This window comes from Thermobia domestica, chromosome 7 (genome assembly GCF_964235325.1).
Source record: "Thermobia domestica chromosome 7, izTheDome1.hap1.1, whole genome shotgun sequence".
In the NCBI taxonomy this organism is placed as follows: Eukaryota; Metazoa; Arthropoda; class Insecta; order Zygentoma; family Lepismatidae; genus Thermobia; species Thermobia domestica.
In genome coordinates this window covers 268,302,586-268,374,674 of record NC_137460.1, presented here as the reverse complement: position 1 = coordinate 268,374,674, position 72,089 = coordinate 268,302,586, and the positions used below count along the sequence as shown (strand labels likewise).

General features: G+C 35.5%; 1 protein-coding gene across 1 annotated transcript; it reads left to right on the top strand.

The window, feature by feature from the left end:
* The first annotated feature begins 23,749 nt into the window (after positions 1–23,749).
* Positions 23,750–52,788, top strand: LOC145690908 (uncharacterized). Its single transcript, XM_081766335.1, has 2 exons — positions 23,750–24,600; positions 45,207–52,788. Exons 1-2 carry the CDS (start codon positions 24,242–24,244, stop codon positions 46,561–46,563), a joined length of 1,716 nt encoding a protein of 571 aa, XP_081622461.1. The 5' UTR covers positions 23,750–24,241; the 3' UTR covers positions 46,564–52,788.
* The last annotated feature ends 19,301 nt before the right edge of the window (positions 52,789–72,089 follow it).

Sequence of the window (72,089 nt, the reverse complement as noted above, 5' to 3'; positions counted from 1 at the left end):
TAGGTCCGAATTGAGTGGAAAGTTTCTTTTATTCACAGGTATGAATGATGTTGTTTCGAGAATGCATATACATGGCAATGGTAATATTTTGTATATGAATATGATTGGTTGTTCTTGTGTTGTATTGGTGTAGGTCCGAATTGAGTGGAAAGTTTCTTTTATTCACATGTATGAATGATGTTGTTTCGAGAATGCATATCCGTGGCAATGGTAATATTTAAAGTTTCTGAAACAGTGGTCTGCTTCTTGTATGAAAGGGAATTGATAACATTATTCGTAACATTTTCTTCTGCATTGTAAATACTTTCTTTGCATGAGATGTATTACCCCAGAAAATGATTTCATACGATAGAATTGACTGGATTAACCGAAATAAATTGTTTTCAATGTTTCTGTAGTTAGAATCTTACTAACTTTACGTATAAGATAGATTCTCACATTTGTTTCTTCAGCAAATCATTCACGTGTTCATCCCATGTTAACTAAGAGTCTAATTTTAACCCTAAAGATTTACAAGTGTCAGATACCTGCATGAGTTCCCCGTCTCCATATACGTATTTGGTGTATATTTAGAGAGTTCAGTTTTCCTTCATTGAAACTCATTATGGTTGTTTTTGCTGGATTCAAGTTGGTTTATCCATTCTGTAATTTTATCTGTCGTGTTCTTAAATATGAATTCTTCGGAGCAAATGTTATTTGGAATTTCAACTAAAATGTTTGTATCATCCGCAAAAGTTGACTTTTACAGTTATTGTTCCTTTACAGCATATACAATTCGATGAACAAAATGTCGTAGCACATGGGATGAAACGTTGATGGCATATGCTGCGCACGCCCTTCGGCGTCGTTACAACAACTGCACAATAAAGATATATATTAGATGTAAAACTGTTATATTGTAAAACGAAACAAAATCATCAATATCAAACAATGAAATTTTTTAGCATTTCTGACGACGTATGCGACCAAGTTCAGCAGTCAACGTGTTAATATTTTATTGTATTTAGAGAGTACGCATAAATTTATATTTAGTTACAATATGTTCTATAAAATAAATATGAGGAATTAATGGTATACTAAGTCCTCATATTTTTACGGGGCTAAACAGTTTGAATTTATAAGTAACTGTATTTTCTAAACTTCACTCTACTACTGATATTATAAACATAGTAAAATTTTTAAATGTTATAAACAAATTGTATTGGGTACCAATTTATTACCAGGAGTTCCATGTCTCACCAATTTATTAACATTTGCGCACATATTTTTATGTTCACAAAATTTGCTAGATACTGACTTATCTTTATAATATAGCACGTAACATTGCCACACACGACCTTCTTCCTACCCATTTTCAAAATTCCATGCGTTAATTCACATGTAAAAGAAGTCCGAGTACCTCTTCAGAAATTCGAGTCAGCGACATGAGACAGACCGACGTCTATTACTAACGGTAGTTCTGTGTGTATTAATAGTACCTAATCTCTATTTCTACATAATGTCTACATTACTTTAAAAAGTTGTTCGTTTTCATCATTTGTAATTTAGTATTTTGCTTCTTTTTATTGCAAATGGAAATGGAACTTAAAAAATCATATGATTAGTTATATAAAGTAGTCAACGAATTTTAATTTTTACACCTCATAATTAACTTTAACCTAGACGTAAATCATAATAAATGAAAATAAAGTAATTTGTCATTTTTTCTCATAATATGGAAGATAAAATAAAGAAATGAAAACAAATTCCTTTCCGATAATTGATATACGAGGGAAAAAACGGGACTATTCCCATTTTTTATTTTCCTTCCCACCGGGAATATTCCCACTGCCCATCACTACTCTTGAATAAGTTGACATTGATAAAACTTAACATTTTACAAATACAATAAACGAAAGAATTAACTGGAGGAATTTAATTTACGGTGGAAAACATAACTGATCTCAAAACAAAAGTACAAACAAAACACAAATCACTTTTTGTTCATTGTTATGCATATTATTATTATTATCATTAAAATTATTATTAATATACTAGGTCTTCTTTATGCTTGTGAAGAAGAAGAAGAAGAACTTATTTTTAAATTAGCAATTATTCTGTATCATGTTAAAACCTGATAGTATATTTGATTGGAAGTACCGTCTATAATTGCTGGGAGAGTATCCTTGAAATATCGAGTAGAGTCGCCGTTATGGCGAGTAAATCGTGTTTTGTGTGCTCTGTGAGGACGAGAGTTCAGTAGAGCGTCTATACATATACACTACACTTACATGCTTTTTCCCTTTACACTTCTATACATTCCCTCCTTTTTTCTAACTTTTTTCCATTCAGTTTACACTCCTCTTCTCTCGACCTTTTGGCCTGTCCAACTTGCCCTTCAACCCTCTTTAACTATTCGAACTTCTCTCCATATTTTGACCTTTTCCTATTGTACCATACTTCTCCCTAGGTTTGCCTTTTTCCCGATTGCGACACTACTTTTTCACGTATTTTTTACTTTATCATACTTACTGCTTTGTATCTGTTTTACGACTTTGTACACATCTTGTCACATTTTATCATTTTTCCACTAGTCAAATCTTTACATTTTGTGCTTTTAATTAACTTTCTAACTATCTAAATAAACGATATTTTGGAAAATTATTGTGATGCTTACTTCAACAAACAAATGCCGGGAGAGTGGTCTTGGCTAAGAAAATCGTAGAGTGATTATTATAAGATGTTTCAACTTCTTTCCCCGCAGAAATTGGTGTGACAACTAACGCCGCCACCCAAAGGTGTTCGGGTAGTATGAACTACTGAAAACAAAAACTAATCGTTTATGTTATTTGACCGTTCATAGCGGAAGCAACCAGTGAAAGCGGTAAATTTCAAATCTATTGTTATCACTCCACTGGGCAGATCTTTACGCGAAGAGGAGCAGCATTGGTTTTTACTGTGTACGCATTGGTCTCTGCTCGAAAATAAAAAAAGTGCTTCTTTGTATATATATAAATTTTATAGTTTCATAATACCGAACAATATCAAGTGCGTTGTGTGTTCGAAATATAAAAAGGGACTAAGATGTTTCCTATTTTAGATTTCCTACAGACAACGAAAGGTAAGTAGCTTTCAACTCCATACTTCAAATATGGAAAGTCTACAGGCAAAACTTATTTTCCAAATAAGATTAGAAGTAAAATTACACCATTTTACTTTGGAGACGAAAGTTAGGTTTCCAAAACGTAAATAATGCCTACATGTAACTTGCTAAAGATTGGTCATCCCGCACAATAGTCCGTCATGGAAGTTTATAATTTTATTTTTTTATAATTTTACGGCATATGGGTGAGTGCATGTGATCACGGATTGTATAAGATACTAATTTCCATTGTTGAAGCATTTGTGTACAATGTAGGGAACAAGTATTTTGTGCTTACTTACTAGGGATAAAATAGGCGAGAGTATGTTATGGCTGCTAGTTTAAACAAGTGAACTATTTCCGCACGATTTATGGTTACAAGTAAAGAGTTACTAATGTTAAATCATTGCGTGCTCAAAATTATGTGATTTTATCGCATGCAATTTTTTTCACTATTCTCGATATTGCGAATTCCCTGGGTCTCCTGCTCCTTACAAACGCACAGCCGCGTTTCTGCTCTGACTCTCTTAGATACCATTACAGCTTTGTTTTCGCCACCTGCCACATGTCGCTCGTGCTTTGTACTTCTGCTCTGATTCAGAAAGGTAGCGTTTACGCATTTACTAACCATCTAACGTAAGTTCGTGCTTTCACGCAGTGTTTTTTTCGTACGTATGTACTTGTAAGGGAAAGACATGAGTTTGCACGCCTATTATCAATCTGCACACCTGTGGATGGTGCTAAGCTGGCTTGTGCCGAAATAATTGTAATAGGCGGGCCAGCTTAGTACCAGTCTAGAGCGTCTTAGTGAATAACATGCAGATTTTTTTAACATACTATTCTCTAGGTGCACTGGAGAGTATATATTTTTTTTTTGTTTGTTTTATCAGAATTTCAACTTCCTCGAAATAAGAAGCTGTTTAAGTTTCGATACGCTCTGCCGCGCCAAAGCTATGTACTTAGTGAACGAAATAAAACCTAACCTAATCATAAGTCGTCATTAGCATGTTGAAAATCTTGCGGGGATTAACAGAATATGCTTGAACTTAACAATGAAAAGCTTTAGATAAACTTTGATTTGAATTTTGCGTTTAGACCCAGGGTGTTATACATTGTGGTGCTTATTTGATATTAGCTAAGAATATTGTAATTTTATGGTCAAAGTGACTTAGTGCGTATGAAAGAGAATTCTGTAGAATATTAGTTTCTATCATCGAAGCATATATCCAGTATCTTGGAAACCAGTGTGATATTTACAAATATAATGTTAGGCCCCTATACACTATAAGATAGATCCTAGAAAATCTCTTACGATTTGTCCTAGAGTCAAAATCTCAACGTGTATGGCATCAGATCGCATGTCATTTCGTGTGTTCTGAACGATCCTATGAGATTTCTCTTGCTTACAGCACGCTCTATTTCGGAAAGAAAAGTTGTAAGATTTTGATTTAAGCGACATCAGGTGAGAGAAAGTTTAAACAAAACAAGTGAAAACACAACTGATAAGGTATCTTCTCATCGTGCAGGTTTACTTTAGGCGACTACTCGAAATAATTGTTGAAAAATTATAATTTTTCACTGTTTCCTAAATGATTTGCGTTGGTCGACATGAAAATATCTTACATAGCATAGATAAAATCGCTCAAGGGCACCATCAAAAGCAATTGTTTATAAACCACAATACCTTTACGATTTGTGTACAAATACGGTCTCCAGATATATAGTATAAAAACTATAGTGCAAAAAACGCAAACCAAGTTGTGCTAGGTGGTTTCTAGAAAGTAGTTTCTCGGTATTCCAAGTTCTTTAAGAACGTTGTATAATGTTTCTCTCCTCACCGAGTCGTACGCCTTTCTAAAATCAATAAATATTTAATGCACCGGGCTGTCGTATTTCCACTTTCTTTCGAGTATTTGGCGAATGGTAAATGCTCAATCTTGCAAATGGTCAATCTTGCTATTAGAATGTTTGAAAGGATTTCATAGGAAGTTGACAGAAGAGAAATGCCTCGATAATTATGTTTACTAAGGTTGGCTTTTCTTTTTAGTATAGCGGTTAAGAGAAGTGAAAACTGAACCATTACTCAGCGGATATTCGACACTTAGACAAACAATGAACAAACAAGCGCGTCACCTGCAATTCGTAATAAAGAATGATATTTAGTATATCTCCCAACTTGTTGCATGGCTCTAGAACGGAGTACCTTGTTTTTTCCTAGATTGTGATAAAGGTAAAGAAAGCTGTCCTGCGGGAATTCTAACCCCCCTTCGCTATCTCAGACATATTTTCTGAAGTGAGTAACACTGGAGATCTTATATGCGTTGGGGAAGATACTAAATATCAGCCCGAAATAAATAAACTGAATTACAATTTATAATACGTGGTAGCTCAAGTTCAGGCAAATTGGAAACAGTTTTCTGTCGGCGTAATATTTCTGCACAGTATACAAAAGCTCTATATTATGAGTAAAGTGTAGCATTGCTAATGTAGAATCATTACAAGTGCTATAGGTAACCACATATCTGCGAAACCCCACGAGATTTCACTACCATCGCGTACGTAAATACTCACCATCACTTTCGCGTCTGCTCCCTATAGCCACGCCCTCGAGGAGGCTCCTTGCTACGATTAAGCCCTAACTATGTTAGTAGCATTGTTGATTTTACTGGCTACTCATACATGTATAGATAGATAAATATATAGATATATATAGTATGAAAGTAGATCTGAAAAGGTGGGGGACGGTAGGTAGAGGTGTCACGTCACGCCGTTCCCCCTGTACTTTTTCCCTATATATATATTTGCATTATCCTTACTTACGTACATGAACACCATCGGTGACATGCCTGTTTCCAACCCACCCACCCCGGCACTGCCGGTTGCGCAATATCTTCGCTTTACTCTGAGTCGATTAGTTAGCATTCGGTATGCTGAGTTTGAGAACTAATGGCTGGATTGTAGTTTGTTCGTGTGCGGTTAGATTTTCTCTTTCGTGATAGTGATCCTGCGATTGCTGAATTTTTGACCTCGTGTTTCCTATAGTTTGGTGTCCTTTGTATCTGTAACTTGTGTTCATTTGTCAGTTTTTTGTGTTGTGTTCCTATCTAATCTATATTCTTGTTTTCCGCTTTGATAGCGGCAAATTCCAACGGTTCTGTGCCTAACCAGGCCACTTTAATGACTGCTTCTACTTCTAATGCTTTGGTGATCGATTCTAAAGATGATCATTCAACTACTGCACCTACTGTTCCTAATAATGTTTGAACTGCTCATCATTTGGGCCCTTATATTGTTCATATCACGGATTCCGGCAGTATTGGTAGACAACATCCTAGGAAATAGGGTCGTTCATTACATACACATGGTTTTGCAGACGTATTGGATTTGAAACAAGCAGGTCGTAGCTTACTTAAAGTTTATTCTCGTACTGGTTCTGCAGCGAACCAATTCCTTACAAATCCGTTATTACATGCAAATGACTGGAAAGCTATATAAGTTTCCCGCACTCACTATCAAGTTTCCCGCAAAGATTTTACACGTAATGTGGACCCGTCTCTCAGTGAAGCCGATCTACTGTCAGATATAAAGAGTTCCGCAAAAATAACCCACGTGAGACGTTATATTTTGTACCAATTCTTCTCCTGTTCCGAGTTCTGACCCTCCCTCTGCAACGGTCGAGGGGGCTCCATCCCCCGCGCTCCCTCTCCGACTCCCCTCTACATCCTCTTCATCCTCTCCGAAAGCACCTACTAGTATAGTTTTAACCTTCGATACCAATATTCTGCCCGACTATTGTATCTTTTTTTTACATGCGCCTTCCAGTGGCCACTTATATACCTCAACTCAAACAATGTTATAAATGCTTCCATTCTGGTCATTATTGTCAAAATTGTAAATGGCGCCCCCATTGCGCCACTTGTGGCTTAGAATGGCATACTTGATCTGTCTGTAAAGCACAAACTCATTGTCTCCATTGTTCAGTTGCTCATGTTGCCACATCTCGTACCTGTCCCGAACGGATCTTCCAAATCCAAATAAATCAGCTTATGGCCCTGGAAAACCTCTCCTTTCAAGAAACCAAACGCCGCGCGCATAATACTACACCCTCTTCTGTTCCTTTGCCTCAATTCTCTACGCATTCCTCTACTTCTCCTCCTCCTTCTCACCGCCCGTTATCTTTGCACTGCAAAACTTCCTCCTCCCGTTTTTACTGTTGGCTCTACTTCTGACACCCCGAAAGAAAGATCTTTTGCTCACGTCCCTTACAATAATAATCCTTATAATAATCGGATTCAACCTGTTTCAAGGTCTTCGTCGCTCACGCATACTTCTCTTAAATCAGATTTTACTTTACATTCACCTTTTCGAGTATCCTCTTCAGTTCCTCTTCTCCTACCAAACTGAGTGGCACTAAACCCCTTTTCTCCAGTGCTCTTAAGACTATCCTTCAAGTTCTGGAAACACGTCCGTCTGTTTACCTCCCAAGAATTGAATACCTGTTTACAAATAAAGAAATACCTACCTTCACTTTCATTATGCAACTCTTAACTGTATCCCTTCCTACCATACTCCAATGAAACTTGCGTAGTTGCACTCACAATATTTATGCTCTCCAAAAACTCTGTACCTACATTCACCTTGATTTTATATTCTTACAGGAAACATGGCTTAAAAGTCCTTCTTCCCGTCTCCTTTCTAATTACAATTGCCTTCATGAACTTTGTGCTGATGACTACGTTGGTAGTTCCATCGGAATCCGTAAATCTCTTCCGTATTTTCTCCTTCCCACCCCCTTTCACCACTCCAAGATATATTGTCAGGCTGTTCGAGTTGGCTCTGCTAGCCTCTGACTGGATCTCTCTTTTTCAATCTTTACCCTCTCCATGGTATCTTGGTGGTGACCTTAATTGTAATAATCCCCTCTGTAATACGGCAGGTAATGAATTCTATGATGATTATTTTCATTCCTCTTGTTATCTTCTAAATCATGGGACCTCTAATCGTATTCCCCGTCCTTCTGAATCTCCTTCCTCCCATGTTCTCCTTCTCTCAGTCGACTCATCCGTTCAGATGTCTTCGCTGACGCTTTCGGCAGTGATCATTTCTCACTTCTTATCCATGCGTCCTCCCCCACCCTCCTTCTCCGTCTTTGCTGCTTTACCTCCCTCCCCTCCCTCATTTACTCGTCTATCCACCTCTGTAGACTGGGCTCACTATCAAACTATCCTCCAACATTTACCATCAGCACCGCCTTCCACGTCTTCCCACGACCAAGCAATCCATTTTCGCCATAGAATTGCTATCAGCACCCGCCAATCACGCCTACACCCTCCTATTTTTCCTTCTCCTACTCGCCGTTTCGCTCCCTCGTGGTGGACCTCTGAATGTCAAAAATAGATAAATCAACGTTTCCATGCTCAGCAAACCTATCTCTGAACCCGTTCCACATCTAATTTTCTTCTTTACCAACGTGCACAAGCTCTTGCCAAACGACATATCCGCCTCTCTCGTCGTTTACTCTGGGGACGTTTCTGTTCTATTCTTACTGCCGGTACTAAACCTTCTAAACTTTGATCCTTTTACCGTTCCCTTACTCGTCCGGTTCGTTCCCTTACATCTGGGATACATATTTCTTACTTATGGGTTTCCCAATTTCATGCCCAATTAGCCCCGGCCACGACTATGTTACCTCCCATGACTATGTTTCGTTTTCTCCTTTCTTTCAAGACCCTACTGTTACGCCTCTGTATTAGCCATTTTCTTTACGTGTCAATTAACCATATCCTTTTAAAACCTATCTTAAAACCAAATAAAACCCCTGGGGTAGCTAATCATTACCATCCTATAGCTCTTTCTTCCTGTTTTGTAAAAGTCTTTGAACATCGTCTTAAAAATCGAATACAATGGTTTGTGGAACATCACAATCTTCTGTCCCAATATCAGTTTGGATTTCGTGTGGGGCAATGTATGACTGTCTCACTACTTTGGTTTCTGATGTCTGGTTGGCCTTCACTCAACGCAAATCATTGTTCGCAGTGTTTTTAGATCTTGAACGAGCCTATGATACTGTTTTTTTTATTATCTTTCAGACGAACTCTGGCAACTAGGTCTTCCCCCGAAATCTATCCGTGTCATACATAATTTACTCATTAATCTTACTGTTTACATCCGAATTGGTTACCAGTATACTACTTCCAGACTTACTTCCCAAAGCCTTGCTCAAGATCCTGTTTTAGCCCCCGCTTTTATTCAATTTATATATCGCTCGCCAAATCCGTCATCTTAGTAATACCGTTCGTGCTTTGTGCTTTGCAGATGATATTGTTGTGTATACTCCAACCACTTCTCCTTCCCTAGCTCCAAACCTTCTTACTACGGCTCTCACATCCTTTGTCCTTTGGTGTGATAAATATAATTTGTCAATTAACTGGACTAAAACACATCTTATGGAGTTTAGCCGGAAACGTTCTACTTCCCCTCTCGAATTAGTCATCCGTGGCGTTTCAATACCTCAGGTCTCATCTGTTAAATATTTCGGCATGTACACTCATGTCCAAATTATTGTCGCATGTCTATAAATATGTTATTCTAGGAATATAATTTGATAACTCATTCGCCCGGTATTTCTTATACTACTAGTATGTGTATAATCGGCAAAGACATGTATGTGGTAAATTTCGAGTCTAAAGAGCATTAAATAAGAACAATAAAACGAAAATAAAACTTTATTGTCCATTTAGCAACATTTTGTTTTACTCATTCTAATTTTCGCATTTATAATTTTTTCCTCTGAAATTTACCACAAATATACATTTTCCGATTATACACATAGCATCAGTATTAAAAGTACACTGCAAGATCATTATCAAATTATATTCTTACAAGAAGACAGTTATAGATATGCGACAATCATTTTGGACATGAGTGTACAGGGATTCCTCTTTGCGTTGAAACGGGACTGATAACATTATTCGTGACATTTTCTTCTGCATAGTAAACACTTTCTTCGCATAACAGTATTACCCCAGAAAATGATTCCATACGATAGAATTGACTGGATCAATCCGAAATAAATTGTTTTCAATGTTTCTGTAGTTAGAATCTTAATAACTTACGTATAAGATATATTTTCGCGCTTAGTTTCCTCAACAAGTCATTCACGTGATCGTCCCATTTTAACTTAGAGTCTAATTTTAACCCTAAAAATTTACAAGTGTCAAATACCCATATGAGTTCCCCGTCTATACGTATTTGATGTATATTTAAAGAGTTCAGGTTTCCTTCATTGGAACTCGTTATAGTTGTTTTCGCTGTATTTAAGTTGGTTTGCTTTTATGCATTCTGTAATTTTATCTGTCGTGTTCTTAAATATGAATTCCTCGGAGCAAATGTTATTTGGAATTTCAACTAAAATGTTTGTATCATCCGCAAAAAGTACGCTTTTGTTTGTAACTATATAATCAGGAAGATCGTTAATGTATATAAGGAAAAGTATAGGACCTAATATTGATCCTTGTGGAACTCCGTGCCTAATGTGTCTTATATCTGACTTGGTTGGACCTATTTCTACATATTGCATGAGGTTAGTCAAAGAGGAGTGGAACCATAAATTAGCATGACCTCTAATACCATAACTACGCAATTTATTCAATAAAATTTTATGATTAACAAGGTCAAAGGTTTTTGTGAGATCCAGAAAAATTCCATATATTTTATTTCTTCGCTCTCTCGCTTTATATATATCACTTATAAAAGCAACTACAGCATTGTTAATTGATTTGCACTTCCTAAATCCGAATTGGCTCTTCGTGAAAATATTATTCTTTTCCAAAAAGGGCTCCAATCTGTTATACATAACTTTTCTAAAATTGTGGAGAAAACAGATAGAATAGAGAAAGGACGATAATTTCCTGGGTCAGTAGTTGAACCTTTTTTGTGTATAGGTCTCATTTTTGCAAGTTTAAGATCTTCTGGAAATGTTCCCGTTTCAAGAGAGGAATTGCATATATCAGTCAACGGTATAAGGAAATATTCGGCACACATTTTAAGCAAATAATAAGGAATATCGTCAGGCCCAGAAGATTTTTTTGTCTTCATTTTTTTAATAATCGATCTTATTTCTAACTCTGTGGTAGGTATTAAGTATACAGATACAGAATTACTAGATAATTTTATGTTGTTAGTTTTTTCAGACTCGGAATTTGAGTATGTTTTCGCAACGTTGGCAAAAAAATCATTAAGTATGTTTGCAATATGTTGTTTATTTGTTATTTCTCGGCCATGCTGTATTATTTTTTTAATTTCTATTTTTTGCGCTTTTGATGCGGTTGATTGTTCATTTACTACTTGCCATAGTGTTTTGTTCTTGTTATCAGATTTAGATATTCTATTTGATGTGTGTATTTTCTTTGTTTTTTTATTACTCCTTTAAGAATACGTCTATATTTATTAAATATTCTTTTAGTTTCCTATTATTCGTCCTTTTCACAATTGTATGTAGTTGTTTCTTTCTCATGCAGGAACTAATTATGCCTCGTGTTATCCAGTTGCATCTAGTTTTGCGAGAATATACCTTTATCTTCTTAAGTGGAAAGGCTATTTCGAAATAGTGCCTAACGGTATTAATGAACTGTCTGTATTTATTGTTTACGTCATTTTCTAGTAATGTGTCCGTCCAGTCTTCCTTGCTAAGAAGATATTGAAAGTACTTCACGTTCGTTTCATGAAAGTTTCTTGCCCACTTACATTCTTTTCTATCAATTTTCCGATCTTGGGGTTGAAGTGTTATGTTATCATTTTCAAGTTCATTTTGTTTGAAAAGGGTACAGATGCATGTGACTGAGTAAGTAATTTTCCACCACTTCCAAAATGCAGTACTGCAAAAGAAGGCCTCGTTTATCATTTGTCAGGTTACATAGTAAAGGGTCAAAATTCACTAAATGTACATGCTGTATAAGCAAATTACGAAGAATATCTTCAAAAGAAAATAACGGCGCTGTCTTCACTAAATTAAAAGACTGGAAATTCTTTTCTAATGTACTCAACTCAAGAAGTGTTTAGCGTGTTATTATAGGCAGAAAAGTAGTGACCGCTAACACTATAACTAATGCAAGCATATAAGGTGACATATTTTTATGATACTTTGGAGAGTTTGAATGAAATCAAAGTTGAGGCCATAGTTCTGGGATGTAGGAAGGAACATTCATTCCATGGAATTAATTCCCAAATTCATTATACAATATATCAAATGCCGTTCCTCTTTTCGCTCAAAGGAAATTCGGAAGGAGTTAGCGTCGTCAAAAATCGCAATATCATCGCTCAGGTTTTCAAAACTTGCTAGTGTCTAATTACTGACACAGAGCTCAACGAAGAAATCTTGCAGTATAGTTATAGGTAGGCCTATATTTCCTACTTATAATAAAAGATTATATTTTCTTACTTATAATAAAATATTATCTATGTTATCAATTTATTTTCATAATGAAACTTGTATAAAGCACGGAAAGCAATGGGTCCGACATTTTCGTCCGTTTTGGACAGATTTCCGTTTTATACAAATTTGAAGAGCAATAGAAACACACACCGGGACTTTGAAAAGTTTTCGTTAATGACAGGTTTCCACTTTATTGAAGTTCCGGTTTATACAAGTTTCATTATATTTTAAAATGTAACTTTAGTTTTGTCTCAATGCCATGTATAAAATATATAAAGACTTTATTAATAGATGGAAAAATATTATGTCAGATTTGAGAGTTTGGAAATTTGTGGGTGCAGAAATTCTTTTTCAGTTATTTTTAAAATTTTATGTTTATCTACAAATTACTGCTACACATGTATTAAGTAAACAATTTAATACTGAAATCAATTAAGTACACGCTACGTTTCTGTAGGTGAATTAACGAACTGTTAAAAAAAGAAGAAAACTATATGAGATTTACATTTATTTCCATAGCGTTTCATACGAAGTTGGATCGTAAAACTACGACAGCGCCTCTCTGTGGTGAACCACTCCAACTAACTGAGTGTTTACACTTTCTCTTCAAAGCGCTATGGTATTTCTATAGGGAAGAGTTGCATTTCTGGGTGTATATGCATTATAAGAGAGCTTACACGTTACTGACACTTCTACAAACAGGATCTGGACGCCATTTAAACATTGTGAAAAATTACGAATCAACCAGTGCTAGGTAGCCACTGAAAAGCACGAATGCGCGAGGGTGCAACAGGATGAGCCTGGGTGCGTCCGAAGGTGCAGGCGGGTTAGCGATGGTGGGTGTGCACGTACCCGAGGATAGTACCAAAACTTTGTATCTCATAAAGCTGCATGCCTTATATCTTTACTGTGTATCTCGCACAACTGCAACGGGCATGCCTAATTTGTGAAGATACGACCCGCAAAACATAGTTTTTAACATCCTACGTTTACACTCCTAATAGGAGTTTTTAAGTCTTAATAGAAGTTTTTGTAATGCAAAAGCAAGTTGTGTAACGTACAAAAGCAGATTTAATGACGAAAATATACAATATTTTAATCACTTTCTCAGGGAAGAAAATTGGAACGAGCTTTATATACATAATGGGGTTAATGAAGCTTTCAGTTACTTCATTGACACAATAAGATTCTATTTCGATCTAGCATTCCCTGTTGTAAAATGTGCAACTTCTCCAAAACAATCAAAACCCTGGGTAACAGAAGGGATCAGAATAGCAAGTAAAAAAATGAGACAATTCTAAAACACAAGGAAATCTATCACCATATACAGAGACATATTACTAAAGATACCACAACATATAGAAAACGGGTTCTGAAAGCAGAAAAAAAATTACACAATGACACAATAATTAAAAATAAGATAAGTCGAAGGCGTTGTGGAAACTAGTGAAGAGCGAGTTAAGTTTAAACACTCGTAATGAAGACGGTAATTTAGAGGTAATTTAAAATGACAACATAATAAAAGATCCTCCTACAATTTCTGACCTATTTAATAACTATTACACCAACTTATCACAAACGTACAATAATGATCCAGCATTGTCCACTTCGAAAATATTCTCAAATTTTGCAACAATACAATATACCTACATCCAGCTACTAATGAGCTATTCTATCGTCATAGGCAGGAAATTTACACTACCTTTTTGATGCTTTAAAATTGTATATTTCTAAAAGTACAGCATAAATTATGCTAATTGTATGAGAGATGAGCAGTTCAGACTTTAAAGTATATGTATCTGATGCTTTGAGTATTTTTTTCTGTAAAGAGTAGGAAATATTAATCCCTAAGCGTCTGTCACGGGCGGGGATAAAAAAGAGAAGTGACTTCTGACACACCAAGTGAATGTTACAAAACTCTGTGAATTCTTAGCTCAAAATGTTTTTATTTAAACGGAAGTGTATAAATTAGAAATTTTTAAACTTCACATAAGAGAAATTTGCTGAACATTTATATTAAAAATAAACTAAACTTTACTGTGTCATGGGCAGGGCACATGGTTGTCACGGACAGGACACCGTGTGAATTAACACACAAAATCTCAATAAGAATGATTTCAAAAATGAAATAAAATCGAAAATAAGTCAATTTCTGCTTTTCTGTTATAGCATTGTACACAAATAATTCTATTTATTTACTTGAGGCTCGCTTTTATCACATAAAAATAATAATATGGCATACACTTATTTCTCACTACCAACACTTTAGGAAATTATTTTATTTGCCCACTTACAAAACACCTTGTAGGTGTAAATTCGTACAAAACACTGTCTAACAGTATATAAAATAGTTGCTGGTATCCAGTGCTTATGCCATGGGAAATCAGCGCCCGGGGCAAAAGTATACGACGCGTCGCGACGGCGCCCCCGTAAATATGAGAGGTCAACAGACCAGCCGCAAAGCGTCACCATGGTTGGCGCGACGCGTAAGAAAATTTTAAAACAGAAACCTTTCCTTTTCTTGATTTTGAGCACTTTTTATACTTTTTTCCTTCCATTTTATATATATCTTATATTTTTCGTCTTGAATTTTGCGCCTCCTTACTTTGACGCCCGGAGCCTCCACCCCGCTCGCCCCTTCCCTCCACGGAACAGCACTGCTGGCATCACAGGTAATACTTGAAAGAAATGCACGTAAGACAAATCTTCAAGAGTCTTGAAAATTTTACGGTATTCATACGAATTTCCTTAACTTCTTTGTCCTCTTCCACTGGGATTTGTGCGATAGTTGCATGTCTATGTTTTCTTTTTGTCTACACTAGAGAAAAATTCCATAAACAAAAATGTTCCTTGTGTTATATCTTCAACAGCTGGTCTAAAAGAAGCCTTGTTACCATGCACACCTAAGTCGTCCCTCAGGATAACTTCATAGCTTTCGGAATGATCATTTTCAGAATCTGAATAAAAGTCTGTTAGAAATTTAAAGATTTTACACGGATGCAGCTTTGATTTAAAAGTTCGACGAATTACCAAATTTTCGCTGTCAAATTGCAGGGAAAAAATTGTTTTGTTTGGAGATATTCAATTGACAAGAGCATTTTCCCGTCTTTTATTCAAAGGTCTTTTTTTTTTTCAATTTCCGCTGATGATAGTAGTAAAACAGATATATTATGAAACGAAGAGCTTAAAGCTGTTACGAAATCAGCAGCACATTCTATAATTACTTTCTTTTGTTTCACAAAGTTCCATACTGGCCTTCTTCTAGGTATTCCAATCCCATCCACTTCTCCCTTGAAACGAACAAAAAGGTGACGCTAGTGATAATATTTATATGACATTTTCACTTAAAGCATCATACTGACTAATACATAATCCTCTATTTAAGTAAATAATGTTTATGCTTAGAAAACTTTATTTTAGTACACACGGAATAATTTTCTGTCATGAATAACCAATGTACACAAAACTATCCCACCAGTGGCATGCCCACTCTGACGGGCAGGACAAGTTTTCAAATGGAAATAAATTGAAATATATTGTTAGGATTAGTCCAAAATTTGGTAAATGTGAAGTACACGTGCAAATTGTTACTTCTACTAAGTACGAATTACATCCTCAAATTTAGTAATTCAGTACAATAACTTTTGGTAATTTTCTATCACGGGCAGGACACCAAGTTGACGTTTATATCTTTAATGATATGATAAACAAATTTTGTTCTGTAAACCCTTTTTCAACTGCGGCTTGTAGCAAAAGGGGGCATCTTGAATAGCTCGAAGTTACTTCATCCAAACACGAACCATATACCGTAAAATGTTGCAGATAAAAAAATTAAAAAAAAAATCCTCGCAGCCGACAGGTTACAAATTACCAACTTAGGCTTAAAATTTTACGTGAATTCTAAGTATAAATAAGTTTTCCTCTGTAAAAAAATAAATTTCGTTCTATTTACTTCATATATACGTAAAAATGCATTGGTTCTGACAGTCGTAAATTTGGGTTCAGGCTCACCTTCTCATGGAATGGCCCTAATGCAGAAATAATAAAATGGTAAAGAAAATGAAAAGTAAATGGTCAGCTGGCGTAGACGGCATACCGCCAAGTATTGTAAAGAAAAGCATTAAATATATTACTGACCCTCTGTGTTTCCTCATAAATATGTCGTTTTCAAGTGGAGAATTCCCTAGTATATTAAAAATTGCAAAAGTAAAACCAATATATAAAAAAGGTGACAAATCAGCGCTTGAAAATTATAGGCATATTTCGCTTCTGCCAATTTTCTAAAAAATGTTAGAAACCACAATGAGTGTCCGGCTAGCATCCTTTTCACTTAAACATGATCTAATAACACATGAGCAACATGGCTTCCTACAAGGGAAATCAACGGAAACTGCAATATATAACTTCGTGGAACGTGTACATAAAAGTTTAGATAGTAAGGAGAAATGTATAGGTTTTTTCCGGGATCTTTCGAAAGCATTTGACTTAGTGTCACATAGAAATCTTCTCTCAAAGCTACAAGATTACGGAATAAGAGGTATTGCATCCAAATGGTTTCAAGCGTATCTGAAAAATCGGCAGCAAGTAGTGGAAATTATATACAATAACAAGGATACAAACCAAGCTACATACTACATATCAGAGAAACAAGAAATAACATGTGGAGTGCCACAAATATCCGTATTAGGGCCGCTCTTATTTTTGATATATATTAACTACCTACCAAGTATTATTGCTCCAGCAGAAGCATCTATTTATGCAGATGACGCTAATATTATAGTCAAAGGTAATACAAATGAGGTTGTTGAAGTTAGTGCAAACGAAATCCTTTGTAAACTATCTCACTGGGTTAAAGAAAATAAGCTAAATTAAATATTGAAAAGACAAGGAATCAATTTTCATCACATGCGCAACAAACATGCACAGCCTAGGAACATTGTAATTCAAAATAACGAAATAGAATTTGTAAACTCAAGTAAGTTCTTAGGAATTTGGATAGATAGAAGTCTCTCCTGGGATGTGCAAATAACTAAGCTTAGTAAAAGATTAAACCAAATATATTTTGCAATTAAAATACATAAAAAATGTTTTAAGAGAGTCTACTTTAAAAACAGTTTACTTTGGATTATTCCAATCGAATTTAACATATGATATTATATTTTGGGGAAATACACACAAGGCCAAAGTAATTTTTACGATCAGAAACGAATAATAAGAATGATGGCAACTGCTAAACCACTGCAAGATCACTGCAAACAAATATTGAAAAATCTTCGTATACTTCCAGTACCCTGTTTGTATATTTTAAATCTATTAATATTTGTAAAGAGACACCTACAAGGTGTCCTTACGCGAGTAGAACAGCAGCATGATCACGATACAAGAAACAAACAAAACTTTCTATTGTAGAACATAGAACAGTATTATATGAAAAAGGGTGTAAATACGCGGGTATCATGCTTTACAATAAACTTCCGAAAGAAATAAAAACTCAGGACTCTGTAGCTAAATTTAAAAAAAGAACAGAAATATTTATTACAACATTGCTTTTACTCGGTGGAGGAATACATGAACTGCTAAGTGAATAGAAATGTTACATCATGTACAGTAAATCAATGTCATTACTCGCTTTTAGCATTAGATACTTGTTGGAGGATTTCTAAATACACTGCAAGTAATAATTGCTAAGTTTATTTCTAACAATGATGTCACGTAAAATGTACAGTGTAATAAGATGTAAGAAGTAAGGCTTAATTATTCACCTAGTGTGTGTAATTTTCAGTAGTACTGTTTCTTTTATTTTGTATGCATATTTAAATGACGTGTCCATTTCATATGCATTGTAATACAGTGCTAAATGTATGAAAAAGGACGAAATAAATACAATACAATACAACACAATACATCAAGGCAATAGGAGACTTATAATGCTGACAATGAAAATTCAACTGGAAAATAACAAACTGTTTGGAAATATAAGAATCCTGAGAAAACTCATGTACACTGTATTTGTCAACCTCAAATTCCACTCGGCGCGAGCTACAATCAATCCATGGATCCATGTAAAGAAAATCTATCATAGGCCAAATTCTTGCAGTTTTGTTGACAGCGAAAGTAACAAAATTACTTGACTGATCCATTCGTGTACGATATGAAGATTCTAGAAACAAATGCAAGCTATATCAAATGCATATTTATCAAATCGTCGAATTGTCTGAAAGCCTTTTTACAAAGTTGAAGTTTGTGATACAACTTGGATTCATTAGTTGAAAACACATTATTATTATTATTGGTGAATTTATTAGGCCAAAGAAGACAAGAGATTATTATGATCAAGCTTGAACTGGATTCGAACTCGCAACAGATAAGCATTCTCTGAGTACTTCAACTATGACATGAAACCTACAATTTACTTTAATCGTAACTGCTACTAGCATTTTCCCTGACGAGCAATCCCAGCTAAATTATAATAGGAGACTGTTACGTAATAAGCAAAGCAGGTAGGTATTTATTTGGCTGTTTATAAGGGACTAGAGCAGAGATGCAAATAAGCAACAAAATTTAACTAAATTTAACTAGCTTCTAGCACTCATCCCAAAATAGAAATCATTTACTTACCTTCGGTATGATATTAGATTATATCTACTAGATGTTTGTTTTTAAATTCCAGGCTTTCTCTAGGTATATTTGTATTAATTTCCAGTTTTTTTTAAACAAAGAAGTTGTTACTGCTAATATCCCCTCCACAAGGCCAATTGAGAAAAATGTGCTGTAACTGAAAAATAGCAACTAGAGTTTTCACCTTTAACTAACGTGTTATTCATATATCTTAATTATATCCCTCTCGTGTTTCAGTTATCGGGCTTTCTTAACAAATAGGCAAAACCTAAAAGAATGTTTCACTTCCTGAGTAAAACTTTACAATTTTCCTTGATTTCTAGTTTAAGTACCATTTTCCCTGATTTGTCCCTTACTTTTTCGTAAAATTTCGTAAAGGAGAAGTTTCCAATATTTCCCTGATTTCTTGATTTGTTAATGTAGCAAAAAAAAAGTTTTCGAACTGCCACAAAATATGGTTAAAAATTCCACCTAAATAATTTCAAGATGTCTATGGAAACTCAGCCACGGGAAGCGTAGAAAAAAATCTGTTACAAGCATGGAGAAGCATTGACAGAACTCAGATCAGATATACCCCTGGTAGCTATTTTTTATTAGGACTATTCTATTATATTAGGATTTTTTCTATTATATGCTGTGAAAATGTATAATTAAGAAAAATCCAGGTTTGTTGTTAATTTCCAGGCTTTTTCAATTTACAAAAACAAATTCCAAGTTTCCCAGGTCAATAGACACCCTGTGTTAAATACTCGCCCGTACAGATGGACCACTCGTCCCAGGCGAGTGGTGGACTAGAGTATTAAAGGAGGATAAGACTCACCGAAAGTATATCTATAAATAAATAGCAAAACCTTTTAGTTTCACTCGAGCAGACGGTTCTACCAAGTAGCATATTTATCGTGAAGAAATGAGAATGTGAATATAAGTAATTACTGCACATCATATTGAAATGAATTTGTGATAGTGAAAGTATTGTATGTGTAAGAGTGCTTTTCCACTATCCTCGTTTATGCGTGTGCTCCCTACGGGCGCAGCCCTCGTCGCCGCTCAGGTCTTCCTGCTGCTCTCCTGATCTGACTCGGTTAGATAGCATTCGTGCTTTTCAGTAGCCACCTAGCATGAGTTGATTCGTATTTCATGCACTGTACACAGTTTTTATGCCATACGTCCACACTATTTATACTGAGCCATAAATCTGCAACTAGTAATGGAGTATCTCATTTAGTGCATGATCGGCTAAAAGAAATACAAAGCTCTAACCCAGCCTGAAAATGTAAGAGTACCAAAATTTAGTAGAACCGTCTGCTAGAGTAATGCCATGATTTTCGTGTGTTTAGTAAGTTTCTTGTTTTTATAAATATCCTTTTTTTGTGTGCGGGGAGGTACCGCCGTGACTTCATCTCGGAAGTCTGCAGGGACCGGAATTTTTAGCGAATTTGTAATGTGACCCCCGACCCAAGTCCGAAATATGTTTTAACATTTAGGCCTGTGCTGGTGTGGTAACCAAATGAGTCCGAATTACAAAAAAACTTAATAATTAACGTAAAATTGTATTTTTATTTACAGCAACTGGAGGTTCAATTATGCAGTTGTGCTCTGAAAGTTCTTCAGAAAGAATAGTGCAATAAATATCGTTTGAGAGCATATTTACAAAGTTAGGCCAGAAAAATATAGTTGTATATTTAAAAATTTACTACTCAGGCCCGATGTGATTTATGCTTTGTAAGCCTGAATCCGGCTTGCGGGCTCAGTCTGAGCTCGTGCAGACCTCTACTTCGTCCATCATTTTATATATTAACCAGGGGCGGATCCAGAACCGACTTCTTGGGGGGCGGTGGGTTGTCATATTGCTACTTTTAAGGGCTCCAAACTTTGGGATGGGTTTATTTATATATTGCCAAGCTGGGTTGCTCTTGATTTAAATTGAATAGAATTTGACTAGGTAGAGCACTCTGAGCTCCCTAGATTGATCTAATTAACATTAAGCAACTCTGTGTTTACTCGCATTATGTGAGAGGTAAGTTGGTGATTATCCACCACTGGTTGCATTGCTTGAGGGCCAACCAGAACCCTATTGAAAATGATAACAAAAATGTCTACTTAGAACATGTGTATTTAACAAACTTAATGAACATTTGTGTGTGAAGTGTTGGTTGTTTATGAGGACTCGAGAGAGAGTGGTTTAGTGTATAACGAATGACGAATGAACCATGAATAACGAATTGGACTAGCACAGATTTTGGTTGTGACACATATCTGCTGTTGGTGATGATGTTCAAACCAAGCACTGAATGTTCATATCCCAGAGACAGCAGTCAGTTGTACTTGACGTTGATACTTCTTTAACGATTCTCTGAATAACAACACTAAAGATACTTAATCTCGACGAATAACTGAATGACTGAATGGATGCTCGTAGACTTAATGAATGAATGCATCCATGAAGGTCTGCTCTTCGAGAATGAACTAAGACTGAATGTCGAAGAAATGATCTCGACGGAATCCTCGTCCAAACATTGAATGAGAGAATAATCTCATTGAATAAAATAAAAGCTTTTTATAGAACTCAGGCTGCTGACGTTCCGGTAATACGATTTCAGCACTCGGGCCGATTTTCATCCACGTGCGTCCCAGATCTGAAAAGATCTTATTCGACCAAATTCTCATAACCTCAATTCAATCATGATGACACGAAACAATGTCACTTTTCTTGATGTCCTCATTGTCCGAAGAAAGTGTGAATGTTAACAAATTTATTACATAATTTTACAAACTCTTGTTGTTGGACTAGAATACATACAATCTGGAATATACACGTAGTGTTTTACTTGCACATATCTTTTCACATATCAAACAACGTTAAATTAGGTTTTCAAAAACTCAAGACAAAATTACAAATTAAACCAAACAAATTAATAAATTATCTATGGTCTTGACAATATATAAAATAAGAAAGTTTCCTCTTTTGGGGGGCGATCGCCCCCTGGATCCACCCTTGATATATAAAAGGAGGGGTTCTAGTTATTATTACTTTTACTTCAATTTTACTTAATTATGCACCAAGGCAGACGGTGATGACAGAAATGTCACTGTGTCTCCAATAAAATAAAATAGTACCACTTTACAGCTTTCCTACAATACATATGGTATACTGATATTAATTTATTTTGCAATTCAGAATTTAAGTAAAATATGATATAATTAAGAATATGCTACTCGAAACTATATGCATAATAAATTTTTTCTCTTTTTTTCCCTCTAACTTAATGATGGATAATTAATTAAAGTAACTGATTGTAAACTTAATTTTTTAACACTTTTACGTCGGGAATCGAACTCGGGACCACGTGCACCAATGGCACGCGCAAGCAATTTGAACACCGGCGAAGGCTTTATCCACATGCAGAAACTGTCCTATGACGAGAAAAACAAGACTAGTGATGGGTAAATTCCCGGGAAGATATTTTTCGGGAATATTCCCAAAAGTGGGAATTTTCTGGGAATTTATGAACAATCACAATTAAAAATGCATTCTATTACTATATTATCATTTCAAAGTTAAATTAGTTTTTATATCACAGTATATGATTACAGTTGTCCCCAGAGGATTCGTTAAAATGTATATTTTGAACGATGTTATGTTATTTTATTAATATTTTATTATATTTAGAGAGTACACATAAATGGATGTTTATTTACAACATGTTCTAGGAAAGAAAATATGATTCAAAAATGGTATACTAAGTCTACATACTTTTATACCGCTAAAAAGTTTAAATTTACATGTAAGTGCATTTTCTAAACTTGACTCAACTACTGATATAAAGATAAAACATTTTTACATGTTATAAAAAAATTAGGTTGGGTAACTACCAGAAGACATATGCCCAACATTTTGTCACGATTTGGGCATAAAAATGTATGTTCACAATATCTAAATTCTTTTCTTAAAATAAAGTAATTAGTCATATTGTTCTTATAATTTGGAAGATTAAGTAAAGAAATGGAAATAAATTCCTTTTCTGGATTTTATAGGCCAGGGAGAAAACCCGGGAATATTCCTATTTTTAGAAATTCTTTCCCACCGAGAATATTCCCACTGCCCATCACTAGAGAAGAATCTCTGCTGGTAGTAGACGACGCTAGAAGCAAACGATACAAGCGAGTCAATTTTGTAGCATTCTGAAAAAAAAATTAAATTTCCATTGGTTGTATAAGAAGTGGCGCCTCTTGTAATAATCACTCTACGAAAGAAAACGCACAATTAACAGCCGTCCGAAGGAATTCGTTCTCCATATTAGACTCGCAACAATTAACTTTCATTCACTTTCGCTATCTGACCTTTCACTTTACTATTTGACCAATACTACACTTGTGGCCTATTTATGCTTCCGCCTGAGGCAACCCCCCTAAAACTGATATTAGTGTGCAAGAAAGAAAGAAAGAAAGAAAACGGGGGTTCGGCAGTGGCTGTGCTGGTGAGTTCCTCGTAGCTGTGATGCTCCGAGAGGTAGGAGATTAAGTGGGCCCAGTGATACACCTACACTACACTTACACTTTCTGTTCCATTTACACGTACCTACATCCACTTCTTTTTTCTACACTTTCTATTTCTCCTTTCTCTTTTCATTTTATACTTCCCACTTTCCTCTACGTTTTTCCCTGTTCACCTTGGCTTTTCGCCCTTTTTCCCTGTCTGAACTCGTTTCCCGACTTTGACTTTGACCTTTTCCTGATTTTGACTTTTTTCCCGACTTGTGTCTTTTTCCCGATTGCGTCCTGTATTTTATTGTATTTTGTTTTTCAATCATAAATCCTATGTTTGAGGTACACATTTGACCATTTAGCAATAGTAGCACAGATGCTAATTAGCTGGTGCACCGATCTATTTGACTGATAATAGTCACACGACAAGACAAGTAAGAAAACGCAACAGCAGAGGAAGAAGATTGGTAATGTAAAGTTATTTTTCTGAAAGTTCTCGTAAATCATTTCATTAACACTGGCAAAAAAAAAATATAAGGGAAGTATAAGAACAGTATTAAATTCTTATAATATTTTAATTCACAATGGCTGGTGAGGCGTCTGTTAAGTTGGAATTGTGCAAAGAGGAAATTGTGTTTGACTTACCTCAAGAAGATCCACTCGAAGGGAAAGGGTGCACATTAGAACTGATGACTGACAACAAAGATTTAATGTTATCTACAACGGAAGGAGAACAAACAATGGGCAAGCTTACAGCTATGTATTCTTCGGATGTGAAACTGACCGTTGATATGTTGAAATCAGAATTTGCAGAATCAGATCCTGCATTAGAAAGTAATATAAAAACGCTAAGAAAAATAGTGCTTCAGGAGACTTGCGCGTCGTACTCTAATGACTCACAACAATTAACCACAAAATATTTAAATTCAGTTCGGCCAGAAAGGTAATGGTCAATTTTCATGTACTAATTGGCTCAGATTGATAATACGGTTACATCGGTACGGAAAATTGTTTGTTAAAGGAAATGCTTCACAAGAAGTATTTAGTTATGGGAGATATCTCAAACGTAAGTTAGTAATCTACAATTTCGAAATGGCGTGGCACACATACACTAGCTGTATACCAAATAATAGCAAGGAATCGATTTTTTGTCAAGATATAAAGGAATCCTTTTTTTTTTTTTTTCAAGATATAAATTACTACTCATACAAATCTTATGTAGTTTATATTTTGATTAAAAAAATTGATTCTTTTATTATTGATTACACATTACTCACTAACTGTTGCACATATTTAAAATATAGGTGCTCGAAATATTGTTTTATTTATATAGAGACTTTTTAAAATAACAAATCACTAGAATGATATTCATCCTAAAATTTTCCAAATTAAACGTGGAATGTATTATATTAAAAAAAAAAAAATTACTCAGGATTTAGCTCAAATGGTTCTAGCATCATTTCTCCGGAGGGCTTAGAAAGACATTACCAAATACAAGATAAAGAATATTTTTATCAACAATGGATGTCTCATTAATTGTAGAGGTCCATACACAAATCCATTTCATATTTGCCCTCACTTCTTTCAATCAAGTCGATTTTTTATATTCCCAGCAATCATTTCTAGGGTATGGAACTCCATTTCTCAATATAGAATCACTTTAAGGGCTTAATAAGCGTACATGATATATGAATTATTGTTCAAACAACTCAAACGAGCATGCGCTAGACGGCCACTAAAAATAAGATTGCTATGCAGAATAGGGCATTACGCAGAATGTTGGTAAACGAAGATGGCGCTAAATACTTCATTTAGGATTAACTTACATGTCTTGAAGTGTACTTAAACGTTCCTAAGTACTTTATAGGTAACATTCTGAAATGCTTACTTTGCTTGCATATTTGTGTTCAGAAGTACCACAATACATTTTGACGTAATTTCTTAATTATATGGATTCCTTCATTCCCAAATATTTTTCTAGTTCCGTGTCATGATTTGACACATTCAATTTTGATACTCCGTTTCGTTTACAGTGGTTACTAGATACCGTAACACGCGGTTACTTTGCAGATCGGTGGTTACTTTGCACCAAAATTCAAAAGAGTTTTATAGTCCTCCGTCGGTACAACCATGAACTGTAAACAGAAAGTTTCAACTAAGCTGTAAGATAGAACATGTAACTGTAATTTGGGTATAATGTTGGGGGTTAGAATCAGTTCTAATTACCGGGAGGATTTGTTGTAGTGGTATGGAAAGCAGTTACTGTAAATACAGCCTAAATTTAAAAGAATTTCCGTCAAAGTTAAGTCAGTTTCGTAGAATACTAGTGTGTATAATTCGACGTTGATGCAATTGTTGAAATTGAAATGTGAAACGTTTCGTAGGTGGGGTTACTTTCCACAACATACAAAAAAGTATGTTGACATACGTTTCTAAGCAATGTTTTAATTCAGTATTTCAACATTTTACATTCTACTCAAAACTGCATGCATTTTAGTAACACTGATATTATAATGATGGTTCCGGTATCAGTACTTAGTTTGAATTATCGATATTTGTAAAGGAAATTATGTATTTTCTGGTACCGACTCTGGAACCACATTCTACTAGCTTAACATATGTTCCCCAAAAGTGCCAGCTGACGAAAAGAAAAAATCGTTTTCGTAAACTGATTTGATTTGGTAATTCCCTTTGTCCAAGAATATGATCCGGACACTAATCAGTTCAAGATTTACGAGGTTTGTAACTTTCAGGCTGAAACCTACCGAAAATTGGATGATCTTTTTTTCACGGCAAGTTTGTAATTAGACTCAAAACAGTGACTTTAATCGGCTCTTACAGGTTTAGTCACTTCCTGGAACTGTTTCTGCGTGAGTCACTTGTTTGAACTGTTCGTGCCTTTGGTGTGCCGTCTTAGTTCAGAGATTGGTGGTACTTCATATTTTTTCCACTAAGTGTCTCTGTACAGCCATATGGTAGTCTGTTACTGTGATGTCAAATGTTCTGTCTGCTTGTATGTGTGTCCTGTTGCTGGTGGAATGCGGTGGGCGGGTAAAATTGAATTTTCGTTTCATGGCGACAATCGAGTTAGTAGGTGCGATTTAGAAACCATAACATGAATTTAATACAAAGAATTTGAACTTGTCGTTGTTCAATAAGTTTGTATTAGATTTGGATATTAATTCATATCGCTTTGCAGCACTGTGTGGTTTAATTGAGTTAGAGAAAACATGTGATGATTGTGGTCGAAGCCTGAAGATATTCCTGCCGTATGGTAAAAGTGGGCGTTTATTGGTTAGTCTTGTTTGTAATAATAACAAGTTTGCTCGCTTTAATAAATCGACGTCTGTGCAGAAAGGAACATTTTTGAGTAATTTGTAGTTGAGTATTGCGCATGTGTTCCTGCTATCCTACTTTTTTGTGGAATCAGCAATTATGAGTTCATTATTCATGAGTGTTCTGGTATGGCGACACGGCGAGTGCTTTCGTTTGTTAATTGATATTACTTTTATTCTTGATTTGCTTTGCATTTGAGTAATTGGCAAAGCATTTGTTTTGCTGCTGGTTGTTCCATTATCTTGGTGAAATGTAATTTATTTTTCCTCATCATGCTGCACTGATTTATAATTAGTGATGAGTGTTTTTTTAATTTTTTTCCCTTCTTACGTTAGCTTTATAGTAGTGTTTTGACTAAATATTATTTCCTTTGGGTGTTTTTATGGTACTTTTGTAGGTGTGGGTGGGGTGGTTTCCCCATTTAGATATCAATATTGATAGTCAACACTTCACCTGGATTGGTTAGGAATGGTGTTTAGTAACTTCTTGGCCCTTGTCTTTATAGTATAATTCTTAACATTGTACATTACTCTGACTCGGACAGTAACTATAACCGATTCAACTGATCCGGTTCCGGGAGCAAACCGAAGCAGTTTAGAAATCATTCCTAAACTGCTCCCGACACCGGGTCAGATAAATCTTTGCAGTCACTGTTTGAACCTAAGTAAAGATTTGTCTAAAAGTCTATTGCTGGTGATTCCTACGTGTATAAGCTGCAAGCCCAGTCCGCAAAAGTCTAGTGACTTCTAAAAAAAAAAAAAGAAGTCCTTTTAAATGAAGCCCGTCTCAAACAACTTTTCTGGATCTGCCACTGTTCAGAATTTGTTTTCTGACAAGAAATTCGTTCCAGCTTCTACCTAAATAGGAAATTTAGCTAAGTTTAAAACACAGGAGGCTTCAGTGGTAATAATTTCCTATCTAACCGGTATTTTGTACCGGTGCAAATTAACCCCTAATAGAGGCTTAAACGCGTTCTTCAAGTTTTACGTTTTTTATGGCTTTAAACATTTCAATTTCAACTACTGCATCAAAGTCATATTATACATGGTAGTATTCTAGGTAACTAATTTAACTTCGACGGAAAATCTTATAGATGATATCTGTTAAATTTTATCAGCCTTTACAGTGACTGCTTTCCATAACTCTACTAGAACAAACTTTCCCGCTAATTTGAACTGAATTTAACAGCAACCATTATAGCCAAAATACAGTAACATGTTCTATCTTACGGTGGCAGTTGAAACTTTCTCTCTACTGATCACGTTTTTACCGAAAGAGTACTGTGAAACTCTTTTCAAATTTTTTGCAAAGTAACCCCGTTTTATGGCACTTCAAAGTAGTTTTATGCAAGACATCATAGTTTTGATTAAACGGTAGGTCATATATCATTATTTGGTTTACCTTGAGTGGGGAGGTGTTAAAGAAGATTTTATTAACTTACTCCTTCTCTTTCTCTGTCATCACGTTAGGAGGATGAAGCTCGATTCGTGTACTAATTTATAACAGCTAGTTAATATACACATATCTAACATTATGGAGTAGGGTACTATAGATGTGAAAGGCCCCAAATATTAGGAAGAGTAGAGATGGGAAAATGATCAAATAGGGTCGCTATCACTATCGAATACATAGTTTTCTGGCGCAGTAGGTGTTGCTCATTGGTATTTATTTTCTAAATTTTTATAATAATAGTTATTATTATAATTATGAAAAAGAATTGCAAGTATACCGGAAAAGACATTAAAATCACAAGATTGTTGCTCCTCTTCTTTATTCTTATTAGTTTCTTATTTCCATACTTATTGTATACACATTTTTTTCCTCAAGCTAGTGCCGTTTCGCCTGGCGCATGGTAAAATACAAGTTTGTACAGTACTATAATATGAATTTTTACCTAATACTGCGGAAAAAGTTCGTAATTTGTATAATTTGTTTAACATAACATAAAAAAGATATAGCAAAAAATATATATTAATAATCATAACATATTGAGTAATCGTGGACAATACATAATGATTCCAGTTATGTATAAAAGTATTTATAATAATCCCTAAAACATTCAACACTCGAAATCGAAACTGGCATCAATAATCACTGCAGTTTGGAAACACGTCTGAAATAAATAAGAAAGTAAGAAATTATTTGTGATTCATATTTAGGCCGATTGTTTTTGTAAGACCCTCGAAAATTTTAGTCATTTCACTTGTCTTTTAATGGTGTGATTTCAAATTATAACCCGTATTGTAAAAAGCAGAACGCACGCCATTCACAGATCAAAATTCTAAACATGTTACAAATAAAACGATTAGATATGTTTGTATAGCTCTTACCTAGGATACTATTATCCCTTCCTAGATTGTAGAAAATGATAATTAATTATTTCACTCATCGGGTAGCCATAACGTGATTTCAAGTGAAACACCTCCACCTTAGTTCCTCAGATAGCGTAAATGGGGGTCAAAATTTAGAGTAGGTAATAAAATAGAAGAAATGGATAATTTTATTTTCTGTTATCTACGGATATAATTGCATGTTTTATATTGTATCATATAGCAACAAATGTGTTTCCCTCAGTTATTACGGATAAGACAATTTCAAATTATATCCTTTGTGTTGAGAAGCGGAAAAACTATTACCAACCACAAGTTTGATAATATTTCAAGAATATGGATTGGAAATATTTTCGTGACTTATTTCGGATTTGTACCTTTTACTTGCAGCAATTTTACAACCAACTTTACGGAATAAATAATTGAGTTATTTTCATTTTTAGTAGTTAAGTGTAACAAATTAGGAGTTTGTGCTTTCTACAATTTAAAAATTTGTAATAATATCTTTAGCTGGAAACTACAAAGAAAATTGTATTTTGTTGTATTGTATTTTTATTTACAGCAGTTGGAGGTTTGACTATGCTCTATGCTTTGAAAGTTCTCCAGAAAGAACGGTCCACTAAATATCGCTGTAGAGCATTTTTACAAAGTTAGGCCCGAGAAACATGGTTGTATACTTGAAAGTTTACTACTCAGGCCCGATGTGATTTATGCTTTGTAAGCCCGAATCCGGCCCGCGGGCTCAGTCTGAGCTCGAGCAGGCCTCTATTTCGTCTGTCATTTTATATATTAAGATGAGGGGGTTCTAGATATTATTTCTTTTACTTTAATGTTACTTAATTATACACCAATGCAGACGATGATGACAGCAATGAATGAACGGTAGAGTGAAAAAAGTGGGAGGAAACAGAAGAATAGCGCAAAAACCCACGTACAGGTTTTTATTCTCCAACTACAAAATCCGCTTGACCGAAGGTAAACGAACTAGCAGAGCTTTACCACTCGGCCACCGTGTCTCCAATAAAAACAAAATAGTAGTTATTTATCTATTTATTTACACCTTACAGCTCTCCGACAGTACACATTATATACTTATATTAATTTAATTTGTAATTCAGAATTTAACTAAAATATATTATAATTAAGAACATGCTACTCGAAACTATTGGCATAATAGATTTTGTCTCTTTTTTCCCTGTAACTTCTGCGCCGATGACGGATAATTAATTAAAGTAACTGATTGTAAATTAAAGATTCAGCACTTTTACGTTGGGAATCGAACTCGGGACAACGTGCACCAATGGCACGCGCTAGAAATTTGAACAACGGCAAAGGCTCTATCCACATGCACAAACTGTCCTATGGCGAGAACACGACAAGACTAGTGATGAGTAAATTCTCGGGAAGATATTTTTCGGGAATATTCCCAAAAATGGAAATTTTCCCGGAATTTATGAACAATCAGATATAAAAATGCATTCTATAATTATATTATCATTTCAAAGTTAAATTAGTTTTTATATCACAGTATATTATTACAGTTGTCAAGATAGGATTCTTTAAAATCTATATTCTGAACGATGTGATGTTATTTTATTATATTTAGGGAGTACGCATAGATGGATATTTATTTACAATATGTTCTATTAAAGAAAATGTGTTTCAAAAATGGTATAGTAAGTCCACATACTTTTCAACCGCTAAACAATTTAAATTTACATGTAAGTGGATTTTGTAAAATTGACTTTACTACTCATATAATAAACATATTAAATTTTTAAATGTTATAGACAAATTAGGTTGGGTAACTGTCAGAAGACACATGTCCCACCATTTTGTCAACATTTGGGCATAAATATGTATGTTCACAATATTTGTAAGATTAATTCTTATCTTTATAATTTTCCATGTACTATTGCCACACGACATTTCTTCCTGCCCATTTCTCGAAATCTCGTGCTTTAATTCACATGTGAAGCCCGAGTACCTCTTCAAAAATTCTAGCCAGAGACAGGAGAGAGATCGACGTGTATAATTGTATAGGTGTATTTGGTAAAACGATTGGGTATAATTGTATAGCTCTTACCGAGGATATTATTATCACTTCCTAGATTGTAGAAAATGATAATTAATTATTTCACTCACCCGGTAGCGATAACGTGATTTGAAGTGAAACACCTCCACCTTAGTTTCTCAGAGCGCGTAAATGAGAGGTCAAAATTTAGAGTAGGTAAAAAAAAATCAGAAGAAATGGATAATTTTGCTTTCTGTTATCTGCGGACATAATTGTAGGTTTTATATTGTATTATATAGTAACAAAAGTGTTCCCCTCAGTTATTACGGATAAGACAAATTCAAATTATATCCTTTGTGTTGAGAAGCGGAAAAACAATTATTACCAACCACAAGTTTGATAATATTTCAAGAACAAGTATTGGGAACATTTTACTGACTTCGGATTTCCTTGTTTCGGATTTGTACCTTTTACTTGTAGCTATTCTACAGTCAACTTTACAGAATAAATAATTTATTTATTTTCACCTTTAGTAGTTGAGTCTAACAAATTAGCAGTTTGTGCGTTCTACAATTTCGAAATTTGTACGAAAGTTTCAATTCGTTCTATTTCAAGCGGTTTCCAATTCGGTTTTTTTTCGGTGCTCTGAGCCTATCGTAGAGGTATATATTTGACATACTCCTATTCCTAGTATAAGAGGCAAGTAACTCGTGAGTTTTTTTTTTTTTTTTTTTTTTTTTTTTTTAATGAAGAAGGAAGCATTAATGTCTGTACTGATAAACAATGAAAGAAATTTTGATCGCAGCATTAAACTTGTTTCAAATTTGGTGATCAGAACGGCTCCTACTCTGCGGTTGGTATAATTTGAGACCGTTTCATTTCTTTTAGGCGAGTGAAATTAATTGGGTTCTTATTTGAGAATATAGACGAATGTAAGAATATCCCAGGTACAAACTTTGAAAAATTTCCCAACCATTCTATTTGAAACATCTTGTGAAATTTAACAGCTGTTATTTTGCTTCTAATTAGAGAAAATGTAATTTAAGATCAAGAGATTTCTTATTAGGTGAGTGAAATAAATTTTCTTAGTCTGCTTTTAGATTTTAGACAAGCGAGAATGGCCCTAGATACAACTCCTGCAGGATTTTGTATTTTTTATTTAAGAAAAGTATTGGAATACATGATTAAGAATAGATTTATCAATACAAAATAACTATGCAAAGTATGTTTTTTTACAAAATAGAATCTTAATACTTTTATAAATGAGCCCAACGTCGGCTTCTTCTTTTTAGTTTTCGTTTAAAGGGAGGTGGTCATTATGACAACTAATCGATTTCTAAGTAACGTTAGTGTCAATTTTTGTTAAAAGGCAGCAGCATTTTATCAGATAATGTTCTCGTAGTACATTTGAAAAGGGGGTTTTATAATCAACTTTTCGTTCTTTATAAGACTCCTGTAGCCTGACATCATCATTATTATTCAAATTCGTTCCCAACGATGTTAAGTCAAATTTCGTTGTGGGTTAATGAGATGTACTCATAAAATGCCAGCGAAGCGTTACTTATTTATTTATAAATTACCCCTTGTACAGTCCAGATTAGAAATATAATCGGAAATACGAAATTTTTAAGTAGATCCCGCCTTTCGTACAAAATATTTTAGTAGCATAGAAAACTACACTGTCTAAGCTGAATTTCATTCTGGATTGCAGGTTTACATTAGGAAAGCACGATGATGGCTATGATTCCAAGGTTTTATGAGAGAAAGATATAAACTGGTTTAAGAAAAACTATTTCCTACATGGGGCAATATATTCGATGATCCAATTGAAATTGCAGGAACGTGATAGTACAAGGAACCAAGACTGACGAGAAGGTTATGGAGCTAATGGTTTATAGTTTACTCGTGTATCGGTTTTGTGATATATTTTATGTTTCCACGTATATTTCCCTTTCTTTAATTTGTACCTTTTCTCAATTTTTAAAAGTTTCTTCACGCTATTTTCGATTGAATTCTACCAAGATATGTGTTTTCTACCATTTTGTCAGTGCTTGTATGTATTGATAGCTTTTATCATACTTCATACTGCCCTTTTGGACAGTTCCAAATTTTTGCACTTGAAGGAGTAAACGCAGGGCTATTCCATATAAAATCAGGAACTTCACGAGCGAAGCCTCAAAAATTAGAGTTAAATTTTACATATTAAGTAATATTACAAGCTGGCGAAAAAAAAAGTGGAAGGCTTAGATTTTTTCGAAGTCAGTTTTGAAATTACAGGTTCTCAAAATACTGATAATTTACCAGCAAAATATTCCATGCATGACATTTGTTCGATTAGCACTTGCAGAGAGTTCAAAGCTCATAGGATACTGGCAAATAGCAACATAGCACTTGCAACCTAGATGTTTTCTATTTTGTATGCAAGTAGTATGAGAATCGTCAATTTAATTTAAATGATATTTTTATTACTTGTTTATGGTAATGAACAATTTGTTAAATAAGTAACTTATATTTTAACTGAGTGGGACGTGAAAAGCCACGAAATATCAAAATTATATAGAAGGTGGCAATAATATCATGATATGAAAGCACATGATTTGGTCTACTTTCCTAGCGTAATCATTAGCACACCTGCGGAACTATTTCCAAACAAGCAAACGGAGTGAAACGAATAGTATTTACCCAGTCAGGAATGTCCAGAGGACTAGTAACTGTATTCGCATCAATAGTAATTCTATTTAAGCGCACCTCTGGTACTTGGGGTCCCGGGTTCGATCCCAGCCTCCGCCAAGTGAACTTTGTGGTGGACAAACACCTAGTGCGTTGGTTTTCTCGGGGTTCTCCCGTTTCCTCCCACTTTCTTCATTCCACCATTTCATTCATCACTCATCATCACCGTCTCCTTTAGCCTAACCGGCATAACCGTGGGACGTAACACTTAAAGATTTCATTTTTTTTCTATTTAAGCGCAGAACTGAACTTTAAAAGACTTGAAACCAGAATCTTAATGAACTGACATAATGACCTTACCTTCCTCCTGACGGTATTGTGTTTGGTCCTTAAATTTACCATGAAACCGTTGCCTTCAGGAATCTTAAAAGCACACAAATCTTGAGAGATATGGTTGCTAACTACTCTTTACATGTTTTATACGGTAGAACTTCTGTACACTATTCATACAGTATGCGGTACAGCTTCTACACAATATTAGTTTACCACCTTCTTCCCCCCCAAAAAAAATAAAAAAAATAAAAAGAAGAAAAGCGCGGCGAAATGATAGCTATTTCACAATTAGTTACTAGGTTTGGAAACACACCTCATCGAATCACAGGTACCGTAGTGAGTGATCAAAATTGGCAGAAGGCAGTTTTATAACTTTTAAGTTTGCATAGAAAATTTCAATCGAATATTTGGCGGGCCGCGGTGGCTCAGTAGTAGAGCGTTCACCTTTGGCGCTTGGGGTCTCGGGTTCCATCCCAGTCCCCGCCAAGTGAACTTTGTGGAGGACAAACACCGTGCACGTGGGTTTACTCGAAGTTCTCCCGTTTCCTCCCACTTTCTTCATTCTACCATTTCATTCATTTCTCATCCTCACCGTCTCCTTTAGCCTAACCGGCATAACCGTGGGACGTAAAACTCAAAGATTTCATTTAATTTTTTCAATCGAATTTTTCTCATTCAGGCCTACACATCCAGGACAACAATGCTACCAACTTGAAATGTGTAAAATATAGCTACAGAATCAAATTTTTAAACATGTACAAATTTTAGCATAAATTCCAAATTGAAAAGTTGAATATAGTATAATTCAAAGATAGAATAGTCACATAGATTGATTGTTTTATATCTGATTGATGAAAGCAGAAAAACGGTCATGTGGCATTTCGCTATATTTGACACAAAAGCCGTTGCTTGTATGGAGCGTAAACCCATGACCGATAGGTTAGCCCGACGTTTGGTCTACCATCCAGTAACATGTTTAATCATATTTGATATTTAATCTTTTAGTATAAACATTACAGAAACCATGACCTGTAACAATTTCCATCGTTCCTTTATGTAATTCTCTTTCCCCTTTCGTAGTTTTAATAGTCGGAATGTATTATTGCAATTTTTCTTTTTATGGTTAATTTTCACCATGTTATGCATTTTCTTTTGATGATTGCGTTTAGCTGTATTACTAGTCGGAATTTTTTCAATTATTTCTTAAATATTCTTTTATTTCTTTTTAATCCAGTTTTTTATTACTTGTCCTAGTCAGCTAACCACTAACATTTGAGAAGGCTGGCGTTCTAAGAAATAGTAGCTCCTTCATCCAGGTGAATTGTTTCAGTGTATGTCTTATAGCTGGACACCGAACATGACACGCCAGGATATTTCTCCAATTGGAGCAAGAAAGAATGCATATTTCGGCATCACTTAAAGAAGCACTAGAGAGATAGGATAAATTACATTCATGTTGAGTTCTAAGAGATGAAAATTAATGCAATCAAAATGAATATAATAATGTGCATCATGCTTAGACAGAGGAAGATGAACAGAACAACAAAATTTTAACTCTTAAGCATGGACAGTCTAGATTTCCCTTCTGCCCATCTTTCTGTTTGTTTTTTTCTCTTCCCTTATGGAATAAATCGCTTTTAGTATTAATAGCGAACATAATTTAAAATGCTTAATTCATTGAAAAACAAATTGTAGGCGAATCCAACGGAGAATATTTAGAATGAGTTTCACATGCTTTCAGAGTAGGGGCACAATCTAATGCGTATGTTCAAAACAGCCATACAACTGCACACTGCCATATAGTTGCCGCCGATTCCATTTAATTTTTTAATTTTATTTACGGTTTTTAGATGTCTACGGCTAAACGTCTGGCTCCAGAAAAAAATCTTGGATCCGTAGATCAAGGTCAGGCAAAAGTTAATCCACAATCTTCAGAACTTACTGTTGCGTCTACATATATGTAGGATTAGTCGAAGATTTGCATCGAGAAATGCTAAAATGTCCAAGATAGAAGCACTTCAAATTTGGTATTGGTTCATAATGCTGCGTATAACATGGACAGAAAACAAAAAGAAATGAACAAGGACTAAGGGACGCTAGTGAAGGACAACAGATCATGAAAATAATACGAAAAAAAAGAAAAAGCATGCTTGGCCATCTTATTCCGCACTCCGATTGTATCACCATGCTGATAGCGGGAAATGCAATAGGAATACCAAGAAAACGTAGACCTGTGGCCGTGAAATCGTGTTTTTTGTCGTTAAAATCTTGTAAATATAATCGTAACGTTCATATTGATTTTCACCTTTTTCTCAAAAGTTTACACATCCCTCTCTCTCCCTGTCACTATTTTATTCCGTTTATCCCAGCTTTGCTACGGCAAATCAAGATTTCTTCCGTACCTACGTTTTGTCATAAACCGAAGCTGGGGAGAACGGTAGACAAAGCATAGATATCGTAAAAATGGAAAAGTGAGCAAGTGATGAAATTAAGCTTAGATATTAAAAAACTAAAATTATCTTGCAATACAAATCACAAAACCTGGTTAAACTGTATAGAAAATCTAATAATAATAAACGTAATTCATACAAATTAAAAGAACATAAAAAGGTTAGAAATGAACAAGTAGCTTTTACTGTATATTTTTACGGCCGTTTCGACATCTGTATTTCCACCTTTATCTTATTTTTTCCTTTTAATACAGGTGGCTGTGTCGCACAATTGATAAATTAAGATTTCACTTACTCACAATAATCTTCGACCGGTCAACTCTTTCAGGGGCGTTGCAGTTATAATGATCTCAGACGTTCGACGTCGGATAATCCCAAGGGCCCTCCGGAGTCCTCTGCTGATAGTAATAAGCGATCGTCCAAGCCGGCACAATTATTCCGTCCTTTTCAATGATTTGGAGCCAGAGTTTGTCACACAATACTGAAATTACAAACGAATGTTAAGGTGCTAACACATTTCTACTAGTCACTTCACTGCTGATTTCTGCACAATATTAGAAAAAATATTTTACACGAAGGTGTATGCAAGTATCGTACAATCGCAAATGATAAACGAAAAAAATTGGCTTTCGCATATGCGAACGGCGATTTAGCTTGCGAAGCTGAATCCGTACAAGTGGAGCACTCATAAGTGTATAACGTGTCTTTACTTTAGAACAATGCACCCCACCCGCCTTCGTGGGTGCCTTTCCGAGCGACGACTAGGCGTTCGTGCAAAGCATTGAAGGTTCTTTTAGCAAACCAAAGCTTTTATATGGTCAGCCGGGAAAATCTCGATTTTTACTCCTAGCTTCGGGAACGGAATTATCGTCCTATTGTCTTTTAGTTATGAAAGTGCGTAGGTGCAGGATGATTGTCCCGAAATTCAGATATAAGGAAACAGTCACCAGAAATGCAGCACTCACGTGATCAGTGTCCCTGTTTCTTGTGCATATATGGCCGTAAGGCCGGAGCTGGGCTTACTAACACAAGTGTACAAAATACCAAACTCTTGGAAAAAGATTTCAAGATTGCTCCTCTGAATACGAGGCTTGGTTAATAAAGTTTAAACTTAACATTGTCCTATTTCTTTTAAATTTCAAAAAATGAGCCTCAGGTCTTGATAGCCGAAACGCCTTTCTGGTGTTATGCTATGTATAGTACTAAATTGTTGTACGAAACAATTTACATCTTGATTTAGTTTTGCATTTTTGCACAGTAAATAAAACGGACAAACCAAAACTTCCTAGGTTGATTCGGTGGTCAGATGGTGAACGCGTTGCTGTCTGGAGTAAATGGTCGTTTGTTCAAGTCACGGAAGTTGAAACATTTTCATTCTAAATATGTCTCTATATGTTCACATATATTATTATTTCTTTTCTTGCACTTCACATATGTTATCCTAGACCATGTGTTCATGGATTAGGTCGTTTAAACCAGGTTTCATTATATATACTTATAGTTTCCTATCTTTGCTTCAAAATGGATTTCTATATGTTCACATTTTTTTTAATATTTATTTAATAAGTTAACAAGTTAATAATTATTTAACAAGTAAGGATATATTAGCAGATAATATAGAACGATGCCAAAGCACATTTTTTTGACACAGCAATGCATTATTTTTTTTTTATTCCGAAAGTTACTAACAGTGTGTGCTATGTAGCCACACCTTCTACTCACTGTCAGTGTGGTGGCATCAGTTTTCTGCACGTACACGCATTCTCAAATCAGTTTTCCTCTTCAAAAAGGACCTTTGGATTATTATTCTGATAAAATATAGAAAGTATCAGTGTTAAAACTGTAATGGTTTTATTTAGACACGAACACATTTAACACTATTTTAGAACAGGCATTTCAAAACTGATGTTGAATCTGGCGTAATATCACGGCTAATTTTTTTAACTGTATACATATCAAATCTGGAAGTAGTTCAAATTCACTATTATATCCAATTTCATTACTTATTTTCTTAGAGGAAGAGTGCTAAAAATCTATCACGTTGCAGTTTCTTCTAATCGATTCTCCATTCAAATAGTATGTTCATTTTTTCCGTTGAAATTCAAATCAAACTGGACGTGGTTAAAATTATCCGTCTCCGGTTTCAACATTTATCGCTATAAAACGAAAATGGTAACAGATATGTAGCAGCTGTTGTTTTGTAAGTGATTAGTAATCGCGTTATCTGTTTTTCATAGAGAAAAAAAAAATAGGCTGGCGAGCAGCTCTTCTGCGATCGGGTCAGTGTCCGAACAATACGTTCCGTCTTTTTCCTTAACTTTCTATTCAAATTTGAAGTGCTTCAAATTAACAAGTTTTTTCATCATTTATCTTTATAGAAGTGAAAGAGTAACGGATAACTAGTAATAGATATTTGAGATAGATCCAGCGTCCAAGGAACAGATTCCTTCTTCGATCTTGTTAATATATGGGAACAAATTGTTACAGATGTACTACCTCATCTTTGAATATTGAATTTGCATATTTTGCAAGTCGAGTGTGAAGCGATATTCACTTGTTATTTGGGTATTGTATAAACTGTTTAATAAACCCCACCAGGTTAATACTTTTAGCCATGCATAAAAAGTTGTAGCTATGTAACAGATATTTGGCAGAAGTTTTGTGAATGGTTAATAAAAAATGTGCCCTCATGACTGCCATGAATTTTTACTGCCAGATCTTTTTTACTGCCATCAATTTTAACCTTTATCCTGATTTGAAATATTATTTTAGTACTAGGCAATGCTGTTATTTGTTCGTTTTCGAGCCAATGATGTATGTTTTAACCACTACAAGAATTTACCGTTCCGACATTTACGTTGGTTATTTCACACATTCCGCTAACACCGCATCATTTGTTCATAAACGCAGACATTTTACGAATTATGTAACTTTTCGAACTTGTTCATTATAGTTACTTTAGTGTAAACATAATGTTTGGCCGGTATTGTGTTTGTTGGTGATTCTACCTACCTGCACAATTGTGTAGGTCAGGGCTGAAAGGGTTACAGGTTGTTATTGAAAACCAGGAAAAAGACGTTACATTTTGAATAACTTACTTAGCGTGAGATGAACGAAAAATAATTTTACGTGCTATATATTTAGTTTACATTTACAATAAGAAGACATCACATTTTTACACAAATAATGAAATCGATATATCTACGACAGTCGCGTCACTTGCGTCAGTATGCTTGTGAACTGTAAAACTTTTGTGACATTTTGGTGTGTCAGAAACAAGAAGATAATATTATAGGATATGATACTCTAAGAGTGGGCTATAATGATCCAAGTTGGCATGGTTTAGTGTAGGATGATACCCAGTCGAGAAGTTAAATTTATGAGGTGTGGGACTTCGGGTTTGGTTAATCACTGGGTGAACGAGTTTCGTATATTCTTGAATGTATACTAAAATTTAAAGTGAAATATATATTTTACCTTTTAAGCTATTGCTGCTAAAATTACACATTGAAAATTATTATGAAAACTTCAAATGAAAGTCACGTTTTTTGCAATTAAGTTACTCTTTCGGCCTTCATTCACAATTTCGTGAACGTATGTTCAGTATGTTGTACTTTCTTGTAACCAGCGAAACAAACACCTGATCACGAGGGTGCTACCTCTGTAACAAAGTGTGCAGAAAACCAATGGTTAACTTCAACTTTGAAATTTCACAGATAGTACAGTAAATACAACCGGGACCAAGCTTTTCGTTATTGTCCCTGGTTCAGGATTTGTGCAGGAACTTGATCTTAACTCGTACTTTAATGAAATGTGGACTAGTTTCAAGACGCATTTATGCGAAGAAAATATTTTGACTGAAATAGTATAAATAAAATGTATACTTTCTTCGAAATGCGATGGTAAAGTCGGGAAAATATTTTCTTAAAAATTTATTTCAAATGTTAATTATTATTATTATTTTGTAGTTTTTACGTTGTAATTGTTTATAAATGTCCAGTGTTCGTTACAACATTAGTCATATAGTATTATGTAATTCTATTCCTCCAAGTGTGTGTTTAAAGAAGGTATATTTATGTATTATGCCGTTAAATGTACGTAGATATACTTAGTGAAGAATGTCCGTAAGTGTTCTTCCTTGAGTATTGTATTGTAGTAACGCGGGAATGAAACAGGAAAGACTAATGTGAACTATCGAGGAAGAAGTAGTGATTCTTCGATATTTTTTCCCATGAAGTAGGTAGATATACTTCTCCATATAAATAAATTGCTCCATATAAGTAAAGAAGAACGTTCGTAAATGATAAAGGCGTTGTTTGAAAGAGAAATAATGAAAATACTTTGTTTCGCAGTAAATTTTTGTAAGTGGTATACTACAAGACTTTTGCAGTTTTTGACGTTAATCTTGTTAAAACATCTAAAGAAGTCTATAAGTTGATTTGAAGTTTACAGCTTAATGTCACAACATTCCCTTGAAAACGTAGTTTTTTCTAAATACTTTATGCTATCAACATTGTAATTACTTGAGTGCATCAGACAATGCGTGATGAAGTTGTATACATTGCATATTCATTTTATGTCAAATGGTAAATTTGTGTATTATGAAATCTGCGCAAAATTGTCCGTTTTCATCTCCAAAGTCGTAGATAACTTGCTCACTGGTATAGAGTATAGATTTTTCATGACAATTTTCACCTCCCAAGCATAATCTACTCATCAGATACTCTGCTTTTAGTGTAGCACTTATAGATTTTCTCTTACTCGTAGGATCTTCATTCTGGAGACAGTAACGTAAAAAAGATAACAAGTTTTCTAAATGAGATACATCATACATGTCTAGCAAATCGCAGACATGTAAAATTTAATTTCAATCGATTCAGCCATTTCTGTAGTTAATATCAGATTAGGTTGAGGTCAATTTTTTTGTACTAAGGTATAATAACAGATTGTTCGTCTTCTCGCTCTTGAATGCTGTAATTCCGAAAACATTGCTGCATGTGACACTTTTTGAAAAGTGAAAAAGCTATTGTGCCAACTGTCCTTTCTCTAACAGGAGAGACCACTTAGATTATGAGTGTTGACGTATAAATTTAATCCCCATTTGAATGAACGTAACGTAATAAAATGCCACTTAAATGTAGACGCTCAACATATTTATTTATTTATTCCAAATAGTTCAGCTGCCTGTATTTTATAATGTGATACATAACATATTTCTTCAATATTCCGGTATTCATAGTGTAGCATTTATCTTCGCACGCCCTATTTACTTTTAACGTAAAAAACAATAATGACTAAAGTGTTTCGCGATGCTAATAACAGTCGAGGGGTATTGTTTGCAAAAGCCTTGTAATAGCAGAATTCCAAACCCAGTATATATTTCGATTTCTGCGAATGACATTACACCTTGTTATGATAAATTTAAATAATATGTTCAGAGCACAAACATAAAAGCACTAGTAATAATCTAAGGGTAACGGAGGTTTTAATGGTTGTCCACATTACGTTAATGTGGAATTCTGGAATCGTTATATCATGTATTTCAAATAAGTAAATTAAAATTCAAGAAATTGAAAAATCTATGCTTCTCGAAAGTATTTATTTAATAAGAATGTATCAGATGTAACTACGTAGCTACATATCAATATACGCAACATTTTACTATCTCGAGGTATCAGACTATATGAAATCGCAACTTGAAATTGGTATACATAAGGAAATCACGTACCTTTAGCAAAATTTTAAAAGTTGTTTTATCGTCCCTTTGTTTCTTTGTAATCATAGTGACATTTTCTGTAGCAGAATTGCAACAAGTTCTTCCGATTTTTAAATTTTCTGACTTATAATTAATGTTAGTGACAACGGGTCTGTATTTTCAGATATAATAATGAAATATTAATTCCACATAGCACAAAATAAGTATTTTTGTATGTACCAGGTTAACTCTGATATTGTACATATCGTGACGGACTGATGTCTTTGACCAGGTAATGGCTACTGCTTTGAAACAAATGCAGCTTAGGAGAATTAAATCTTTCATATCTGTAGTTTCCTGTGCAGTAGAATTATACTTCTGGGTCATGATTGCAATGGTTCATGGTGAGTGGTGGGTCGTAGTGTGTCACGGTGGTGGTGGTGGGTCGGAGTGGGTTATATGCTGTTGACTCACGACCAACTGACCCACCGATTCAATGAACAACTCCAACTGTGCACTTTCCGGAATATCCGTACAGATTTTGGATAAGTTCCAAACGATATGTAATGGTTACATTTTATGTTCAGGTATTACTAGTCTGCAGTTTCATTTTTGAATGCAATTATGATTCGCCGTGACTTTTTCTACATATTTTTTCGTCACAAATCGTTAATGGCCAATAGAAAATACAACTTTTTCGATTCGGATTGGTTTGGGTTAACAGCTTGAAAATGAAATCCTTTAATGTCCAGTCATTATGCCTGTTAGGTTAAAGAAGAGTATGATTAAAGCAAGTGAATTATGATGGACGAATTGGTGGATAAATTAAATATAATAAATTATAATATAGATAAAAATTCTCGTACGAGGACACATTGTATTAAAGCCTGTAAAAACGCCTGTAGCGTTAGCCAGAAGTTACAAAATAGTCGGGATTGGAGAGAAGTGTCAGGACCATCAGGACATACCCTTTCCATACGTCCCTACAATTACCTAAATGTTATAACGGGAAGTTTCGAGACAAATTTTGTGTAGAATGTAGGGATTCTGAATTCATAAGAGATGTAAGAAAATTTATTTTAAGTAATGATTATGCTGGCTAAGCTACAGAAGGCGTCGATGCTAAGATTGAAACAAATATTGGAATAAAGAAAGTGGAAGGAAGCGGAACACGGAGAAAACCTATACACACGGTGTTTGTTCAGCACAATACCCACAAACGGGATTTGGGTGAAACAGGTTGAACAATTAAATTTACAACGCTTCAGTAATAATAATAATAATAATAAAGGTAGTGGTATTAAAAGTTTTAAGTTGCCCTAAAATTTTGCAAATACTTAAACGTAGGGGTTTCGGAGAAGGGGTTCCGTACCTTCCTGAGACATTTCTGCAGCTACTCAAATTTAATCGAAAGCTTTCCGCTAAAGTTTCCTGTAGAAAATATTATATTGTACGTTTTCAGCAAAATAACTAATAAAAACAACTTAATATCATTGAATACTAAGGGTTATAATAAACTAACATGTGGAGTTTGCATATGTAATTATATAAGCTTTGCTAATATATATATATATATACCATAATTCAGGAAGCTCTGAAATACAAAGTAAAAAAATAATGTATAAAATTCAGTCTACAGAGCAATTGTTACCTAAATAGTGGCATATACCCTTTCGAGAATCGAGATGAGACGATCAATGTTAACGATATTTTTCGTCTCGTCTCGATTCTCATCTCTAAAGCGTGACGATATTGTAAGTTAGCCTTGTCCCTTGTCCCATCTCGAATTAAAATGTTAAGCCTCATCCCGAATTTGTTCGGTTTGTTTTAGAATCGAGATGAGAAATTCCCCTTTTAATGAGACACATTACGCAAACCGATTTTTTTTTTTTTTTTTGCCTAATATCACGTTTCTGATTGTAATGGTATGACCTGTGCAATAATGAGTTTTTATCGTTTAAATATTTCACAACATAATTGTTATCATTACTAGTATTATTCCTGAAAATTTGATAGTTCAAGTATTGAAACAAACGAATATTCAAATATTTGAATGTAATAAAATGTCTGTCCTTGCCGATCAATCGCAATGAAAATTCCTAAAGTAGAAAAAAAAAAGTTGCTCGACGTGTATTCGGTGGAAGAACCTCCAGATTACTGGTCAAGCGTCTAGACCACTGAACCACGATCACTACGCTGTAAACGATTCATCTTTAGTCTGGTTACGTTAAGTTTCTCCGCCTCACCTTGGAAAGTTGTGTTACTTTTTTCTTCGTTTCAAAACGACTTTCGTGTTCCATTTATGATGATATAAGTGAATAATCTTCGGTAGATTTTATATTAGTAAGTTGAGTTGTTCTTAAACCTTTAGTTCACAAGTTTGTATTTTCCCCACACGAAACTACAGATATGACAGATTTAATTCTCATACTCTCCATTTGTTTCAAAGCAGTCACCATTACATGCTTAATGACCTATGACCGCCATGATACAGAGGATTGTTCAATTTGATATATTGAAAAAGCTATAGGATCTTATTTTGAAAGTAGAAAGATATGGAGACTTCTCAATGGTACTCCAGTTGATATTTCTACAATATTTCATGTAATAAAACAAATTGAGCGTAATTTTGTCATGAAATATAGCCAATGATGATATTTTTTTATTGCTACTTAATCATTATGTCCAATCACATTTCGTTGTTTGTTGAATATGTTACAGGCACCATAACGTATTTGATTCCCACGGAGAAGAGAATACGTTTACTATATTAAAGAAAGCCATTTCTCATTCAAATGTGGAATCTCATACTTCGATGCAATTTGGCAAAGGATTCCATCGATCACGTTTGTCAAGACATATGCTGACACAGGAAAGTGAAAAGCGTCATACGTACAAAATCAGTGATAAACGCTTTAGTCAAAGAAAGGCTTTGTCAAGCGGTAAGTTACTGCATCCAGGTGAGAAATCCCACATCTGCGGAGTATGTGGAAAGGAATTTACTGCAAGTTCAAGTTTGTCTAAGCACATGTTAATCCATACAGGAAAAAGATATCACAGATGTCAAGAATGTGGTTATAGATTTAAACATCGTTCAAGTTTGGTTACACACATGTTAGTCCACACAGGAGAAGAAGCTCACATATGCCAAGAGTGTGGGAGGACATTTAAACGACATTCACATTTTGTTAGTCACATGTTAATCCACACAGGAGAAAAAAATTACACTTGCGAAGAGTGTGGTAAGTCATTTAAACTACGTTCATATTTGCTTAATCACATGTTAGTCCACAATGTAGAAAAAAATCACACTTGCCAAGAGTGTGGCAAGGCATTTAAACTACGTTCACATTTGGTTAGGCACATGTTAATCCACAGAGTAGAAAAGCACACTTGCCAAGAGTGTGGCAAGGCATTTAATCAACGTTCATATTTGGCTCAACATATGTTAATCCACACAGGAGAAAAAAATTACACATGCCTAGAGTGTAGTAAGTCATTTAATCGACGTTCAGATTTGGTTACACATATGTTAATCCACACAGGAGAAAAGTATCACACATGTCAAGAGTGTGGTAAGGCATTCAATCAACGTTCAATTTTGGCTAAACACGTGATAATTCACACAGGAGAAAAACCTCATATGTGCCAAGAGTGTGGTAGAGCATTTAATCGACGTTCAAGTTTGGTCACGCACATGTTAATCCACACAGGAGAAAAGCATCACAAATGCCACGAGTGTAATAAGGCATTTAAACTACGTTCACATTTGGCTTCACATATGTTAATACACACAGGAGAAAAAAATTACACATGCCAAGAATGTGGTTATAGATTTAAACATCGTTCAAGTTTGGCTGCACACATGTTAATCCACACAGGAGAAAAAAATTACACTTGCGAAGAGTGTGGTAATTCATTTAAATTACGTTCACATTTGGTTAATCACATGTTAATCCACAGAGTAGAAAAGCACACTTGCCAAGAGTGTGGCAAGGCATTTAATCAACGTTCGTATTTGGCTCAACACATGTTACTCCACACAGGAGAAAAAAAATCACACATGCCTAGAGTGTAGTAAGTCATTTAATCGACGTTCAGATTTGGTTACACACATGTTAATCCACACAGGAGAAAAGCATCACACATGTCAAGAGTGTGGTAAGGCATTCAATCGACGTTCAATTTTGGCTAAACACGTGATAATTCACACAGGAGAAAAACCTCATAAGTGCCAAGAGTGTGGTAGGGCATTTAATCGACGTTCACAATTGACTAAACACATGACAATCCACACACAATAAAAATAATCACACATGCCTACAGTGTAGTAAGTCATTTAAATGACGTTCAGATTTTGTTACACACATGTTAATCCACACAGGAGCAAAATCTCACGTGCCAAGACACGAATGGAATTTATTCAACGTTCAATTGTTTTGAGCCACAGGAAGAAAACGTCATACGTAAAGAAACGTGGAAACGAATAAATTCTACGCTCAAATTTAGAAGACATTTCAATAACAAAGTCTAAAACTATAGAAATGCAAAGAGCGTAGGTGGCATTTACTCAAGGTTCACACATATCAAATCATGTGTATTCACACTGGACAATAACCACACGTACTGAGAGTGTAGAAAAACATTTGCAGGCAGTTCGTATTTGGCAAATGGCAATATTAAAGCATTTTAATAACCAAACAAGCAAATGGTGTTGAATAGGATTTAGTTTGGAATCAGCTTTGGCAAGTTACGTCACTATACATAGGATATAGAAAAAGATTTGACGCACTCACAAGATTGTAAGTCAAGTTCTGAAAAAAAATGTTAAGTTCACGATAAATTGCCTACAAAAGAGGTTTACAATAATATTAAAGGATACATTAAGTCCTTCAAATGTCATACCTCCCCTTTGTAACGGAATGTGTTTTGGAAGACGTTTTAAGTTCGTAATTTGGGGTATATATTACAGCAAATTGGTGCCGCATCTCCTCTACGAGCTGCGCTTCTGCCTTGCCGTGACAGGGATTGTCGCATGCTGAAAAACTGGCTGACACAGATGCAGATTCGAATGACAATGCCTCAAGTAAATGTTTATCTGAAAATAATGACTCCAAATATACCCCTTCTTGAGTTTTCATATATGTAATGGAGTTAGGAGTAAGAAGTTTAAGCGACATCGATAAGGAGGGGCCACTTCCTGATCAGCTTTATGTGTAGATCCAGCGGAACAAACATGTTCCATGTCTATTCCAACACTAGGGCCTTCTGCACCATCTGCGATTTGGCTGCATCTTGCTGGCCGATACATGGTAGCGCAGGTCCTTTTTGAACGCATATATTTATATTTCCCAAGACATTTTTTCATGCTCATTGACGGAAACTTTGTCAAATTGAAGAAAAGAAGCGATCAAAGAGTCAACTCCTCCGTTCCACATGGGATAAACTGATCAGACGAACTTCACGCAAAAATCATATTAAGGTTGTATGTGTCAAAAGAAGTCTCACTAGGAATAGTGAACATGATTTCACTCCAGTTGTTAATGTCTTCGATTTTAAAGCGACTTTAATGACATTCATATTAAAATTGTTAATGACTTTAAGGAAATTCGTGGTGTATGTTCGAAAAGAGTTTGTGTACCAAAACTTCGTTACACAGTATCTTCTACTCTTTATAGCTCACTGTCGTTCCTGAAGCGAGGAATGATGATGTAAAGTAAATATGCATAGCTATGTTTCGTATTCCTTAACTATTCTTGTTGTTAAATCAGGTTTTAAATTTTATTCAAAAACTTTTTGCTTACTTTGTATGTATCTGGTATTGTAAGAAAACATCACACCTCTCGAAGCGAAACAGCATGCAAAATTTTAGTCCATTTATTAATATAACTGTATATTAACACATTTCTATAAGGTTTCAAGTGCGATCCTGTAAAATCTAGCAATTACGAGCTAGCAGCTTCTGATTCTAGTGCCTCATTTTATTCGCGTTCAAGCTTGGCAAGACAAATTTTAATATACGTAAGTGGAAAACCTCACACATACGTCGAGTTTAGAAAAGTATTTGGTGTATGTTCAAGTTTGGCAGGACGTTTTAATACACAGATGAAAATCACACACATGAGTACACACAGCTGAAAAGAAGATTTATATGGAGCTCACATTTTGCAATGCATATGTTAAAACACGCAGGAGAAAACATTAAAAACTAAAGCGTTCTAAGTCTGTAGAAACGACTTAATTACCGTTTATACTTCGCAACAGATATATTAATACACATAGGGGGGAACTGTTTGTGTCAAGACTATGAAGATTGGTATAGTCGAAGTTCAATTTTGGGGAAATATGCTATCTCATACAGGTAAAAGATGGGTATGCATAATTGTGAAAACCATTTATAAGAAGTCCATATTATGTTAGTGAAAAGATATTGCAAGATATGTTAAACGATTTACTGAAAAATAAAGTTTCTACATAAAATGGTGTAGTCAAGTTACACACGTGATAAAATATACAAATCCGAAACATCTTAGTTGTGAAATGTTTGCTGTAAAATTCGTTAAATATCACGTTCCTTAACTTTCATCCGCTCACGTACTGCCAATTCGCGTTTCCGCTGGCGACGACATCAATTCGGCCTCATCGATTAATCACATTTCAGCATTGTACATGATGCAAAGTGTATATTTTGGAGCATTAAGGTTTAGTAAATTAAGATAAATCATTGTTTACCAAAAGTATACTTTTAATTTAATTTAAATTAGAACACTGCTAAATATGAGTGAACAAACTGAACAAAACACAAAAGAACAGAATCTAACCTAATCAACATCCATGTCACTGAGCTAGCTGTGATAATGTTGATATTTATTGCAGGGAGCAGTAATCATTGAGTGCTTTTTGCAAATGCTTTTCCACAATATGTAGATGCCACGCGGGTTCAAAGTTAACCCGGGAAAGCCCATACTTACTACAAAGTAGGTATTGAATGATTTCTTGTTTTTTGCGTCCTTTATAAACACTAAATCGAGATTATCAGGAAAATAATTCCATACGTGTACCCAATGTGGAGAAATAGGGGTGTCCCCTGTAGGGGACACTGGGCATTAGAAATACAATGGGCATATATTGAAACGACTATTAACTTAAATGATACAGGTTTTATTGCAAATAAAATATAAATGAAAACAAATAACACTTATACATAGAATAACTATACAAAATGCAAAATATTAAATGCGGATATTCTGGTTATAACATTTCAATACGCTGCCCAAAGCCAAGGTAAACAATAGCATTACAGAACACAAATTACAAAAGTAGCCTTCAATTTTTACTTTTGGCTGTGAAAGTCATACCAACAACGAACATGTAACCCAATCTCACAGTTTTCGCACATGATTCTTGTGTGTTTGTAGCACAAACCACAACTCTTTTGTGCGTGCTTCTGTTGTACATGGTCCTTAGGGTCAGAGTTGAGGCGAACGCCATTCGGAACTCGTTGATCTAATGGCGCGCTACAAGTGACAATCTTCACAGGTGGTTTCCTATAAATACCGCAGTAAATTTAAACAATCATTCTACGAAATTGACAATAAGTGAGTTTTTAACCTTGGCCGCATTCTTTTAGCATTAGCCATGCATTATGAGAATGGCATCCACCCCAAACGCGAAGAGAGGGTACCACTATTGTTCTTCCTTGGAAAGCAATTCGCATTGAGTGTGCATCTTCATCGAATGTGTTGCTCCCCCTATATATTCATTGAATTTTTGAATAAGAGATGGGTTGTCCACAGAGATATTTCTTCTCCTTCCGGCAACAACACCAATCTTATATATTTTCTGAATCGGCAGTACACTATGACATACACTACACTCACAATACTATTATCACACCATTTCACTAAAACCACATCACTTTTTGCTGCGAAAGAGAACGAACCTCTCTTCTCCTTCCTCAGTGCCTATGTCTTGCAACGGTTATTTCTGGATACACTTCTCTCGTACTGTACCATTGCCTCCATTTTCATGCGCTGACAAAGTTTCAATAAGTGGTAATGTTGTGAAAAAGTTATCAAAATAAAAATTGTAAGCTCCAAGACCTTGCGGTAACCTAGACTCATATCCAAAATAAGACTTGGACCTAGACCCAGATATCTTGATACAGTAGCTTGCTATACTGAGCTCCGTGATAGGGTTCAAAAGCAATCAAATAACCTGTTCTAGTAGCAGCGACCACAGCTTTAAGTCAAATCACAGTAGATTTCTACAATTTCATGGAGCTTGAGGCTGAAAAGAAAATTAGCTTCACGTAAATTATCCCACAAAGCACAACCTATTTACACATAGAAAACGTAATCAAACAGATTGGGCTAGCTAGATTTGATTAGGTTTTGTTTGGTTATGTAAACTTCAACAATACAATGCAATTTTTATAATTTTTGTTTATTTTTTACTTTATTACATCATTCATTATCATTGTTATGTAGTAGTTTAGTTAGATAAATTCATCTTGAAAACCTTTCTGTAGACAAGAACCGTCCTCGAAGGCATTTTTTCAGCTTTGAGGAAAACTGGACGTAAATCAAACTTAGTATATAATAAGCAAAGTATCATGTATCTATTTTGTATACAGTGTCAGAAATCTACAACATAATATATTCAAACTATGTTCTCAAAATCCGAAATTATACAAAGAAACAGATTATGTACGTACAGTGCCCAGTGTCCCCTACAGGGGACATCTTCTACTTTTTGCAAAATTACAAGTACTTTTATTCATTTGTGACCAAACCTTACATTTTATATGTGAACATGAATGTCTCAAGATAATGAATCAAGAGTTTAAAAAAATATAGTACCTGTTTCCTTTCTTGGCAGCCATTTTCATTAAGTGAAGTGTGCAAACAGCCACTCAGGCCGCAGAATGAGTAATTCTGTACTTCATATCTCCGCCGCTAGGTGGATTTGAAATCGCAAAGTAGTGCCAGGTGATCTTCAGACTAGGTACTTTCCAAAACTCCAAACATAACCGAAATATTTCCTTCAGTTGAAAAATAGGAGACATTTAAACTGGTGTCCCCTGTAGGGGACACCGGGCTTTCCCGGGTTAATCAACCTCCACGTACTGCTCTCTTTCTGAGATTTCTGGCATGTATTAGTAGTAGTAGTAGTTGTTGACTGCCTTCTCAACACGTTTTCTCCACAATCATTACATTCAAGGCGCGTTCTGTTTTGTCTTGACCAGGAGATGTAGCAGATATCTCTTCCGATATGTTAGACTGGTTCATCATCGGTATTTTGCTTTCTCTATTGTGCCAAGAACAGCAGCATTTTTTTTTTCAAAGTTGAGATTTCAGAACGAGCTTTCAGGTTTACATTTATTAGTTCTAATGCTAACTCATACAGATGTGGTCTTCTGTATTATTTTTGATGTTAGGGAGGTTAAAAATGAAACAGCGACTGAAAAACAATGAAAGTTTTACTTACATTTTATGTAAATGCGAACCAAAAAAAATGACGTTTTGGCTCCCTTTGACGGCAGATGGGGCATCCACTCTCCAATACCAACTTTGGGTTTTGTACTGAACCGGAAGTAATGTCTTTGATAATTTTCTCGTAGAGGATTAATATGTTTCAGGGTAGCGAGATACTGCTTTAGGATTACACATATCTTGTTAATCCAGTTTTATAAATGGAAGAGAAACGGGCTGTTTTCCAAGAACAGGGAAAACAGGTTTCCCTGAAGCATCTATGAAAAATGAGCGAGAGCGGAAAAGAGATAATAGATGACGTCGAATGCAGAAAGGTTTTGCTTATATTGTCCTGGACAGAGGCTCTCAGGCCGGAGAGAAAATAAAAGTAACTTATCCTCTTGAGAAGTGGTAGATAAATGAGATATAGTGGACGAGCAAACGGATTGAACAGGGAAGTACGTTGATTATGCAGTTTTGAATTTATTACAAAATAACTCATTAAAATTTTCTGTTCTTCCCTCAATTTCTGCACCCGATGCATCATTGTACATTAAAAGAGGTATGCTAGAACTTTTAGACCTAAGACCAAAATTGTTTAGTGTTGTTGATGCTGGTGTCTGATTTTTTTTAGAATATAGTTTAGGTATTTGCTGCATCTCAATAGCTTTTTTCCTATATCAGAAATTCTTTTAAGGATATGTGTTCATTTGACAAAGCTTTTTCTTATTTCAGAATGTGTGGCGACTCTGCTCGCCGTGCCTTATTGAATTTTTCATTGTTTTTACTTTTTGAACAGTACAAAATATTTATTGTTGCATTAAAAAACATCGGAGAAGTAACCCACTGTCTCGTTTATTGTTCCTTCTAGTAAAAGTGTCCACTGTAACACCTGTAGTATTTTACAAATTTCACCCAAAGTTGCCTTCCTTCAGTCAGGCACAAATTTTCTTTTTTAGTTGGATTGCTAGCTTCTGGGGTTGGGAGTAACATATGCGGAACGGGAAACTCGCGGTCCGGGAGAAGCAACTCTTTATAAGAGATGACACATTCTGTCGGAAAAGTAGAGATGACATAACCTAAGATGTTATTTTTACGCGCGTTATGAACATTGTACTATCCCAAATCGAGTCCTTGAATAGAATTGTCTGATGTTATCCCATGTTTACTGTCGATCCGTATCTAAGCCCAAGTTATAGTCACCAAAATGAGCAACTTTGTCACCTTGTAATGGCAACTGGAAGTGATTCGTGGCATGTTTCAAGTAAATTTTGAAGACTGTTTCTATATGGTCTGCAGAAACACCCGATGAACTCTTTTGTTTTTGTACGGACTTAGCTCAAATAATTTCACACTCACGTACAAGATGATTCTGTGCTCTGCTGCCCCATTTATTTTAATACTAAAAACAATCCGCCCCCATTGTCTTGCGGTCGTTTATCTATGTAGACAATTGGTTGGAAAACGGCATTCCACTGTTCATTACCGATTCCTTCAATCGTGTTTCACTCACCACTAAACAGCCATATTCCGGCAACAAACTAATATTCATAGCACAGTCCGTAAAATCGTTTGTAGTTCTTTGTGTATTTTGGTAGTATACTTCAAAAGTGGTTTTCTGTTCCCCGCAACTTTGATCAGCATTCTTCTGTGCACCACATTAAACAGAGAATATGGAGTACCTAATTTGGCACACTTCTCTAGCGTGGGATCACGTTGTTCAAGTCACTCTCATCCTTTTCTTGCCATCTGTGTTGAACATTGTAAATTATATTAATTGAGTGTTATGTAGCAATAAGAGATAAGGGTATTTCACTGCATTTCCAGTTGGAGATACTATCAAACGCAGACCCTAGCCGTAAGCTTACTACTGGGTTCACAATGGAAATGATAAAGCACAGAGAAAAAACAAATATTTTTCCCGAAACAGGAGCACGAACTTTAACTTTTCTACAGTTTGAAGCCATCTTTTTGAACTTTATTCATAGACGATCGTAAGTGCAGTCAAAGTTTTCTTAATGCCAAACTTAACATACGGTACATATTGACGGTGTGGAGTCACATCATCCAAAATCTATCAAAAACTTTTGATCCTATAACCATAAGTTCTCCACATAGGTTTCCTTGTCCGATTACCTAGTTCCACTCTGGAGCTATACCAACTTTCCCCATATTACAGTACTATATCGAAACACTAAATCCCACCTATATCAACAAACGCTTCAAAATTCAGCATCCTTTATTTATGCAGTATCTAGTATCTCACTTTAGACCCCACACCAAATCGCCATCAGCATAACCCTTGTCCCTAATGTTTACGCTCTGTCAGTACAATTTACCCTCGTCAGATTCACCGTTCTTAACCCTACAGTGGTAATGTGAAGGAAAATTTCATGAATGGTAACATTTTGCCTCCTGGACCCAGAAATAGTTTTGACTGAGAAGATCTGAACTAGGATTTAATTTTTTTTATCTTTACAATATTAAATACAAACACCATACCGTGGACACAATTTCAGCGAAACTGTACATTTATTTCATTGAAGCAATATGTTCCTTGTTATAATAAGCTCGATAACGATGTGACTATTTTATTGCCGGCACTCAAAATAAAATATTTATTAACTAGAAAGAAGTAAACCAGTTTTTCTCCTAATAGCGGTGTATTACACATAGGGAAATTCACGTTCCAATTCTGCAGCAGTCTCCACACATGATTTTTGCGTGACTTAGGTAAATCTAAATCCACTTACAGCACTTCTGGCAAAAGTATCTGCTCTTACTGTGTTTACACATGTAACATCGTCCTCGCTTTCCTAGTTAAGGAGGTACAGAATCATTTTCTTCTAGAATCAATCCAGAAAACCTTGCCTCCGATTTCGAAGTTCTGTGGGATTTTGTTTATTCAGTGCTCTCTCTTTCAATCACACTTTTCCCAGTTCTTTTAGGTATTTTCGCTCTTAGAATTTATTCGCTCTTCTCGCTGAATGTGTAACATTACCATTGATCGCTTCTACATTTAAGAAGTGATAAAATGACGCCATTGGGCATTGCCTACCATTTCTGTCTTCGTCCTATTCAGTACGTATCGGGTCTAATGTGTCCACCCCAACTTAAGTTTCATTGTAAAGTGTGACGATCTCTGACTTCCTCTTATCTCCGGTACTCTCGTCTAATTTGTTCTGATTATACATACTTGAGATCACCACCACACACTGATTTTTCTTAGGTAGGTAGGAGACAATGGTGCAGTTCTAATGAAAACCAAACACACTCCTGTATTATTTTCTCTTTTTGGCATTCACAAACGCGGGGGCAACTTTTCCTTTATTTTACAATTTGTCCCTATAATTTTTAACTTATTGACCCATTCCATTGATTTAACTAAATTGCAGCTTGTAAACTAATTATTGTCAAAGGTCACGTTGCGAGATGAACCATAAATCGGTTCCCACAATCTCTTCACTACTTCCTCAGGTTTGTTATCTATATGGAACGGACCTTCTGGTTGTGTCCCCACATACACTTCCATATTTGTTGTGTAGTATAATGTTTCCCCAACAAGACTAAAAATTTTATTTCCATATTTTGCAGGTCTTTTGGGCATATACATACGAAATCCACATTTTCACCGGAAACAGACACGTGCCACATCCAAAATTGCTAACATACCAATTAAGAAAACTGTAATTGCAGTTGGGCCGCGGTGGTTCAGTGGTAGAGCGTTCACCTATGGTTCTAGGGGTCCCGGGTTCGATCCCAGCCCCAGCCAAATGAACTTTGTGGTTGACAAACACCGTGTACGGGGGTTTTCTCGGGTTGTCCCGTTTCCTCCCACTTTCTTCATTCCACCATTTCATTCATTACTCATCATCACCGTCTCCTTCAGCCTAACCGGCATAACCGTGGGACGTAAAACTCAAAGATATCATTTCATTTTTTTGCAATTGCAGTTCTTCACAAATAATTTTAAAAAAGTCACGAATTTGGGCTAATCTGGGGCTGAAGGTTATGTCTGATTATTTTATTCATTAGCATCTTCCACTCTTTCAACCATGATATCCTGCACAGTAATCACTTTCTACTCAGTTTGGCTTCCCCAGTCCCTCATTCTCAATCCTCGCTATCACTTTACAAATTTTTCATTTTCTGTAGTTGTAGTTATATTGAATCTATCTGTTTATATTAAGTTGTGTGCTATATATGTTTACTTCCTTCATAATGCTAAGGATCGAAGTTCCTTACGCGCAATTTTTTGATTGTCTTCTTGATCTTTTATTAGATGTACCGTATAATTGTAAACTTTCGATAGAACACAGACCACGACTTACACTTTGCAAGTAAATTCCTTTTCAGCACTCACGTTACAGAGGGTTATTAGCCATTTTGACTGGCCGGTAAAAAGTAGTGCATTCGCAAACTTTCGCAGCTGGATTACATGTTGTGAGGCCTATTTGTCAAGACTAGACTGTGTTTATTGCACTCGTGTTGGCGCACGGTGATGCTGATACATTAACAGGTGACAGGTTGCAAGAAATTGAGAGCTTTCACGAGCGAAAGCTAGCTGAAATATACAAGTAGAATAATTTTTGATCATCATTATGACCATTTTCTTTCTTATACTGATCTCATTTCATAGTTTTGTATACTGCTTCAGTTCGGTTATTTTATCCCATATGATAATTGACGATGGACAGTCTTTTACGCATCCTTTGAAGATAAACAAGAAGCGGAGAAATCGACAAGACAGAGCATACAGTGAACCAATTTCTTACAGTTCTCATTCTCCAGTCAGTGGCAACCACCAAGCATCATCAACGAGTTCACCACCATTTAAGAAGCATACAAATGCACATAGCATCTCAAGCTCTGACTCTCTCTCCTACCGGCTTATCGTTCTCTGCACCATGTCTACCGCTTCCTACTGCAAAACTACAATCCAAAGTACTTGAGTTCGAAACCTTTACTTCCGTAACAACTTTAGTATCGGCAACGCAAAGATATTTCGCAAATGGTAGAGACCAAAAATGATTTCATTATATCACAGTCGGCTAACTTCGCAAAATAATTCGTGACAATCCAGTTTTGAAATTTTCAGGAAAACTGCAACTTTAACTTATCTCAACAACATCCGACACTAGCAACCTCAGCCACATAGCATGTCAATAGTATTACGAGGGGTCCCTCCATCTATAACACATGACGATATACAAGCTGAACTACCTGAAGTGAGATGCAGCTTTAAAAATGCATCCGTATTTAGAACAATCAGGGAGCAACTAACATAGTTCGAATTCTAAGAACATCACAGGATATTATCAACGAACTTTTGCATAAACAAACCTTCGTTTTTAAGAAGAGACGCCGATTTGAACCATTCTGCTCATTACGACCACTTCCTCTCCGAGGTAAACGCTGTCAAGAATACAAACAACATCCTACTAACAGGTGCATCCTATGAATCTGCAGGCCCGTAGCCAGCCCAAAAATATAGAGGGGTCCCGGTAGAAGTTAGGGGGGCCGAGCCAACCATATTATAGTTCATCAAATAGTAACATCAGCAATTCATAATCTTTGCTCTTGAATGTTTAAGTATTTTGCTTCTACTTAATTCCATTATCGACTCTACACACACACATTCACATTATGTAATCTACATGAAAGAAACGTGAATTTTATTAAATGGGTATTACTAACTACACGAATTAGAATTAAAATATAAATGTTTTAATAGTCCCACATATAATACTAATATTAAGATGAAGATCGAGAGATAAATAAGGAAATTCAACTTTACTTAGGCTCTTGTTTAGGGCTAACTTGCGAAGTTGCCCTTCCGTTTTTATCAAAATCTTGAAAATTTACCTAAAAGAATTTCGTAATCTGATTGCTTGTGTGTTTGACAACATGTAAGTGAAGCGTAATTTATGTATATTACCTTTTGATAAGCGGTTATAAAGACGGGACTAATTCGCAAGTAGAGGGAACTACTTGTCTCTAGGTTCAGGGCGGTTGGATTGTGGATAATTTTCGAGCAAATATGACTGCAAGTGTACAGGGTCTTCGTGCTGGATGTGAATTGACAGTACTAACATTTGTAAAACATGATGTTATCTGGGCAAGCGGGGCCTCCCAGGACCAGTAGCTTCATATATTTCTTTGAATTTCTCAATATATTTTTAAATATTTCGATGATATAAAATTCTGAATTTTTCTGTCTTTAGTCGAAGTTAGTCATGAACATATCGAGTTGATAAGGCTAATAGAGTTGGTAAGACCCAGTTGCCTGTCTACGTTACAAAAATATCTTGCCCGGTCAAGGGTTAATCTTTTGAAAATTCATGGCTTAATGAATGAAAGAACAAAGACCACCAACAATCGTTCATGACTTTCTGCTTGAGATAGGAAAGCTCTGCAAACCTAAGTACGTACTAAGATAAGTGCGAAGAAGTCATAACCTAACCTAAGTAACCTAGTAGTACGTTAACCCGCCTTGTTTCGACTTTTCGCTTCGCTCTTTCTTCCCTCTCAACTCCGCACTCCCCATTAACTACACAAAACCGTTCTCCGCGCGTTTTATATAAATGAACCACCTGCACACTACAGGCGTACCAAGAAGACACACACCAAAACAGCTTTAAAAAATACTATAATGTTATTCAAAGCTACACTGAGAAAAAATGTATGCGGCAGACGTAATATCGTAGGTTACATTTGTAAATCCTGTAGATTTGGACTTTACGTACAGCAAGCGTATAACTGAAAACGCATGATTTATAGTACTTTCTGTATAAGTACTCCATCCATACATACTTTCAGTATGAAACAATATAGGTGGTCAGGATCTCACATACAAATGGACGTATCTAATATATAGCTGACGAAGATAACATACATATATGTATGCATAGGCGCCTGAGCCATGGGGCAAAAGGGGTCATTTGCCCCCCACTTCCCAGACTGGGGGGGCAAACATAGCATTTGTCCCCCCCCACTTTCGGGGCACCAAACAATATCCCAAAAGTCTTGTCTTTCAGGGAAAACTACGTCTCAAATACAAAGCACTGAAATAAATTGCTAAGTGTTTATCATATTTAATTCTCTCTCTCTTCTCTCGCTCTCTCTCTCTCTCTTTCTATATATATATATATATATATATATATATATATATATATATATATATATATATATGTGTGTGTGTGTGTGTGTGTGTGTGTGTGTGTGTTAATGGTGTCAGGTTTTCATCTATAATGTTCAAGATGCATATGTTTGGGTTAAAATTAGTGAACCATGCAGAGGCAACAGCTGGAAAACAAAAATTCAAGATTCTCAGATTTTGGTAAACCATCGATACAAAGAGAAAAATTCCAGCATTCTTTTAAAGCTAGGTCACTTTTAAAATGCGCATGTCCAAAACAATGTGGAGGATTAAAACAACTGCAGATGGAAAAGTGGGTACAATAACCTGTCAATCACATCCTCAGGGTGTCCCGTGCCGCATTAGAAGAAAGAACATGGTAAAAAAAGCGAGGTAAGGTCAACTTCTGCCGGTATCTGTGAAGCCAAAGAAAAGTATAGGAGGAGGGTGGGCACTTCTGCTGTCAAGTGACAGTCCATGTTGATCTGTTGATCTTTCAACTTGCGAACAAAGCATTCTTTTAATGCTAGGTCAGTTTACGGTACAAGAGAGACTCTCACCAATCTTCGAACAGATGAACATTTTGACAGGGTTTGGACTAATGCAACGACAAAAAGAGAGTTGTTAGGCGTGGAAGAACCAATTCTGCCGCGTCAGCAAAAAAAAATCCTAAACGACTGGACGATGGCTCTCCAAACCACACTTTTAATGATGTGAAACACTTATATAAAGTAGAAATCTGGTATAGACTATTGGATATAGTTTGTGGTGAGATCGAAAGACGGTTTGACCAACAGGATGTGAATACAGCGTTACACACACAGAAACTTATTGTGAAAGCCGCATGTGATATACAATATGAAGGAGAACGGAGATATGTACTTGATACATATAACGATGATTTGAACGAAAGTAGACTTCGAGTTCAGCTAAGAATGTTCCGTGATGTCGTTATAAACGATGCCAGAGATGTTGTTTCAGTGCAAGACGTCGTTGATATTTTAAGTAGCATAGGGAATATGTCATACTTCTTCTCTGAAATTAAAACTTTGCTGGAACTACACTTACTTTTACCTGCCGTAACGGCTACTGCTGAAAGAACGTTTTCAGCTCTGCGTCGATTAAAGACCTATCTTAGAAGCACTATGACTCAGAGTAGACTTAATCATGTTGCTGTTCTTCAGATTCACCAGGAAAGACTTGATAAATTAAATGTGCGTGATATAGCAAATAAATTCGTATTAAAGACAAAAATCCGCAGAAAAACATTTAGTTGTTTCTGAAGCCAAACATATTGTGTATATGTGGTGTGTTGGGAACTGCGAGTAATAGTGATATACTTTGTGCCTTTTTTTTATTGTATAAACAGCTTCTACTGTATCTTAAACATTTCTAATATTTGGTGTTTATATATATTTTTACAAGACCAGGAAATGATCATTTTCAAGAAAGAAACCTTAAATTTAAGTAAGTAATAAACATATTACTTTTAACCATGGTAGAGCAATGCAGTAATTTAGTATATATTAGTTCGTTCTTGTATAATGCTATCAAAAGGCAAAATTCATTTCTAATTCGATTAGCAATGGTTGTTCATATTGCTGTTCATAGTGAAAAATTGTTTTGACTTCTGGGCAAGTATTTTTTGTTGCGAAATTCATCAAATTATCGATGCCTTGTGTAGTAAGAGAGTTCCGTGAGGAGGTGTTTTTTCGGTGAAATCTCCCAATGTTTTCGGATAATGTTCCCAATAAGGTGTCGAAAATTTTAATCAACCGAAAAACACTAGTAATTGAGATTAACGCAATTTATTTGTTGATTGCACAATTTAATGTCATTGTTATCAGAACATTCATTTACAATAGTGTGTTTTCTTCGTTGGGGTCTTACGTAGCGCAATTTGTAGTCTCCCTTCCCGATAGGATGCTCAACAGTGATCGTCTTCTCGTACGAACAGCAACCATGATTGCTGTAGACCACAAATAAAAATTGAAGCTATGCTTATCTTCAAAGCCAATGACAGAAAGAATGATTATTTTAATAATAATAATAATTATTATTATTATTATTATTATTATAAAATTCACTTAATCTTTATTGGCCAATTTTGCCCCCCCCCCCACTATTTACATGTGTTAGGCGCCTATGTATGTATGTACTGTTAGATGTCAAACAACCTGCAACGGCATGATATAACACGTAAGGGCAGTGCCTATGTAGTATACGGATAACGTAAGCTCCGTTCTGATGTTTGTAGTAAGCAAGAGGGTTCTGTATATTTGTACACTGTCCGGAGAACGGATTTTTCTCAGTGTAAGTAAAACGCTGCACCCATCTAGTATCGAGTAAAAGCATCACTGCTTCTTTCATGTTGAATTACATTATTACGCGTAGGTGACTAAGAAATAGTTCCAATTTACAACGTTTTTATATGAAAACTAGCTACTTCCACGCGATCCCCCTCCCCAAGTACAATACAAAACATTTTGCTACTTAATTTCTCCTCTAAATCTTGCAAATTTTTACTAGTCCTGGCTCCATAACCCGGAATTTAATCCTTAAACTTAACCGTAAAATAGGTTGACTTGCTCAGTTACTCATCTAATTAAGATAATTTAGCTTAACTTTATTCTTCTACGAGAACAAACATATGAAAATTTTTGCAACCATTACTTTTCGGTGAATGTTCCACCACAGTTCTTGTTTTACATATCACACAACAATAATTTGGATCCTACAAGAATCAATCGCCTATAACGGAACTCGGAACTCTTAATTCAATTCACAACTAATTGTTCCACATTTAATCTAAGGTTTGCTGTTGAGGATTTTGCAATACATGTATGTACTACAACTACACAATAGAATAACAATAACCTACCGCCGTTACTGCACTCGACAAAAGATAAACGCTTTATTCCTGACTCTGTTTTTATGATTTGGCTTGCAGCAAGCACTTCACACTTCATCTCCTACCTTACAGATCGCTATTACAAGTGTTGCATGAAGTATTATCAACGAATTCCTCCTTTTCGTAAAAGCTTGCTTCAATATGTATTGTGTTATTTCATACCTAGATTCGAGTAGACTGATTAACTTTACTTGATCTCCTTTAAAACATGTTTAGAAGTGTTCATCAAATAGTTAAAATGGAAAAATTCTTGGAATAATCTCTTTTATATTGCATTTTATTCTTAGTGTTTACACATAGAATTAATCGAGTTTTTTGCAAGCCTTCCATGAAAATTTAGGGGGCGGCCCCCTTTTGTCCTTCCCCCCGTGGATACGGGCTTGTGAACCTGTTGTCCTAGTAAGAACTGCACACTTTTTCTCTTCCTATGAAAAGCTGTCCGAATCTGCAAAAAGCTCCTACCTACAACACTTGGCATCAATTCCCGTCTCCGACATACAGCTAGAAGTGTGAGTCTCGGCTTGCTCCAGAATAGTTCAAGCACCACTATTGACTCATTATGTTCAAAATCGAAAAGGAAAGACTTCACGAGAGACTAATCAATCACTTTATATACATAAACTATTAGCATTTGTCACCCGCACTCTACAAAACGTTCATCTTTTGCACAACCATTAATATTACAACACGTTCAGCACTCAGCTCGCAACATTCTTCACCTCGATCTTCATGCCACTTACAATGGTTCGTAATTGCACTTTCATGTATCTTCACTAGAAACAATTATTTAACTTCATAGTGATCATATACCTAGGTATTTTACTATGACTTTTATTTCTATTTCTCAACATTCTCCTGTACTTACCTTATATACTCATATTTGAACAACTATTAAACGAGGAACAATTTCGCACATTACTTATCAGTAAAACGAATCTCACTCCCAAGCTTAGTTGCAAATTTACCTGCTATCAACTCATTCGACACGATAAGAAGCTTCCGGGTTGACGCGCCCCCAGCGGCGTGGCATACTATTTTATCCTTACACATGGTATAGTATTGACTCACCATGTAATATTCCAGAATATCTAATCATAACTATTTATTACAAATCTTTATGTGTCACAATGACAGTCATCTATGTTCGACCAGGTCGTCCTATTCCTCTCCCATTCCAATATATTTCTAATATTTTCCGACATTACCTGATATCTTTCTATATTAACATCCATAGCCGCTCAGACCGAGAGAAACAACTTTTAACAATTTTATTACTGCCTCCACTACAGGCTTAATTCAGCCATTAGCAAAAACAATCCGTTCCTCATCTAACACTACTCCTGACATAGTGAGCACTTCATTTCTCGCCCACAGTATTTTTATCTACATCCTAGATCTCCTGGATAGTGAACATGTGCCCATTACACTCACTAGAAGTTTCCACTACTTCCTCCTCTGTCTCACAACCCCTTCTTCTCATACTTCGCTACTAAACTTACTAAGCCTATCCCTTTTTTACTGAAAATGAATTTAACCCTTCGAATACCAAGACTGGGTGAATTTGGCCCAGATATTCTTTTATAAAGAAATGCTATAATATCAAAGAAAGGTCGTGGGATAATATTTTATGTATTCCTCCATTAACAACCACTTTTACTTTTGGAAATCGAAATTCATATAAAAATAAACATAAAATACCCAAAAATGACGGAAAAGGTAGCTGGGTCATTTTGACCTAGCCTTGGTACCCCGTGGCACGGCACTCAAAATAACATATTATTATTATTATTATTATTATTATTATTATTATTATTATTATTATTGAAACGGTATTTTTCTTTTACTTGCAAGAATTACTTCCTCGTTCTACCGAGCTTTGATTGGGGTGAGAGTAGTAGAAAGTTTTGTTTTATCAAACACTTTTCCATATCCGCACTCAACCCTACACATTTCTTTCTCAGCAATTGCTATATTTTTGTTCAGTTCCCTAAAATATTTGGTTTTATTTTTAGCAAGACACGTGATTCTTCCCTCTTCAAAAGCATGTAATCTGTCACAAGCTTGTTTGCAAAGCGCATTGCACCAGCAAATCTCTCTGCACGGACTGTCAGGTGTAATCAAAATACAATGTGTGACAGAATTTATTCCTAACAAAGAGTATATTTTTATGCATAAATTTCTAATGTTACAGTACTATAATTCAGGTATTGTTTGAAAGAATCACCAGTCGCCACTGACAGTGTATACAGCGTATAAAATCTACTGTAATATAAAGAATTATCAGCTACATTGCCCTTTTCATTGTAGGTTAGAAATTTTAACTCCCTGAATGAAACTTGATATATTTTAAACAAGAAGCACGAATGTGTCAAAATAACCCACGCTTAGTACTTTACCTAACATTGTAGGTTTGGTACTCTAAGGGTTAATCCACTCTAATCTCTACCACCAATCATTCAACTCGCAACCGAGCAGATCATCCCTCAAAACGCATATATATCACCTCATCATCCTAAAATCCCTCCGCGCTACTTTCGTCTAGTTAAACACTCACCTCAAATCTGTACAGAATATGTTTGCCCTGGCAACCGCGAAGCTCTTCAGCATCGTAGAGCCCTCCACCGAACAGTGTGTAATTATCTTAAAGTATACAAATTACGACATTGGATTACAATCTGAAACACAATTTTTGCCATATATAACACCCTTCGCAATATTAGATGCGTTTCAACACATTAGCTGGTAAAATTACCCAAATCTCTTATCTCCTCTTACACCACGATCACGCATTGCACAGAAACCAAAAAAAAGTTAAAATCTTTTCTTCCTAATTATAGGAGATTTTCACACCTCTATCTTTCACTTAGCATTTTATTTATCTTCCTATAGACCATTTCAACTTCAATTCACCACATATTCATCTTCAACTCAACATGGCGAGCAATATATCGACTCACAAAGCACTCTCTGCCTCCATTTCTACCCTGCAAATCACTAATATCATCTATCTATCATAAACGTTATAATGCGCCTGGAATCAATAACATCTATCGACATGCAAGAAAATCCACCAATACTGCTCAATCTTCTTGGTCATATTTATTCCACGGAACAATTATGTACCAGCTCATTAGAAATCATCGAAATTTCTCTTGTTCCTTAAAATCAAGAACACCGTCCGATACAGCTGAACATAATCTTCACCAAAATCCTAGGAAAAAATATCGTCAAATGACTTCATGCTCATCTTTCTCAATACCATCTTTACCACACCATCAAACAGGCTCCCGACGACAAATTAGCATCAATGATCAGCTTCTGCGTCTTCTCAACTGCATCCGTAAGCAGTATAATACAACCAAGCCATCCTGTCTGGTACTCTTTGATTTAGAGAAGGCATTCAATGAGGTGTAGCGTTAGGGTTTGCTTTCAAAACTGCTACAGTTTCGCCTTCTTATCACATATATTCATTTCATTTACAATTTCTTGTTTGGCCACCGTACTTACGAATACATTAATCAACAGTTATATCAAACTATATTTATGCACTCAGGCAAATCTATGGCTCTTTACTATCACCCTTTTATATCTACTATATGTTGTTGACTTGCCTCTTCCCCCACAAAATATTCAGTTATTTCCATACGCTCATGATACAGATTTTCTTGCAATTTGCCGTATTATACACTAAGTAAACAATGCCTTACAACCAACAATACACACTTTTGTTCTGTTATGCAATAAACGGCGACTGAAATCCAATGCTGCTAAAACCCAAACTACAGTATTTCTGCTTCCTATGAAACGCTCCACATTTCACAGTAATTCCAGTTACTTCCATCACTGTTAACGATAACCATCTTAGAATCTCCAAAACCGTTAATACTTAGACTCACCATAGATAGATACCTCAGATGGAAGACATATGTCCAGGACATCAACAAAAAGGCATACAATCGACTCAATCTATTAAAACGAATTAGTGGCATAATCTGGAGTATTTCTGCAAAGCTACTCTTAAACACTTACATAGTCTTCCTTTGACCTGTGCTTAGTTACGCCCATACTATAAGGGCTCGGCAGCTACCCCCTTTAATCAAAAACTTAAGGTTCTCGAACATCACACACAGAATTCCATACCACATCAAACTCCCGAGCTCTGCTCCAAACCTCTATGCTCGCGTTACTTTTCCGTACATTTGGTTCCATGTAGTAGAACTTTGCCGGAAAAACTTGCCGATTCCATCAACGCCCATATCTATTTTTATATTGCTCACAGCATCAGTCATTCTACCTCTTCCTCCTCTTTTCAATGTATCATTATTCCTTACCACCAAATCATCAGGATCTTCCGCTTATCTGAAAGTTTCTTCTCTATCACCCTCCATACAATATCATACATATTCTACACAATAATTCCTTTGTCACTAACAGAGCTTTCCATCCCTTTGAATAATGCTTGAAGCAGTCCCCAAAAGAGAAGATTAGCCTATATCCGTCACAATATAATATCCCATTTGTCTCGTCCAAATGCACCTCATCTCATAGATATGTCACTCATCAACGCAATAAAATGAAATGTAAATCCAAATACTTTAATCATGATGTCTATAATTCATTGTACAATTTCCTTTCTCCACTGTCATTATGATTACGATTGTAAAGACCGTAATGTCTATTTGCTTACGTTATTTATGACATAAAGTTATTATAAAATGTTGGAAATCCCTTAGACCATGTCTAGCTCCTTTCTCGCAGTACCCTTGACTTCTCTTTCCCCCATGGAGGGCATAAACCTCGAGCGAGTGGTTAGCTAAAACAAACATGCGCCATACCTGTACGTTATAATTTCACTTATAATGTTACTTCTAAAGGGTGATTTATAGGTAATTTGTCTTGAAGCAACGTAGAGTTCTTTGTTTTATACCTTTATCAAAAGACTGAAATCGGTGTGAGACCGAAAGTAAACTTTTACCGAAATATGTACCCCATTGGCACTTTCAGATAATGTTTTTTTAAATTCCGTATCAGGGAGCAAACACAAAAGTAGGGGAAAAGTGTGAGGTTGGGACAGTTAGAGATGTGGGACAGTGACATCTCTCTCTGGTGATTTGTGTTAAGCCATATCGGTTGCTAGCAGATGTGGCGGTAACATTTATTGCATTGCTAGCAGGTTTTGAACGTGCACAATTTTTTAGAAGCAAAGACAAATTTTTCTTCACCGCTGATAACTATCATGTGTGATTTATATTATAAACATATTTGACAATATGAAGAGGTAGTAGAGAATTTAACATAAGAGTAGAGTTAGGTATTGAAAGTATATTTAGAACATTTTTGTATGATTCTAATACCAGATTTCGTGGCTTTATAGTGACAGTAGTAAAAGTTGGTATACAGGGAGGATTACGACATGATGAATTGAGGAGGATTGGGACACTGTCCCACTCAGTGGCGGCGATTGGACGTTAAAAGTGGGGGGCAAGACATGATCTGAATATTTGTATATCAATCTTAGTTTCTCTGGGTGTTTCTAACACTTTGTTTGACGAGAGGTTGTATAACTAATAGGATACTATATTTTTCGGTTAAAATGCCGTATATGGTATTTCATATTTTATTAAGTAAATTGACAAAAGCAACGGAGGTAGATACTAGCCCTTTGTACTCTTAAAACAACGAAAGTGTAAGAAGAGATTTGATTCCTTGCTCATGAACATCTTAAAATTCTGTCTGGGAAATTGTGTAATCAGATTATTTAATAACAAATTTACAAATCAAATAAATAGAAAGGATAATACTTGTATTAATCATAGCAATGAATAACGAGTCTTGCTTTGTAGAAGTTATATTGAAACTGGGGATTAATGAGCAACTCAATTTTTAATTCCACAGATGCTATTAAATGTATGTTATTACTCTTACAAAATGAAAGAAAGTAAATACTACAAACATATGCTACCACATTTAAAGAAATATTTAATTTTGCAGCTTCCCAAAAGTGTTCGTTGCCATTAGGGGCAGTTTTCACTTTCTTTGAACATATCATAGCACAATATTTAAAATCACTTCACACTCCACTTATACAAAATAATCCTAAAACCTAGAATTATGTTGAATTCACTAAATTTAATTGTATATACACTCGTACACCCCTAAACACACCATTTCACTCGTATATTACATTACAAAACAATGGAAAAGGTAGAAGGTGTTTCTTAATACGCTCGTTTTAATCAATATTCATTACTTTAGAAAGAAGAAAAGACATTTTAGGAACTGTCAATTTTTGTGCAATTATAAGAATAACTTATGAAATACTTCCTTTTTTGCGAAATGTTCTCTCAATTAGTTTCAAAGCGGCTGACTACCATATCGAGCCCTTGTAAGAAGGGGGTAAATCCATTTTTTAATTTTGTCAGGGAACGAACAAAAAGTGACGCCCTCGTGTTTTCACAATTGTTGAACAACTTTTTTTTTGTTTAGTGGTTGATTTCACTCATTTGTATTAAGTAGTGACCACTAAACAAAAGAAAATGTTCAACAATTCTGGAACATAAGGGCGTTACTTTTCCTTCGTTTCCTGACAAAATTGAAAAATGGATTTAGCAGGTTTTGCTTCTATACCCCTAAATTGAAATTATGCTGGAATTGTTGTGCTCCAATACGCTAATTTTTGGGTTATTTTCCGTGGCAATTAAAACGCAATTCCTGTAGCTTTCTTAACTTCACGGAAGGCAACCAATACGTAGTCATGCAACGGTAAATACTATATGGCACCATTTTTTCCTATGAAAGAGTAATACATACAAAAACTTTACATTCCCAAATGAAACTATATACATTAATGTGTTACTCCAAAAAAGTGGGGGGCAACTGCCCCCCTTTGCCCCCCCTAATTGCCGCCCATGGTCCCACTCCTTCCACTCACAACTGTGAAAACATTAGATAGCTTTATTATAATTCCTGTTGTTTTGCTTGGCTAACGCTGTGTTATTTAGTACTTTTTTAACATCAGTGTTTCAGAAAAAGTCACGCAAGTGGAAGAAGATAAACCTAGACTACATACAAATATCAAACAGTGATATTCTGCAAGCCGTAGAGATAGTAAGAGAGAAAAAGAAGAGTATTCGAGAGATAGCAAGAGAACACAACATATCGAAATCAGCTATTGCTAGGCGTATTAAAAAAGTACAAGGAAGACTCAAATAGAGATGCTGTAATATTTCAAGGAAATCTTTTTTCTGGGAAACTCTCGTTAGCGCAAGTAAGATTAACTATGAGCTTAGAACGAGGCAAGTACGAACTTTGGCTTGCGTGTATGCAAATGTCTTGAAGAAGAATATGCCGCAATATTAAACTGTGCACAAAAGTGCGGGATACGACTGGCTTAATGGTTTTAAGGAGCATCCCCCTCAGTTATCACTGCGATCTCTGGAATCAAAAGTTTGTCAAGAAGTACCAGCTTCAATAAACAGAACGTGGACGACTTTTTGAACAATTTGAAGTTAGCATATGAGAAATGTAAGTTCACTCTGAAGTGTACTTTTAACTGTGATCAAACTGGATTTAGTACTGTACACAGGATACCACGACTGATAGTTTAACGAGGACAGAAACAAGTCGGGCAGGTAACTTGAACGGAACGTGCTGAACAAGTGACAGTACTATGTACCTTCAATGTAGTTAGGAATAGCATTCTTCCAGTATTTCTATATTCGAGAGTAGGGTACAAGAATTTCTTCCTGAACAAAATACCACCTGAAAGCTTGACATTAGAAAGGATCATTGGATGGATGATTGCTGATATATTTGGTGTTTGTTTAGAACACATTAACCAAATTTCAAAATATTCGAAAATGCAGTCATATTGCTCCTCGATTACCACGAAAAAAACGTAAACATCATTGTGATAGAGAAGACTTACCAAAATGTCGTGTTATGAACATTTTCCCCCCGCATTGCAGTCACTAACTGCAACTGGTGGAAGTTTCGCTTATGGACCTCTAAAGACCCATTACAATCGGATGTGCAATGACTGGCTGGCTAAGAACACTGTTCAACAAATTTTGATCGAAAGTATGTAAATTCTTTGAAATTGCGATTTTTACATTCATTTAAGCATAATATGAAAGGAAATGATAATAGAAGAATTTTCATAGCTCAGATTGTGAGGAAAAACACCCTTGTACAACAGTAGCTTTATATATACAAATGTATTAATATTTATAGAACATTTAAGCAAAATCCTTGTAAAAACCTACTTTTTTTATCTATTTCATTGTGATGTGATAAGCTGGGGAGTTAAGAAGTACCCTAACCTATAGCTTTCTATATCCTTGTACTTCCTTTTTCAAAATTGCGCAAATACCAGTTTCACAGCGATACAGAAAATAAAGTAACCGTGGTCAAGTTAAACATTAACAATTCCGTAACTAAAATCAGTATTAACATCAAAACATGAAAAATATGTACAAATACCTTTTTGTACAAGAACTACACTGCAATGTAGACAAAAGATTCAAGTGATCCCTTGTACAAGATTACGTTTATTTTATTTTGAGCGTCTTCGCTTGGCTTGCCTTTTGTAGGTTACATCTGGAGCATCCCTTTCAATAGTCCAACAGTAGTCGGCCAATATGTTAGAACTCCACTTTCTCTCATATCTTTTCTCCATGGCTGCAATATCATGATGGAAACGCTCACCATGTTCGCCACTTACTTCTCCACAATCTTCGGGAAAGAAGTCTAGATGTGAATGAAGAAAGTGGTGTTTCAGAGACATATTGCAACCAAGATTTTCGTAGCACAATAACAACTTTGCTACGTTGTTTGTAATTTGTTGCTCGGTGTCTTCCCAAGAACTGTGAACAAACACTCTTCAAGCTTACCCACGCAGCTTTCTCCTCACCTTGGAGAATTTCGTCGATCTTTGAATAGTTGCCTAATCTGCGGCCCTATGAAAACACCCTCTTTAACTTTGGCATCACTTAATCGAGGGAATTGTCCTCTTATGTACTTATAGTCCTCATCCTCTTGGTTCATGCTCATAACAAAACTTTTCATAAGACCTAATTTAATATGTAGAGGGGGAAGCAAAATTCGGTTACGATCTACCAGTGTTTCATGCTGCACATTTTCCACTCCCTGCTGAAGTGTTTCTCTGGTACTCCAATCACTTTTGCGGTAATGAGATCCACGATCTCTACTGTCCCATTCACATATAAAGCAACAATACTTTGTATACCCTAACTGTATACCTAGCAACAGTGCTATTACTTTAAGGTCACCACAAATGAGCCACTGAAAATCATAATATTTAATGGCTTGAAGTAGACGTTTCAAGTTTTCATAAGATTCCCTCATATGAACTGCGTAACCTACAGGAATTGAAGGAAGTTCATTTCCAATATCCAAAAGCACTGCCTTTAAACTCACCTTGGACGAGTCTATAAAGAGCCTCCACTCTGTAGGTTCGTAATTAATTTTAAGTGCCCTCATGAGACCATTTACATCTGTACCTGCCACAAGTGTGTCTTCCATAGTAAAAAATGAAGTGAACATCTTCTCCCTATTCCGATACACTGAAATATTTACTTTTTCCTGCAATAAATTCCATTGGTTTAAGCGTGAAGCTAAAATTTCAACTTTGCTTTTCGAGAGGTCCAAGTCTCTGATTAGATCACTTACTTCCTCTTGAGTAAGTCTTTGTGGTTCACATGGAGGTTCTTCTACAACAAACGTAGGGTCCTTCGAAGTACTTGATTCAGGAGCTTCAACTTCTTGATCATCATCAGAAAAAAGATCGTATTCTTTAGGTGGGTCAGGAACAGGTAGTCCTTCTCCATGTGGAACAGCTCGCATTGCAGAAGGAATGTTAGGATAGATCAAGGTCCGCTTCTTCTTCGTGGAAATTCCATTCTTGACGGAAGGAACCATACAAAAATAACAGTCTCTGATGTGGTCGCTTGGCTCCCTCCAAATCATTGAGCGCCCCTTCTCATTAATCTAATTTCTTAGATTGCTGGCACAAGTGTTACATACAATGTGAGGTGCCCAAGATTTATCTTGGTCTCCAATTT

What these genes read in the sequence shown, in the direction of transcription:
- LOC145690908 (XM_081766335.1), top strand. Translation starts at nt 24,242, where the DNA reads ATGGCTGGTGAGGCGTCTGTTAAGTTGGAATTGTGCAAAGAGGAAATT. An exon ending in AATTCAGTTCGGCCAGAAAG is followed by an intron (nt 24,601 to 45,206) that starts GTAATGGTCAAT and finishes AATATGTTACAG; the next exon opens with GCACCATAACGTATTTGATT.